General features: G+C 37.3%; 1 protein-coding gene, 1 long non-coding RNA gene and 1 pseudogene across 3 annotated transcripts; all 3 read right to left on the bottom strand.

Moving 5' to 3' along the window:
• Positions 1 to 7,784: 7,784 nt before the first annotated feature.
• On the bottom strand, positions 7,785 to 9,996 carry LOC132312509 (uncharacterized). 2 transcript variants are annotated; one of them, XR_009483290.1, is made up of 4 exons: positions 9,764 to 9,996; positions 9,426 to 9,613; positions 8,811 to 9,310; positions 7,785 to 8,323 (listed from the first exon to the last, which is right to left on the bottom strand). It is a non-coding gene; the product is annotated as an uncharacterized LOC132312509 (long non-coding RNA). The 2 variants fall into 2 exon arrangements; XR_009483289.1 differs by having other exon boundaries at positions 9,426 to 9,995.
• Positions 9,997 to 20,852: 10,856 nt separating this feature from the next.
• On the bottom strand, positions 20,853 to 21,611 carry LOC132312501 (LOB domain-containing protein 12-like; annotated as a pseudogene).
• Positions 21,612 to 39,330: 17,719 nt separating this feature from the next.
• On the bottom strand, positions 39,331 to 43,614 carry LOC132280017 (jacalin-related lectin 3-like; the record flags this gene model as incomplete). Its single annotated transcript, XM_059782126.1, has 4 exons — positions 39,331 to 39,951; positions 41,816 to 42,253; positions 42,344 to 42,787; positions 43,177 to 43,614. Coding segments are annotated over 4 exons (1,584 nt in total), but the record flags the coding sequence as incomplete, so codon positions are not given.
• Positions 43,615 to 72,089: the final 28,475 nt, after the last annotated feature.

Raw genomic sequence — 72,089 nt, 5'->3', positions numbered from 1 at the left:
ATTTCTTTGTTCAGGCAGAGTACCATCTCGGATGTAAGTTATGATCGGATCAATCCAACTTGGCTCATATGGAATAACATTCACTTGCCAAGGATCTGAGCCTGAAGGCTCTTCGAAAATGGATGGCTGGTTTAATATTCCCACTGGAACCACCCTTGCCAATGTTTCTCTAGAACCCGAGGCGCTACATGCTAGCCTGTCGGCATCTCCGTTACACTCCCTCGGAATTTGAATGAATTCAATTTTTTCAAAGTTCTGTGCCTCCCGCATAACAGCAGAACGATATGCTTCTATCGTTTCGTCCTTGGTTTCATACTCACCCCTCACCTGCCGAACGACTAACTGTGAGTCACTGAAAACATTCAAATTCCTGACCTTAAGTTTTTTGGCAAGTTTTATTCTTGCCAACAATGCTTCATATTCTGCCTCATTGTTCGTGGCTGCGAATTCAAGCCGGAGCACTTAGCTTAAGGCTGTACCTTCTGGTATCTGCAGTTTGATCCCAATGCCTGCACCTATCTGATTTGAGGATCCATCAACGAAGAGTTTCTATAAGCACTTACAAAGATCCTCCTCCACGTCTTCTGAATCACATTCTAGTAAAAAATCTGCCACCGCCTGCCCTTTGACTGCTGTTCTAGGTTCGTATGTGATATCAAATGAGCTTAACTCTATGGCCCACTTCGTCATTCTTCCGGAGAGATCTGGTTTGTGCAGGATTATTCTGATAGGGAAAGTGGTTAGAACGATAATAGGATGGGATTCAAAATAATGCCTGAGCTTTCTTTTCGCATGCACTAGCGAGAGTATCACCCACTCTGCTTTTGAATAACATCTTTCGGCCTCAGTCATTGTTTTACTAACATAGAACACTGGATATTGCTTCCCTTCTGCGTAGCGGATCAGAACGCCACTTGTTGCGATGCTGGATACTCCGAGATACAGAAACAGCTTCTCGCCTGACTCTAGAGCTGACAGTACCGGAAGGTTCTGCATATATTTTTTCAGAGCAGTTAACGCTAGGCGTTGTTCATCTCCCCAAACCTGCCTGCCGTGGCTTCGGATTGTGTCAAAAAATGGCTTGCATCGATTTGACAATTTGGAAATGAAACGGCTCAGTGCGGCAATCTGTCCCGTAAGTGTTTGCACCTCTTTGATTGTCGTCGGCTCGGCATTCTTAGTCACAGCATCTGCTTGGGCAGGGCTTGCCTTGATGCCTCTGAGATTAACCACGTGCCCTAGGAATTAGCCTGAACTTACACCGAATGAGCACTTGGTTGGATTGAGCTTCATTCCATACCGCCACAAAACATCAAACACGCCTTGAAGATGCTGCACATGATCGGCTTTCTTCTTACTTTTGACCACCATATCATCAATGTAAGCCTCCACTATCTTCCCTATTTGTTCCTTAAAAATCTTGCTAATAAGTCTTTGGTAAGTTGCCCCGGCGTTCTTTAGTCCGAACGGCATAACTTTGTAGCAATACGTCCCGCGTTCAGTAACGAAAGAAGTTTTTTCTTCATCAGAGGGGTCCATGGGGATCTGATTATAACCCGAATAAGCATCTAAAAAGGTCAAGCATTCATATCCAGTTGTTGCATCCACCATCTGATCAATCTTTGGCAGCGGGAAGCTATCCTTCGGACAAGCTTTGTTTAAATTGGTAAAATCAATGCATACGCGCCATTTCCCATTTTTCTTTTGTACAACGACCACATTCGATAACCAGTCGGGGTAGTGCACTTCTCTTACGAACCCCGCATCAAGCAGCCTATCAACTTCCTCGGCAATAATTTGGTTGCGCTCGGGGGCAAACCGTCGCTGCTTCTGTTTTACAGGTTTTGTATTGGGATTAACGTTCAAGGAATGACAAGATACCGAAGGATCGATCCCGGGCATGTCCAGGTGACTCCATGCGAACACATCTGCGTTTTGAGACAAAAAATCAACTAATTCTTGCTTTTCCTCCTCAATGAGTCGTTCCCCTACTCTGGTTGTCCGTTCTGGTCGGAAATGATCGATCTGCACATCAAGCAAGGGTTCTTCAGTCAAGCCCTCTGGTTCCTCCTCTCCGTTCTGCCTGGAGGTAGGCTCCTGTAATTGCTATCTCGGACTTACTGAACGAATGTGAGCTTTCCCCTTTCCGGCATGTTTCAGCGTTACAGAGTAACATTCTTTAGCTGCAACTTGGTCTCCATGAATGTCAATCACTTTGGTTCCATCTGGTGCCAGGCATCTCATTACCTGATGCAAAGTGGAAGGAACACCTCGAACCCTGTGGATCCACCCTCTGCCCATCAGAAGATTGTAAGAGGGATGAATTTCAACAACTACAAAGGTTTCCATCAAAACCCTCTCGGCAGCATGTACCGCTACCTCCACTGTGCCGACGGGCTCCACTCGCTTTCCATCAAACCTTACTAGCGGATTCCCGGTGGATTTCAGCTGATCCTGTTTGATCTCGAGCCGATCGAATGTATCTCTTGGCATGATGTTCGCACTACTTCCAGGGTCAATTAGAACTCTGCGCACCAAGCATTTGGCCACTGTCAAACTTACGACCAGCGGGTCCTCATGAGGGATCTGAACACGCAACAAGTCTGTCGCGTCAAACTTTATCTGCGTTGATGCGCTCTGCTGGTGCAGAGTGTTTACACTGCCTATCCTTCTCTTCATCCGTGCCTGACGAAGGTGTGTTCGAAGCAATTCATCTGATTCCTCAGCAGGTTCTGGCCGACCGTGAATTGCATTAATTACTCGAACTGGTTGCGTGGTGTGAGAATTCGATTTCTGATTCTTCTTTACATGCTCCATTGGCCGGTTCTGCTCCACCGCTGGTCTTTAAATATAACTTGTGAACTCCCCTCTGGCTATCAGCATCTCTATCTGTCTCCTTAGGTTCCTGCATTGGTTAGTCTGGTGGCCAAAATCAGAATGAAACGCACAGTGTTTAGACTGATCCCTCTGTTCAAGAGGTTGCTTGATTGGTAAGGGAGGTCGGAACTTATCTTTATTTTCTTGGTACAGTCTTGCTAGGGTAACTTTCAATGGAGTAATCAGTTCTTCCTCTCTGGGCCTCTTCTCAGATTTCCACGAGGAGCGTTGCGGTTGGACCTGTTCTTGCCTGATTTTTGCTTTGGTCTTTTCTTCCGTGGATATAACGGATGTCTTCCGAGCGTTTGCCACCTCTTCTTCTTCCAAGCGTACAAATCCATCAGCTCTTTCGTTGAGTTCATCCATAGTCCTCGGCGTGTTGACCACCAAACTTGTGTGGAATGGGGTGCCACGATTCATAGCCAGAATGAATGCTTGAACTGCCGTTGAAGGGTGGCATTCAATAACCATGCTCTTGGTAAGGTTAAACCTGGTTAGGAAAGCCTGGAGACGCTCTTCAGCGTGTTGCTTCATTGTGAATAAGCTCGAAATATCTTTCGCTGGACGCTTGTTTCCATAGTATTGGCTTATGAACTGATCATACAGGCTTCGGAAACTATCCACGGTAGGTTCTTGAACCAATTCAGAACTGGTCCGGCTAGACTCGTAGGAAAGCACTTGCACATCAAAGAATCATTCTCAGTGTTTAGAGCCATTTTCAGCTGGATGTGATACACATGATCGATCGGATCAGTCGTTCCGTCGAATAGAATGAAAACGGGCATGGAAAATTTCTTCGGACTCGGAGCATTCAGAATCTCATCGGTGAACGGTGAATCCACCGTTCTAGCTGCTGAACGGAGTGCTTCATTCTCCCTCTGGAATCCCGCGGCTGCTCTCTGGTCTACTGATCTCCTCTCTGAGCTGTGATAGTCGAACGTCGTCATGGAAGGCTGGTAGGTCGGATCGAATGATCTATCCTCAACAAAGTCCTTGCGCCATGGAGGCATAGCTTTCTGACGAATCAACTCTGTTGCTTCACCTCGGCTGAGCGTTTCTTGATGTGGATCAAAAGTCATCGCTTCGTTTCGCCTGATCTGCTGACGCCGTGGATCCATGTGAATCGATCCTTTACGATCATCCATACGACGAAGATTTGGCGGCAGACAGTCTCGTCAGATTTCCTCGCCGTGAGGATCAACTAGATTATTTTCAACCTCTTCACCGTGATGTGCTGCATCGGTACGTGCACCTTCTTCGCCTACCGGAAGTGGTCGTGGAATTACTGGAGCTTCTTGACGCTGTATTTCATTCCTTAGATCTGCATTTTCTCTCCGGAGAGCTTCGATCATGTTCATCAACTCATCGAGTTTCACTTGCTGGATGTTCTCAACCGTATTAGAGTTGTCACCCCCTATCATGATTCCGGATCGAAGCAAAGGCATGAATTACGAACTTCGAAACAGATCTAAGCGTTACCGATGCAAACTCCGCTAGATCTGGGCTTAACTTTACCGAATCGTGATCGCTGTTTGCTAGATCTGAACTTTTCTAGCTTCAAACTCGTCGGATCTGACTGCAACTGAGCAAATCGCAATTGCGTCCTTCCAAAGCAAATGCCTCAGAATCCACAATAATCAAGAATTCTCTCGGAGCAAACTACAATCTCACTGATCTGAATTCAACTTCCAAAAGTCACACTGCATATTCACAAACTCGATTGAACTAATATGGTACTGATCGGGCTCGAATTGATCTTCGTCCTCGGTTCCCACAGACGGCGCCAATTAAAGATACAATATTCCGTTTCATCTCTCTCACTCTTACTTTCTCTTTCTCTCTCTCTTCTCCTTAGCTTCACCCTCTACTTTCCACCCGTCATGGTCTATTTATAGGCCATGACCCTCTTTTGCAGTTAACTAATTACATTGGGCTTATAGCCCAAAGTTCTCTTCCTTCTGGGCTGGGTCTTGTAATGGGCTTGACCTTCCTCGGTGGACCCCCCACGTTCGGCCCACTCCAGGGTGCTTTGGCATGGATCCTTCTTCAATCATTCTACCCGATTTCGTTTCCGCGATCCATATCCGGCCCATGCCACTTGCCGCATCCTCAGAGTTCGAATGCAATTTCTGACTTGAGGCAATTTGAGTGTAAGGGATATATGTGTGTGTGTGTGTGTGTGTATATATATATATAATTTCAAATGTGTGTTCAGAATCTTCAAATGAATATAATGAGTTATTTATTCACAAAACATAACCACTTTTTGGTAGCTTCTTTATGCAAGTACTTCTGTTTGAGTTGCAACAGGGCATGTCATTCACCACTTAGTAGCTTCTTAATACAAGCATTGCTGTTTGGGTACGTAACAATATGTCTGTTTGAAATGTCTTATGATATTATTTTTTTATATTGGTCTTTAAATTTGGGCCCATATTTTGTTAGAGATTGCTGATATTAATTTGGAATAATTCATAACATATCAAATTTTTTTGTTCCAAATCCATAGCACCAAATTGGTGATATTATGTGTTTTAGTACTGCAACGGATGAAGTAAAGTAAATTTCTGAATATCTCAAAACAAATTTTCTTTAGCAAACATAATTTTGATTTTTACTCAAAACACTTCTACAATAAAATGATTATTTTAATATTGACCTAAAACATATCTCGTGCCAAACTAGTCCTCGAAATTACGTTATTGTAACAGAGTTGCATATGCAGTATGCACCTGCAACAAAGTCCATTACAAAAATTTTGAAACGGCCTAAATATCATTTTTGTACATGCTTGATGTAACTGATCATTTTGGTGGACCAGTGGCATCATGAATATTGATCAAGATCGAATGGTGGACAAAGAGCATAAGTTACAAAAGTATTACACGCTTAAACTCAATGACAAAGAGCATAAGTTGAATTGAAATCATTTAAATTCCTTCAGTCTTATTTAAATTACAAATTCCTTTCTTCTATTTTTAGTTTTTACAGAAGAAGAGCTTTTTGTGATTTTATTTTTGTAACGTGGAATGTACATTTCCAATGGTCTAACCTGGTTGCAGGCTAATTAAAAAAATAATAATAAAAAAGAAGAATAAATGCATTATATATAATTATTTAAAACAAAAAGAGAATAAATGTAATTTAGGCAAACATAAACAAACTTTCTTTGTCATGGATGGTCTGGTATATTACATGTATTCAACACATCCAATGTTTAAGGTTTATTTATTTATTTATTTTTATCACAATTATTTATTTATTTTTAGTACCAAAAGCAATAGGTATCAAGAGACGGCCTTGAATTTTATATTTAGTAATTCTTATTGATCAAGTTTCTTATAATATTTTTTCAAAATTTTAAATTTATATTTATTTTTAGTTTTAGTTTCCTTTCGTTATTAAGTTTCTTACAATTTTAAAGTTTTGTTTATTATTAATATATGTATTGCAAAGATAAAAAAATAATCAATTCAATAATCAATAGTACATTAGAATTCTCTCAAAAAATTTTAATTTTGTAAATTTGTGAACTATTCATAATTCACAACTCAAAATATAATTATTAAAATTTTACATTACACGAATCAAATCTTCTAAACGAATTAATTAAGATTCCTTTTCTCTTTGAGAAATCACAAAATCATACCAAGATACATTATCATTTGCCTCCTACACTACAAGATTATGATTGAGATAGAAAATATCAACACTTTTTCAGAGTTTTGGACCTTCGATATAGCTAAAGATGACTTCAGTTGGTCTGCTTCCAATTCTCTTATTGACTGGTCTGTCTAGTTTCCACTGTCAATCCAAGAAGTGGTATCACCTTCTTCATAACACAAATGGCAGCTTAGTAACAGCATGAGTCACCTCGTTTTCATTTCCCAAGACATGGCTAAACCAATACGAGGAAAAGTCGTGAAGCAACTGATTTGATTTGCAGTCCGTGATACTTTTTAGTCATAAAAACATGCACCGAACATAAAATTATTAGATTACAAAATTCAAATTATGTCATGAAATACGAATTTGAGCATTACAATAATTATGTTGTGAAAATACAACACTAACATTACATGTCTTCAATTTGTATAATATAACTGACTACACGTTCATGCATGATAATATTTATGTGCATACATAAATAAAAGAGAGGGAATCAGGGAATGATAAAGAGCCCCACAAACAAAAGGGTTGCTTAACTCTGAGGTTCCTTTTTGTGCCAAGAAAAGGTTGAAAAAAAAAAAAAAAAAAACAAATTTTTAATTATCTTATTATATAATGTATAAAATAATAATTTGAAACACCTTAATCCTTTGTACTTTTGATAGATAGATAGATAGATGGTATATATGCCACTACAACAAATGGTGTTATTTCCGACCCCAAAAGGCGTCGTAAAAGCCAAAAAATAGTGTCGGAAAAGGGTATTAACGACCCCAAATTGGGGTTGTATCTTGTGTCGGCAATGGTTGGGTTGCAAATGCCATATGAATTTCCGACTCCTTATGGGGGTAGGAAATAACGCTATTAATCATGTCTATTTAGCGTCGCGAATGCTGGAGTCGCAAAAGCCGTACTAATTTCCGACCCTTTTAGGGGGTCGGAAATAACCCTATTACTGACGCCAAGTTGGCGTCGCTAATATGTTGGTATTTATGACACAATAGGGCGTCGAAAATAGCCTCTTATTTGCAACTCCTTAGATGGAGTCACAAAAGCCTACACAGTTCTGACACCAAGTTCTGTCGAAGATACAGTGGCTATTGTAACTCAAAACAACTTATTACTGACTCTCTTTGGTGTCGCAAAAGGGCTAAAAATTATATTTTAAATAATATAGATGCAAAGCAGTAGCATATATTCCATATCAATCACAATTCAACAAAAATTGGTCCCTGAGATTCAATACCAACAAAAATGGATCATCACCAAACCGATATTTATAACAACAAAAATGGTTCATAACCAAACCGATATTTATAACAAAAATACAATTCAGTAGCATATGTTCTAATGATCACCAAAGCTTATAATCAACACATGTTCAACAAAAATAATGATCACCCAAGCCACAAATATTGTTTCCATATATTCAGTCACAATTGTTTCTTATGGAGAGCTTGGTGGTGGAACATTGCTTTGAGAGAGCAACCCCTTTAAAATCATACTCATCTTAGCTTCTAATCTTTGCTCCATATTGGTTTCCATATCCTTGATTACTTCAATAACATTAGCATATTTCTTTTCAGCTGCAATCCTAAGTCTTTTTTTCATTCTCTAGCTCCGCATTAGGACGGGCTGGTGGGGGTTTCACTCCACACCCCAAGCCACAAATATATTTGGGCCTTTTCCCAAGAACTTTGACGAATGCTTGCTTCTCCTTTTCAAGTCTATCTCCATTTGTAGGATCTAAAGCCTGTACTGCTGCAACCAGCTCCCCCTACATAGGAAACAAAATCAAATATCTGCAAACAAAAAAGAAACTAAAAGCGCAATAACATCATACATGTGGCAGACAATAGGCGGAAGAAAAGATTTGGATTTTCTGTACTAAATGTTCAATTCTATATTACCAAGAATCAAATAATTATTCTTCAATGAAACATCCATACATAGCATACACAAATGAATTATATTGATGATGAGTGTTTATCTAAATCCAAACGAATGCAGACTTTATAGCATTTGAAGCATCTATATATTCTTTAGTGATTTATTTCATTCTTAATAAGCTTATAAGCACATCATATAATCATAACATGTATTTATCTATTTTCTTCTACAGGACTAAATGATGAGAGAATTTTCAAAAGCAAATCAAAAGCCCAAATTGCAAAACTCAATTATTTACCAAGTATCAGAATTGAGAAGAACAATCAACAAATTGTGAAGTGATTAAGAAATATAATTTAAGATTTGAAACTTACAGAGATTTAAGGGCTTCAATCTATTGTTGATGGAGAAAATAACATGTTCTGTGATGGCTGTGATCCTTTTAAACACTTCGCTTCTTCGTATCTTAAGGAGTCTGAACAAGGGTAATCTAGTTTGAGCCCCAATCCCATCCTTTCGCCTCACGAGATAGCATTTAAACACGGATCAGCAAGGTAAGCTAAGTGGACGATGTTGATGGTTCAAGGTGGTGTTGATGGGTTTGGCTGACTACCCGGGCAGATTCAGATGAAAAGCCTCAGACCTAACGAGACCAATAGGTGCCTCTTGGGCTCAGGTTAACAGACCGGCCGATTTTGCACCAAACTTGTTAGACGAGGGCACATCTAACAAAGATAAATCTAGGGTTTTTGAGATAAAAAGAGGCGAAAACTGGGGAGAGATTAGGAGGAAGAAAGATAGTGATTTTTTTTGTTTTTTATTAGGAATCGGATAGTGAATTTGATCAAAAGATCAATTTGCGCTAGCGGGGAACCTGTGTTAGAGCTCAGACAAGGAAGAGAGGAGAAGAACAGAGATGAGATCGGAGAAGAACAGAGATGAACCCCACACACACACACATACATATATATATATATACACACACGTACCTGGGTTATGTTCCTGTGAAGGTGAAACTCGCGAAGATTTTGGTTGATGGATCGATGTGTGCGAAGTGGATTTTCGCACAGCTAGAGCTTTGATGAAAAAAAAAAAAGGCGCCTTTTTTCATTAAGCCGCCTTTTTCCAAACCCTAAAATGAACACAAATTGCAAATAGCATATATATGTGTCCAGATCTGAAACAATCAAAAGAAAAATGGACCAAAACTAGGGTGTGGATCATTAACTGGGTTATATGAATGTCAAATCGAAGATGGGGGTTCTCTAAAAATCGAAGAAAGAGGCATAATTCCTAAAATTTTGAAAAAATAAAAATATTGTTGTACCTGAAGAGTAAGAGTCGATGTTGGAACGATTGGGTCATTCAGCTTGTGCTGATGGAAGAGGGTGGAAGAGTCTCAATATTCTGCGACGATGGAAGAGGGTGGAAGAGCTTCAGTCTTCTGCGATGGTGGAAGAGCTTCAGTATTCTGCGAGGGTGAAGAGGTGGAAGAGAGGGAGTGAGGGCTTGAGGCGGGTTGGAACTGAGACGATAGGGAGATGATAGGAATATGGATAAAAGAATGTAATGAAATTATACAAAGTAGTTTTCAGTAATTTATTAAATAAAATAATTTTATATATTATAATTTTTCTCTCACAAATGTGCCAAACAAGGAATTAAGCGGCAAAACAAAAGCGCCAAATAAGGAATTAAGCGCCAAGTTTTGCCGGACAAATTTTTATGGAATTGGGGACCGGCCATTTAAGTTTTTAGGGACAGTCTCAACAACTGTGCCAAAAAAGTAATTTTTAGGGACAATCTAAAGACTGTGCCTAAAAAAGAAGGCTTTAGGGACAGTTTTATAGACTGTCCTTAAAGGACTGTCCCTAAAACCCGAATTTCTTGTAGTGGCTAGATGATGAGTGCTTATCTAAATCCAAATGAATGCAGACTTTCTAGCATTTGAGGCTTCTATATATTTCTTTAGTGATTTTTATTCATTCTTAATGAGGTTGTGTATCTTGTGAAAAAAAGTAATCTATCTTATAGAAGTGTAGTTTAAATGTTTCTACTTAAATGGTTTCAACTTTAAATTTACAGATCTCTAAGTCTTTATTTGAAATTTTAATTACGTTATTTTGGAATGTTATTATTTCCATAATCTCAACTACTTATAAAGCATTTTCATTTTTGACAACGTGCTCCAACAAAATAAAGATAATATTGTTATCGTTGTTGATCGATTCTAAATAATAAAAAGTGAAAGACTAAGATTGATTGCAACCCTGAATTGATCCAAATACAGTACATTTGGTCATTATACAGAATAAAAAGGGCCTAATGATTTGTGTCATATGCACCTAATGCCTAGAGAAAGAAATGTAAAAGAGCTACTTTACTTTTGTCATATGCAGTACTGTGAATGTGCTCTGCATTCTCCATATTAGAAATTGGCATGTATATCAACACTGAAGCAAAATAATATTATCTATTAATATGTTACAATCCAAATCACAATGAATTTATTACCAAAAAAAAAAAACTGTCATTACATATCAATGAAAAAAACAAAACAACTTTGAGAGAAAACTCGTATGGAGCCATTCTATGAAACCAGCAGAAACCAGCCTGTACACAGTGTACAAAAAAACTAAGAAAGCTTAATTTACATATCCAGACCTCTGGAACCCGGAACATCTATCCACTGTAACTGGAGTTCAACCTTACCACACTCAACGTTTCGCTCTTGATGTTTCAAAGAAACTTGTTCTAGATACTAATAGGAAAGAAAAATTGGTTTATGAGACAATTAATTACTAAAGTATTTCAAATATTTTGCTCACTTTCTGTATTTATTTTAATTAGCTAAGCAAACTGTTAGGTAGGTGTTTTAAAATTGCTTAAATTATGCACTAATTTAAACCTTGATTTAGCATGCGGCATTAAAAAGAAAATTCAATTTCTAGGTTTTTCTCTATCATATTATACAGATAATGTGTTAATCTGTCTGAAAAGATTAATATGTGCTGCCACAAAACTAAACTTATATTAAGTAAAATATATAAGAGAAGAATTACCTAGAAATTGTATTCACTTCCTAGTTCCTCCATTAACAGTAGCGAGGTTGCAATGGCTGTATAGTCAGCTATTGCTATATATATATGAGTGAATGGATGAGAAAGCAGAAGTTGTGTGGCTTATGCTGTCAGTACTTGGCAGATGTAATGGTGGATAGTAGAAAATAAAGAAGCATTGGAGGCCTTTCCAGGAAAAGATCAGTGAAAAAACTCAACACACACACACACACTTTATCTGCAAGTCAATTTTTTATTAAGAAAAGAAATACTACGTAAATAATAATGAGACTATTTGATTATCTACATGCTCAACATTTCTGATATACATTGCGAGGTTTTAACTCAAGTGATATCTCCTCTTTTTCATTCATTTTGAGTAGAAGATTTAGAGTTTGGTCCAAACTCTCTATGAATTTTTGTTTGATCAGTTTAGTGAATGAAAGTGAGAAATTGAGGATGAAGAAGCTAGAGAACTCAGCAAGATTTTTTAAAACCTGATATGATATGAACTCTCTATATATATAATTAATATTCTATATTAAAGATTATTTCTATAGATTCATTGGGACCGGTTTGGTTCCAAAATACTCGGTCTAATCTGAACCCCAAATTGGTACCGGAGTGTTCCATCCTAGCATAAATGTTTACTCAGCAACAACCAAGTGCAAGTTTCATAACAGAAATTAAACTCTATTTGTGTTTGCAATGGGACTAGTTCACCATATGTAAAATTCCAATGCTAACCTCCTGCCACTCTCTGCCTCTCCACAGTGACTATTCTTGCCACTGCCATTGACAATACATTCTCACAAAATTAAAACTTTAGTTGATGTTGCAATAAAGTCCTAAATTGAAAGTCAGAAAGCCCCAAATTCATTTGCATCTGCTATCAAAAGCAATTCAAGGTTATAAAAATACATGTTTTCATAAAGAACAATTTTTTGTTTTATAAAATATTGAGAACTGTTTTCTGAATTACAAATCAAGCAAGTCATCTTAACGTTTTTGCTTTGAAATATTTTTTGCAATATTACCAACTTAACTTTCTTTTTACAACAGAAGCTTCTTATAAATAAGTAGGTTTGATGAACTGTGCTTCATTTATCCTCTTTTTGGCAGAACACATTATTCTCTTTAACATTTTTGTGCAGTTGACCAAATGAAAATTTGATCTTGTATCATTGTTCCTTTTTTTAAAATACATGAAGAGGAAAGGTATTCTTACATCCAATTCCCGAGCTTTCTCACATGTCCAACCCTTTTCTGGATGGTGATGTGTTTCTTCATAAACATTAACCAAACGAGGTTGAACTCCATTCTGAGACATTTTCTGCAAAGTTCAAGGAATTATTATATGTCAATTGTAGAAACATATAAAAGCAAGTGTTTAAAAAGAATATTTGGTTCAATAACTATTACCTTCTCCTCAATATACCGCACAAAGGACTTGCTTCCGCCACAATGGTGAACTTGTAGTGTAGCCCGGTTCCTTTGATTTTGCTCACTAATTTCCTACACAAAGAAGGTATCAAATCATGAAAAGTTTATGGTTAATTATGTTACTACTGTTGCTCAAAATAATAGCAAAATCTTCAACTAAATAAGGTACAATTAGCCTATTATTTGAAGTGGAATGTGAGATTACCTTATGCTTTTCTGACATGAAACGATTGCACAATACTGACCAAACTTCAGACCGAACACTTTTATATGGATTTCGAGGTGCCTCATCAGGGTCAAACAAATTCCAATGACTTTTTACCTCGTGTCGGTAATCCTTGAGTCGGGTATGAAGTTGCAAATCCACAACTTCTTTGTGGTGTGGATCGTTGAAATCAACTTGAAAATGTTCCTATAATACATCTAACTTTAGAAAACCAACTTCAATTTAAAAAGTAAAGAAGTCATAAGTAAATAACTATAACACTTCACCTTTATTTCATTATACATAATTTGTTTTTCAATTTCTGGAACATCAAGCCACGATTCATAAATTAAGAGTTTTCCACTACCACGCACTATAATGCCGAGTTCAGCTGTAAATACACCAGCATTATCCCCAGTGACCTTCATGTATTCTGGTTTGATTTCAACTAGAATAGGTCCTCCGTAAAAATCTTTAAGTTGCAACTTCTTTTCATTTTTTGCAATTCCACGTCGTTTCACCCTAGTCGAAGCTGCACATGATTGGTACAACAGTCAATAAAAAATATATGAACATATAATGAAAAAAAGACGAACATAAGATGATACAAAGCAATTTCCATTTATTTCACTACACACGGACACAATCTCAGGTTGAAATATTGCCAATCGCGTTCGCCCACTTCAATGGTGATATATTGACATGTAGGTAGAGAGAGATTCTTCTCACTTTTCGATAATACATTCTGAATTCTAACTGCTAAATAGCCTTACCAGCAACAAAAGCACCCTCACCAGATAAATCCCAACTATGGCATAGAATGATAGAAACATCTGGATAAAAAATGAAAGCATCTTTGATATATTGAACCCAACTACCAATGATTAATTGATGCAACCAGAAAATTACTTTTTCACAAACTCAGTAGAACATTACATCTCTACAATTAATTAAGTAAAACTTGGCAATTGTCATACTCTGAATAAATACTAAGTAGAAGAATTCATAGGCATATTCTCTACTGATGATAGCCATAATCTAATTAATGATTCTATATTCTGTATAGAAGAAGCATAATGAAAGTTTTATGTGCATTGTAGAATAAACTTGAATATTAGTATATAGTTTACTATTAAGATGAGGTTCCCGAGGAAGCTGATATAAGAAATATTTATGATTAAGCATCAAGTTTCAAACTAGAATCTAGAAATTCTTTAAAGACATTAGAAGAATTTTTAGGCAATTTTCATCATAACAACCAATGTGAACCTTTCTATTTGCTGTGAGTGCACTTTTAAACAGAATATTTAAAAGCTAAACTAGTTGTTCTGTTGAAAGCAAAAATTAAATGTAGAAACTCTTAATCCAGCACAATGGGGCTGTTTAGCAGTTAGGTACTACAAAGTCAACAAAGCAAACAACAGAGAATTGCTTCAAATTGGAGACTAAATTTAGTACTGATCTCATTCCTCAAACAAGTAAAATAATATTTAAAAAGTGTTAATGATCTACATGCAAAGCAGTTTTCAGAAAGAAAATTGATGGAACAGGTAAAATAATATTTAATTTCAAAAAATAATGATACCTGATGAACCATTGGTTGAAGCCATAAGAATACCTGGAAAACAGCTCTTGAAAGTAAGATATATATATATATATATTGAACTAAAGTACAAAGTTTATTCAATTTGCATGTGTGAGTAGGTTTGTATGTATGTATCATGTAAATAAGAGGAGGAAACACTCGAATGCTAGATATTTGAAAAAACGGTGACAAGGAATACAGACCTCATGATTTATGTGCAGGAAAACAAAAAATTGTAGGATACCTGATCCAGCAGCACTTGTTAGCAAATCTAACTCTTTTTAGATATCCTTCAAAAAATGAATAGAGGCAAAAACAAAAAGAAGCAAAATTTAAAAAATCAATTCCAAGGAAAAAGTAAACTCAGTAAAGGAAAACAATAAAATAAAACATGGTATCATTGGTTCATGTAAGCCAGAGATGATATGTAAGAATACAGACCTCAACATACATAAACTGCAACTAAATGGTAAAATCTCACCATATTTTGTTTTAATTTAACCAAAGGGAGAAAGCACTAACGGAAAACAATAAAATAAAAAATTGAAAAACTATCCCTCTTCCCAATCACTCTCGTCAGTATCATCATCAGTAAGCAAAGTATATTCCTCATCAGTGGTGGAATCAAATAGTTCAACATCTTCATTGTCAACCACATGGGTGTCTTGCCTACACTTGTGAACAACTTCTACATCAATCTGATCACTGGGGATGTCATCCCTATTCAACGACAATTGATCTATATTTGGGCAATCTTGTAAAACCCCATCAACAATGCAAGGCTCAGACTCTTGATATGCATCATTCTCAGTGTTACTTTCATCTTCCTCTTCCTCTCTCTTTCCATCTTCCACCACTAAAACATCAAATATTCTTCTACAAGTTATTTTCTGAACCACCTCCTATGAACCCCGTAATTTGGTGTCCTTCATATAAAAGACTTGTTGGACTTGTTGAGGTAGAACAAACGGCTGATCCTCGTATGATTAACGTGATACATTAACGCTAGTGAAGTGGGGATCTTTGTGTATACCCAGCTTTGTAGTAACATCCCTCTAATCACACTTGAAAATGAAAACCTTTCTATCTAGAATGTATTTCAACTCAATTACATCTGTTAAAACACTATAATATTCAACCCCTTCACATTTAACAGATATACCACTATTTTGAGTTTTTCGATTTTGCTCCCTATCCTTTGTGTGAAATCTTGATCCATTTACAATGCAACCAGAGTATCGTTTGACTCGTCGTTCAGGTCCACATGCCAATGAAAAAGTATCATCATTTATTGATGAGTCCTTTAGTTGTCTCATTTGCTTGATCTATAAACACAATACATATTAACAAATAATTACTTCTAAATACAATAAATTATATAATTAGAAACAATAAAGAAAAGCAATAAACACTTACACGTTGTTCAAACCAAATTGGAAATTTCAGTGCATGCCTTCGTTCTACCGTGGATTGTGCTGGTTGTGGTAAAAGTTCCATATATTCTCTACATACATATATATTTTAAAATGTTACATGCAACTGATTATAAAAAATATATGAAGATGTAAAATTATTGAAAATGAAAAATCAAATAAAATTAACTAACCTCAATATCGGCTGGATTTCATCGCAGTTGTTCAAAACATATAAATGAGCCCTATCAATATCCATCAAATCCAATGTATCATAACTTGAGGAACCTAATGGACGAAGGACTTGTCTAAAAACATACAAGGAAGCTCCTTGCACAGTTTGATCTCCCTCATAATATAGTTCCTCATGGTTAAATCGTGTCTCAACTCCACTGAGATACAAGAACAAAAAGTTATGCATTCACTATCCATGTAAGCTTCAGCAATTGAACCCTCCGGGCATGCTTTGTTGCGCACATATGACTTAAGAGTGCACAAAAATCTTTCAATAGGGTACATCCATCGATATTGTACAGGACCAGCTATGAGTGCCTCCCGGGGTAAATGCACAGCAAGATGAACCATGATATAAAAAAATGTTGGAGGGAAGATCATCTCTAACTTGCAAAGTATAAGAGCAATATCCCTCTCAAGAGCTTCTAGCACTTCAACCTTTAACGTCCTACAACACAACTCCTTAAAGAAAATGCCAAGTTCAGCCAATGCATTACAAATATCATGATCTAAGCAACCACGAATGCCGACGGGTAAGAGTTGTTGCAGAAGAACATGCGAGTCATAACTTTTCATCCCGTATATTTTGCATTCTGCAACATTAACACACCGAGATATGTTAGATGCATATCCATCTGGAAATTTAATCATCTTCAACCATTCACAAAACTCCTTTTTTTCTTTTGTTGACAGTGTGTAACGTGCAGGTAGCATCACATATTTTGCACCAGTAGAGATAAGATGCAATTCTTTTCTTATTCCCATCTCTTGTAAATCCAGATGAGCTTTCAAACTGTCTTTTGTTTTCCCTTCAATATTCATCAAGGTCCCCAACACATTGTCATAGATATTTTTCTCGGTGTGCATGATATCAAGGTTGTGCCGTAACTTGAGCAATCTCCAATATGGTAATTAAAAAAAAATGCTTGTTTTTGTCCAATTAAGCTCGATTGTAGTACGTTTCCTCTTTTTAATATTTGGTACCTTCCTGAAATTGACATCCCTTATATGATCTAATTGTTCTAATTTTTCTAGAATCTCATCCCCAGACAACTCCTTAGGTGGTAATCTGTGCTCCTTATAACCATCAAATTGCTTCGAACGATTCCGCCAGTCATGATCCAAATCCAACTAGCGTCGATGACCACGGTAACTAATCTTTTTACCATTTTTCATCCACACTGATTCTGTGTTGTCCATGCACCTTGGACATGCCATGTACCCCTTCGTACACCAACCGGACAAATCCGCTAAAGCAGGAAGGTCATTTAAAGTCTATAGACATGCCGCATGTAATTTAAATTTTCTTCTAGTGCATGCATCAAAAGTTAAGACACCATCCACCCACAATTCTTTTAACTCATCTATCAACGGTCTCAAATACACGTCAATGTCCTTTCCAGGTGATTTTGGATCGGGAATAAGCAACGGCATGAACACATATGGATTCCAAGGTGCTGCATTGTATGCTACAATAAAGACAGGCCACACGCTATATGCATTGTTCATGTTACCAAATGGATTAAATCCATCAGCTCCTAACCTTAATCGAATGTTTTGAGGGTCTTTTGCAAACCAACCATGTTGATTATCAAATTCCTCCCAAGCTCTAGAATCTGCTGGATGTTTTAAAACATTCGCCTCCTTAACACGCTTTTCCTTATGCCACCTCATATCTTTCGCAGTCTTTCTTGACATATACAATCTTTGAAACCTTGGTTTCAAGGGAAAATATCGAAGAACCTTCTGAGGAACTTTTTTCCTTTTGCCTTCATGGAATTTATACCGAGGTGCACCACATTTAGGACACTCATCATTATGCTCATATTCCTTCCAAAAGAGTACACAATCATGTTTACAGGCATGAATCATCTCATAGCCAAGTCCTAAATCACGCAATATTCTTTTAAGCTCGTAATGGGATTTTGGCAATGTCTCATCTTTTGGCAACAACTCTTTAAGAAACTCAAGTAACATAGTGAGCGACTTGTTAGTCCATCGATTCATAACTTTTAGATGGAGTAACCTAAGAATACAAGATAACTTTGTGAATTTCTGACAACCTGGATACACCTCACATTGTGAATCTTGCAACAATCTCGCAAACCTATCTGCACCCCCTTCCCCCTCACCCTCAGGGATATTAAGTGGACTACTATTATGTTGAATATCTTCTTGTTCAATATTCATGTATTCTCCAATCCGTATGTCTTCCAAGTATTCATGCACCTCATCAGCATTTCTACTTTGGTCTTCTATATCATTAACACCAAGCTCAACTTGATCATTATTTGAGTTTTGAACACTCTCTCCATGATATATCCAAGTCGTGTATTGTTTATACATTCCATACTTGTATAAATGATCCTCCACTTGTTTTAGTTGCCTTACTAGCTTGTTTTTACAACTATGACATGGACAGTACGCTCTATTTAAACCATCCACATGACCACTCGCAAACTGAATGAAATCTTCTATTCCTTGCAAATACAGTGGATGAACCCTAGTTGGAATTGCATCCAACTCTTATCCATCTAAATACACGTAGAACAATATATTAATTAATCAAGACATAAAACAACAGACAAATTGCCTCAAAATGTGTTTGCTTGGGAAGATTTAAAACTGGCTAATTGTGTGTGTGTGTATATATATATATATACTGGATAAAACAGAAATGTACTAAAGTGAATAATCTTAATTTCAGTGAAAAAAGAGTAGATAAACCCTAAAGCAGCATGGAATTGGTATTTATAAGCACAAAAAGTTCATAGACCCCGTTTCGTGAAGGTGCTTTTGTGGTTTGTCCAGAAGGAACCAATTACATAGTGTTTAGCTCTTGCTGATGAGATTATACCCATTGCCATAAACACAAATGTAACTATGTTTCATGTGACTATTGAAAGTGCTCTCTTTTATTCCTAATAATACTAGCTACTACAGTTCACAACCCTGCTAACAAAAATAGGGCATACAAGAACAAAGAGAATACAATTTTAAAAAGAAAGATATTCAACAGTCCAACAACAGCAAGTTAAAATGTAGCAGCAACAAATTCACTTCTATTCTCTATAATATGGACAAGCGAAATACAAAACAAAGTATGTGTTTTACCTTCCAAAGGTAGCAGGCAGCAATATCAGTTCAATGAACAGCAAGCTAGCTGAAAGAAAGCCACAGTCAAAAAAAAAAAAATCAAACGATTTGTAAAAGACAATGAAATGAAGAACATAATCAAATCAAAACTCCAAAAATTATTTTGCAAACCAACCATGTTGATTATCAAATTATTTGTGGTGTATTGTTTGTACATTCCATACTCTGTGCTTCAAGGGTATTATCAAGCAACCATTTAGAAAAAATTCACAAACTCAATGTGATGTGCAGATTCACATCATTAAAACTACAATCAGTTGGTTCAAATTTCAATTTGATGTTGGTGATTCTTCAATAATATATTTGAATTTTATATAAGCTAATCATCATTTTCTCTGGTTTGCCTAAGCATTCAAATTTATACAAATATATATCTATATGTGTGTGTGTGTGTGTGTGTGTGTGTGTGTGTGTATATATATATATATATATATATATATTGAACTTTCATTTCTAAACTTCCTGCCTACACACATAGTCACAGACACGCACACATATAGGTATATAGAACCCAAAAAAAATGAAAATGCAAGAAAAAAAAAAAAAAGTAGAGTAAAATTACGGCAATTGAAGAAGTTCAACAAAGATCGTACCAGAGAAGAGTGAGTGAGTGAGATTTGTGGAACTCTTCGTTACCTCGACGGGTTAGGGAACACACTTTGGAAACATTCTCGCAACTTGCGTTTAAGAAAATCGATGGGAGATAAGATCTGGAAACCATACAGATTAACCATCACATCTAAAAGCCTTGAAGACCAAAATTGAAGCAAAAAAATTCACAAACTCTTATTCTGTTCTTCAAATCTCAAACGATAGTACAAACTCACCGTACAAACTCAAGGACGAAGAGTGCAAACGATCGTTGATGAAATGCTTGATGATCAGAAGGCAAACGATTGACGATGAACAAATTGCAATTCGAGCTGAAATGGAGTTAAAGAATTTTGGTGAAAATGCATGGTGTGGTTATCGGCGACCCAAAGGCAATCTAACAAATTATCTGAAAAAAAATTTAAAAGTAATAATAGATCTGGGGAATATACGGTGTCGTTTAGACTTTTCCAACCCCCTTCAACGTCGGAAAAACCAATTTTACCATTTTGCCCCCAAAAAAACTCGGGGACCCAAAAAAAAAGGCGGGGAGGTGAATAAAAAATGGAGGGAATGGTGTATTTCTGACCCCTACTAGTGGGCGTCGGAATTGACCCCCTTAGTTCTGACTCCAAAAATTTAGAGTCACTAAAAGGGGGTTTTTCTGACTAAATTTTGGGCGTCGGAAAAGAGTGGCGTCCCAAAAACCACTTTTTGTTGTAGTGTATACACACACACACATATATATGTGTGGAAAAATCATTTTCCAAAAGCCAGAAAAGGACACGAGACCATCCCAATTCATAAACAAATTTGGGCCCTCTCATTATATAGGATTATTTAATACATTGGTAGAAGAATCAAAGGTGTGATAGTGTGGAAAGTTATTATTGAAGTTATTAGGAGGGGTCAGTCTGTATCGGCAAGGTAGGGTCTTGGTGCATCTGAATGCAAAGTATCTCTGCTTGAGCCTGTGCAAGCTGCATTTGGAGCTCAGACACTTGATTCTGTAAGCAGGAAATTGCCCCAACGCATCCATACACCGGGTCTCGAACTCTTGCATTTGCTTCATACACTAAACTGCTCACTGCATCTGCTCTCTGATGAACTGGAAGCTCCTGACATGTCAAAGAAAAAGGGTCGGTCACAGAACAAGCCATAAACAAAAACAAACCTCATGTACGTACTTGCATATATGTGAGATACATATATACTACAAAATTATAATATATATGTATAGGGGATGGGAGAGAGACCTACAACATCTTGCTAACATTGCTGGCACCAAAGACCTTGTGAACAATGGCAAAACTAAGAGGGTCTTCGGGAGGGAAGTATGGTGCAAAGATGCAGTCCTCGAAGCAGCGACGCCTCAAAAGCTTGCTGGAAGCACAGGGTGAACTTGCTCCGCCGGCCATATATATCCGTTCAGCAAGAGAGGAAGATAAGGAAGTTAACAGGAGTATCAAACAAGGATTTATGTTGGTGATCGAGATTGAGTCAGGAATGCCTATTTATAGTAACTATGGGGAAACGTGTTAGGTGGATCCAAATATTACACTAATTTATATATTTTTTAAGATATTTTATTTTAATAAATAAATAAACACAGTTCATTATTACCAACCTAGTTAGCAATGATAGAACTTAATTTCCAAACATTTTATATAAAATTTTACAGTTATAACAAGTGGGAACAAGTACAAGAAATGTGGCTAGATCATTGTGAGTGTCACTTATTGGAAGCTGACATGGCACGTTGACAAGTCAATACGACTCTAACCAAATCCCCTGTGACGATTTGAAAAGTCAAAAGTCTTGAGAAACCAACTCTCGAGTATATTAAACCCTGGTATCGCCCCAAGCCCATCAAGCCTTGAAAGACTAAATCTCGAACACTGAAACCCTAGTATCGTTCCAGGCCTATTAAGCCTGAAGGCAACCCTTGAGTACCCTAAGGCCTGGCATCGTTCTAGACCCATCAAGCCTCAAAGGTCAACCCTTGAGCACCCTAAGCCCTGGTATCGCTCCAGGCCCATCAAGCCTCGAGGAACCAACTCTCGAGCACCTTAAGCCTGGCATCGTGTAATACCCCTAGTTTTTAAAAGGATAAAATGGTAATTTAATTTAAATTTTGAATTTTTATTTCCATTTTTATTTAATTATATGATTTATTTGTTTAAATTAATTGTTTTACTTGGTAAATTTGTTTTGTTTGCCTAATTGTTTAATTGATTAATTGTTTATGTACTTTATTATGTATCTGACTTGAAATTGTTTATGTATTTTAAGTGTTTTATTTAGTTATATTTATTTATTTGATTTCCTTAATTTGTTACAGTAGTAGTTAATTAATTAGTTAGTTAATTGTAATACAGATATAGTTGGGATGAACGTAATTGTTTTGTCACTTATGTGTACTACAGTAGTTGCGTATATTTAAATTTAAGGTTTTACATTATGTAAATAGGGTAGCTGGCGTGTTAATAGGCTGGGATTAGGATTAGGGTTGTGCAAGAGTCTATATATATAGAACATTATGTCTGTAAAGGTTTTGGGAGGCACCTCATTTACGTACTAGTTTGGAGAAGTAAAACAGAGAGAAGGGTGAGAAGAAAACAGAGAGAGTCTCAAGTGATAATCTGTGAGGCTAAATGAGATTAAGTAAGGGAACTGCTCGTGGATTGAGCCAAGGAGCAACCAAAGTAGAGGGCAGTGGACAGAGGAGGAAGGAACAGTTTTGGAACTTCTGAAACTTAGAGACGGCGGTGAAAATTTCAAACTGGAATCTTAAGGCAAGTTTCAGTTTATTCCTCTCTTGTAAACTTGTGTTCTGTGCATCTTATATAGACTCCAGGAACTTAATTAAACTTTTAAAAATGGACTTTATGCATGCTCAATGATTTCAGTAATCTGTTCTACGTTCTTGAAATTAAAACTGGATTGTTTCATAAACTGTTCTGTAGTGGTTTTGGTTTTTTGTCAATTACATCACACTGGAATATGTAGGGTTTCTAGGACTTTAGGAACTTGAATAGAACCCAAAAAATCTTAAAAAGGTCTGGAATAGGACACTGGACTTCGCCGGAATCACAGACAACTACCGGACGAAGCAAAATGAAGCAGTTAAAGTAGAGGAGGCTCTCAAAGAGGGAGAGCCGGCTCTAAGAAGCAAAGAACCGGCTCCCACTCTATTAGAGACGGTTCCAAGGGTTAAGGGAGTCAGCTCTATGTAGGTTAGAGCCTACTCTATGTTTCTAAGAGCAGGCTCAGTGATCTTATGTATATACTGGAGTGGTTTGTGCGTTGTTTAGCTCGTTATTGGTTTTTCTGAGCTGTGTTTGGGTTAGGCAGATGAATTTATATATTAATTCATGAAATATTAAAGCCCTAGGATGCATTAATTTATTTATATGCTAATGTATTAAACAGTTGAAAAATCTAAGACAAGTCGCAGACTGTTTACAGACATAACGGACAGTAAGGATTTAATTGCTCAAACTGTGTCTAGCAATTAAAAGAGTTGGAACATGGATTCCAAACATTATACCATGCTATATTAGAGCCACTTCTAATAAATTAATGTCTTAGTACTCACGGAATTAACCATAGGGAAGTATACAACGGTACAGGGGTTAACGGATGAAAGGAGTTTAATTGCCTAATTTAATTTTAGCAATTTAACGGAATATATATATATATATATATATATATATATATATATATATATATATAAATCTTATTTTTGGTTGCATGCTGGGTTTATTTAATTACCAAGGTGGGTCTATGGATAACTTGGATGTTAATGGTTGAAATATTAAATTCTTTTCGGCAATGCAAGGATTTAAGCTTGGAATTTTAGTTGCTGTAATATTAAGCATTATACTGCAATTATTTGGATTAGGGTTTGGACTTGGATTGCTGAACTAGTACTTAGGTTCTGTCAATTTAATTGGATGCTGGCCTGGATTTAATTGAAGAATTAAATATAATTTTTCTATGAATTACTTGGATGGATACTGGATTTTAACTTGATGAATTAGTAAACTTTATCTCGTTAATTACGTGGATGGATTCTGGATTTTTAGTTGATGACTTGTTTAAATTCTGTGTTTATCAACTATATGGATTATGTGGACTTTATTTGATGTACTACTCATAATGTTGCATCATTTACGGATCATTTGCATGGTATGCAGTGGTATGGAACGGTGACATACGGAGGGACAGATTAGATCAAAACGCTAATCCCTACCCATTCATACATAAGGAATGGATTAACCAAAACAGTTAAATCCTACATGGATGCATGTCCTGTCAACTAAAACAGTTGAACGATATAACGGATGGTTGCTTTACTTTTCAGTTTTAGGAAGGAATTTATATATATATTTATGGGACCGTGGTACGAGCTTGAGTCTCCTGATCATGGTTAGGGTGCGTATATCGCATGGAGGGATAACTGGACCTAAAGACGTTACCTGGTAGGTCTGGGTGTGCATGACGACGCGACGACGTTTTTGCGTGTTACCTTTTACTCAGGTGTGATGACTATAGGTTAGTGAATATCCTATAGTGTGTATCTATATATATACATGGACTATCTTTAGATATTACCGAGCTATCTAGGATGTATCTGCGTATCGAGTTTATGTACGGATTGTAGTTGATTGGAACTTACATGTGGGTCTGACCCACTCTTATTTTTCAGGTATTCATCAGTACCAGGCTTAGAGCTTGATCGTGTTGATACAGATATAGACTCTCACTCTTCCGACTATATAGGATTTTCTTTCTTACTTTAGTTTTGGATTTTTATTCTGTAAACGTTTTATCAGTTAGAATTATTATGGGTCCACTAGATGGATTCTTGAGTTGTACGTATTTGAATGATTTAAATGATATTAATTTATTATTTAAAGTTTGAGAATTTTTATTTTAGATTTCTTTCAGCGTATTATTAATTTATTCTTAATTCAGTTTTTATTCCTGCTTGTTTACATATTGACGGTTGGTATCCCTCGGATTTGTGCTCAGACTTGATCACCCGTGACTCTAGAATCAAGGGGTATCACAGTTGGTATCAGAGCACTCCAGGTTCTAGTGTCCTTAGGAGTGTCTTTCGTTAAAAGTCTTCCACGTTGCGTCTTTGAAAAAAAAAACTTAGTGCCATATTAGGATTCATTGTACTCTTTTACAGTTCGTTAGGAGGAGTAACTGATGTCAATGATATTCCATAATTATGAAATGGTTGACACTAGAAGGAGGATGAGGTCCAAGGCGACAGCAAATCAGACCCGATGGAGTAGATGAGTATGTTATCGAGTTCTCTATCAGAAGCAGAACTCGGGATTGAAGGTTTAGTTTCGGGTGGCACTACTTTTAGAAGTATAAGCCAATAAGAGGGATATAAGAGTGCGTTTTTGGTCACCGCATCACGGGACCAACACACATCAGTTGTTCTCGTAAAGGAGACAACCGAGGAATATGAGTCCAAAGAGGATTCTAGTGGAGGAGATTTCAACATATCCAAGGAAGAGGGTATTGAATGTTGAAAATCAAAGATCACGCGAAAGTGATCTTGTTCGATAATAGTATAGTGAACGATACTCGTAGAGTTGAGGTGGATAGTTAACCTTGTGTATTACCTTTAAATGAGGTAGATAAAGAGAATTCTTTAGGGGTTCAGGAATCAGATGGAGTTCTTCACAGAATGAAGCAAATATTATATAGCACGTTCTGGGGAGTATGGGGATTAGGTTGTGGCGATCTAAGTTGCTTTACACAGCTACATTAGACGGTTTGCATTCCGTGTATAAGGAGGATGAAGGTTAAACCTTTGACATTTGCTGAGGCAAATGGATTTTATTTTGAGTTATGATCTGAGCTTATGGTTTGAGGTTGGATGATTTCTGCTAGAACTGGAAAAGAAGATTGTGAACCAATCAGGATCGAGAATATGGTTTAGTTGGAGACACAAGTGAGTGAACAGTCAACTACCGTTCCGGAGGAATAACGTTAATTACGCTAGGATTTTGTGCATGTGGTCATGGGATGTGGTAAGTATACCAACTTTTAGCCAATCTGATGAACCTAGACATGCGAGGTTATAGTACGCTTTCAGAATGGGGTAAGTAAATCAGCAGTTTGTATCAAATGATATAGATTCATTTGATAAACTGTAACGTCATGATGGTTTATCGGAGGAGCTGACGTGGCTGAATATTTTATCAGAAATTTTAAACGGGTGTTTCCAAGTCAGTAGGAGGATTTTCTACTGGTTTAAGTACTTATTAGAATGGCACCGACTGAGAATAGTAGACAGATTAACTAGTCATCAGTAAATCCTTGATCAAGAATTTGGTTCATGAGGGCATGTCGTTAGGAGGAGTTACCGGAGTGCATATTGAGGATGAAACAAAGTATCTTTATTGGCATAAATAATGTGGAATTTTTTTTTTAGGTCACAGATCGCAACAAATGATTGTTGCTTCGAAATTGTTGACTGTTTGGAGGATGAAAAGATTTCCATATGCGGTTGTAGTTAGACAGGATGTCTAATAGACACTTACTTGTGTTAGAAAAGTAAGATGTCAAAGACTTAAAGATGAGACCGAACATCTAATTATGGAAGCTGGTGTTACCAGACTAACAATACTTTCATTAGACAAACTGAACGGAAGATGTAAGAATTGAGGTTCATAACTCTTAGTTCTTTAGGGGTAGTGGATGAAACGTGATGCTTCGCAAAAGGAAGCAGATGGTTGGAAGATAGGTAGGAGGAGGGACATAGTGATTTATCTCAAAGTCTGAGATCTGGTAAATAATCTAGATGGATCGTCAGAGATCAATAGATCTTTGCGGCCACTTCTCATGTTAGAGCGAGACTGACGGAGTAGTTTCCACAGATCTAGATGAGAGATTGCTGATTCTACTCAAGGGTCAGGATTCTGGTTGGGATATAGGTTGACTGATAAAAATTTAATCAGCTTCACTTTGTTTATTGTGGAACTAGTAAGATATCAGTTTTTACGAATAGCACGGATCACGAGATGGCTTAGATGGATAGCTGTGGTGATTCTCACTTTGCATTAGGTTGCATCTAGTGACGGTAATAGGGAGGAGGATGACTTTACTAACCGCTATGGTAATTGAGCTTTTGGGTGGTTATTTTGAAGTCAATTGAGTTTAGCATATGGAAATAATAACACTTGCTATTCCTAGGGAAATAGAAGTGGTCAACTTAGAATATTTGAGCTGACCCCATAGGAGGTAGTACCTTACTCAGATGAGTTTAGGGTACTAAAGGAGGATTGGAAGTTGTCTTACTGATTCCAAGAAGGTCGGAGTGACTGAGATGTAAATTAGTATTTTACGGTACAGTCAAATGGATATGAGTTACAGCACGACTTCACAGGTTCGTCTTGGCGAACTGGTATGGATAGAGACATGTATATCACTGTCTCCAAGTGTCACCTATTAACAAGGTGGAAAGTTGATACTTGGATATCATTGGAGGTTTTAGTTACTTCCTATATCAACATGGAAGTAGGACCGATTAGGAGGGGATGGTTGGTAGGAAGTACCGACATTTGGTTGGAATTTTACTTCCATCTGGATTAGGAGTCGTGGATCAAACAAGTTCGATTGTGGACATCACTGTTAGTGGTGTTTGTTTTGGCATGTTTTGGTCAGTTCTATATTGCACTGATAACGGAGTCGTAGTCTGTGGTTATCTCGTATAGGAGTTAAACATTACTATGTCAATGGAGTTTTGAAGGTGTTGGATCAACAACTATGCTTCGCATCTCTAGACGGTAAATCGGATCGCGATATAATATATGATCATGACAAATATGCTTAAGATATATAGGTAGCATGGGTAAACGAAAGCGTTATTTGGCTTTTCAGCAATTATCTATGTTAGTGTTGGCATAAGGAGGTTAGTGCGACAATGTTTGGGATTTTGGATAATTTGTTGTACAGATCTCTTATTGGTTGGTCTGGCATGGAAGCGAGGTTATATAATACGACCTTGTCTTTATTTAAGGATACCTCGGGGATCAATAATCTCTTTTGGTGATGAGTGCGCACGGTTTGGAGGCGGCAGTCTGATTTTATAGATAGTTGAATTTATCCATACAAGTTTTTATCAGGAACTGGTTATTTGGAAGGATTTCCGTATGGGAAACATTGTCTTTGTGGGAGGGTCAGTTTCACGTATCGCACTGACTCTTCCCGGATTTTGGTTATTGATTTAGGCAGTAGCATATTGTTTAGCGTTACCGACTTGTTAAGTGCTGGATGTGTAGGAATTTTATGCTTTTGTTCTATGGAACTGGAAGGAATAGGAATTGTTACCCTTCGCTAAATATGGGTATGATTGGATCGTTGATAGATACAACCTAGGAGTTGTACATTTCTGCTATTTTTCTTTTCCATAGAAACTTAGTATATTGTTGGTTATGTTGGGAATTAGGTGGAGCTCATATAAACGGCTGTGCCACGCGAAAACGGAAATGAATTTTGCAAAGTCATTAATTCAGAGTTTCGTGAATTCCGAGGACGAAATTCCTTTTGTTAGGAGGGAAGAATGTAATACCTCTAATTTTCAAAAGGATAAAATGGGAATTTAATTTAAATTTTAAATTTTTATTTCCATTTTTATTCAATTATATGATTTATTTGTTTAAATTAATTGTTTTACTTGGTAAATTTGTTTTGTTTGCCTAATTATTTAATTGATTAATTGTGTATGTATTTTATTATGTATCTGACTTGAAATTGTTTATGTATTTTGAGTGTTTTATTTAGTTATATTTATTTATTTGTTTTCCTTAATTTGTTACAGTAGTAATTAATTAATTAGTTAGTTAATTGTAATACAGATATAGTTGGAATGAACGTAATTGTTTTGTCACTTATGTGTACTACAGTAGTTGCGTATATTTAAATTTAGGGTTTTACATTATGTAAATAGGGTAGCCGACGTATTAATAGGCTGGGATTAGGATTAAGGTTGTGCAAGAGTCTATATATATAGAACATTATGTCTGTAAGGGTTTTGGGAGGCATCTCATTTACGTAATAGTTTGGAGAGGTAAAACAGAGAGAAGGGTGAGAAGAAAACAGAGAGAGTCTCAAGTGATAATCTGTAAGGCTAAAGGAGATTAAGTAAGGGAACTGCTCATGGATTGAACCAAGGAGCAACCAAAGTAGAGGGCAGTGGACAGAGGAGGAATGAACAGTTTTGGAACTTCTGAAACTTAGAGACGGCGGTGAAAATTTCAAACTGGAATCTTAAGGCAAGTTTCAGTCAATTCCTTTCTTGTAAACTTATGTTCTGTGCATCTTATATAAACTCCAGGAACTTAATTAAACTTTTAAAAATGGACTTTATGCATGCTATATGATTTCAATAATCTGTTCTGCGTTCTTGAAATTAAAACTGGATTGTTTCATAAACTGTTCTGTGGTGGTTTTGGTTTTTTATCAATTACATCACACTGGAATATGTAGGTTTCTAGGACTTTAGGAACTTGAATAGAATCCTAAAAATCTTAAAAAGGTCTGGAATAGGACACTGGACTTCGCCGGAATCACAAACGACAACCAGACGAAGCAGAATAAAGCAGTTGAAGCAGAGGAGGCTCTCAAAGAGGGAGAGCCGGCTCTAGGAAGCAAATAACCGGCTCCCACTCTATTAGAGCAGGCTCCAAGGATTAAGGGTGTCGGCTCTATGTAGGTTAGAGCCTGCTCTATGTTTCTAAGAGTAGGCTTTGTGATCATATGTATATACTGGGGTGGTTTGTGCGTTGTTTGGCTCGTTAATGGTTGAAATACTAATTCTTTTCGGCAATGCAAGGATTTAAGCTTGGAATTTTAGTTGCTGTAATATTAAGCATTACACTGCAATTATTTGGATTAGGGTTTGGACTTGGATTGCTGAACTAGTACTTAGGTTTTGTCAATTTAATTGGATGCTGGCTGGATTTAATTGAAGAATTAAATATAATTTTTCTGTCAATTACCTGGATGGATGCTGGATTTTAACTTGATGAATTAGTAAACTTTATCTTGTTAATTACGTGGATGGATTCTAGATATTTAGTTGATGACTTGTTTAAATTCTGTATTTATCAACTATATGGATTATGCGGACTTTATTTGATGTACTGCTCATAATGTTACATCATTTACGGATCATTTGCATGGTATGCACCGGTATGGGACGGTGACATACGGAGGGACATATCAGATCAAAACGCTAATCCCTACCCATTCATACATAAGGAATGGATTAACCAAAATAGTTAAATCCTACATGGATGCATGTCCTGTCAACTAAAACAGTTGAACAACATAACGGATGGTTGCTTTACTTTTCAGTTTTAGGAAGGACTTTATATATATATTTATGGTACCGTGGTACGAGCTTGAGTCTCCTGATCACGGTTAGGGTGCGTATATCGCATGGAGGGATAACTGGACCTAAAGACGTTCCCTAGTAGGTCTGGGTGTGCATGACGACGCGACGGCATTTTTGCGTGTTACCTTTTACTCGGGTGTGATGACTATAGGTTAGTGAATATTCTATAGTGTGTGTATATATATATATATATATATATATATATAGACTATCTTTAGATATTGCCGAGTTATCTAGGATGTATCTGCATATCGGGTTTATGTACGGATTGTAATAGATTGGAACTTGCATGTGGGCCTGACGTACTCTTATTTTTCAGGTGTTCGTTAGTACCAGGTTTAGAGCTTGATCGGGTTGATGCAGATACAAACTCTCACTCTTCCGACTACATAAGATTTTCTTTCTTACTTTAGTTTTGGATTTTAATTCTGTACACATTTTATCTGTTGGAATTATTAGGGGTCCACTAGATGGATTCCCGAGTTGTATGTATTTGAAGGATTTAAATGATATTAATTTATTATTTAAAGTTTGAGGATTTTTATTTTAGATTTCTTCAGCATATTATTAAATTATTCTTAATTCGGGTTTTATTCTTGCTTATTTACATATTGACGGTTGGTATCCCTCGGATCTGTGCTCGGACTTGATCACCCATGGCTCTAGAATCGAGGGGTATCACACATCGCTCCAAGCTCATCAAGCCTTAAGGAACCAATTCTCGAGCACCTTAAGTGCTGGCATTGCTCCAGGCTCATCAAGCCTCAAGGGTCAACCTTTGAGCACCCTAAGCCCTAGCATCGCTCTAGGCCCATCAAGCCTCGAGGAACCAACTCTTAATCACCTTAAGCCCTGGCATCCCTCCAGGCTTATTAAGCCTCGAGGAACCAACTCTTGAGCGCCTTAAGCCCTGGCATCGCTCTAGGCTCATCAAGTCTCGAGGAACCAATTCTCGAGCACCTTAAGCCTTGGTATCGCTCCAGGCTTATCAAGCCTAGAGGAACTAACTTTCGAGCACCCCAAACCCTGGCATCACTCCAGGCCATGTAAGCCTCGAGGAACTAACCCTCGAGCACTCATGACAAGGAATATCAATTTGAAGGATCAGAGCCCTAAAAGGTTCACCATCAAGATTCACATATAGTACGAAACGAAGGTAGGGTCTTTGCAGCTATAAGGAATCTAATCTTGGGAAACTTAGGAGGATCTTGGATTGGTGGATGAGAAGTCAAGAAGTGCTTTCGCTTTCAGCAAGGCCCAATTAATTAACAAGGTGATGGGATTATATACATTATGACAACAAACCTTAAAATCACATTTAATGTTTTATCAGACTTGACCAACCGGCGGCCAAGCAACATTTAATGCCCTTGATTAAAGGAGAAATGACATGGCAACATAGTGCAAGGCTTGATGAGAGGATTAGACCCTTCAGGCTCCTAAACCTCCAGGATTACCCATGTAATCCTGACTAGGAGCAATGCATGCCAGAAACCAAGCACGGTAGGGACCATTGGATAACGACCAATGGAATCCGGGCCTATAAATAGTACTATCCCATGAAGGAATAACCAACTAGAAGGGGAAGCTGTCATAAAATACTGCATATTTGCCCAACCACCATCTTAATCTTGATGATTGGTCTTCTTCTTCTCCTCCTACACTGAGCATCTCCTCTGTTTCCTTCATATTTGTATTTCTGATATCACTGTTGTATACTTATTTATTGCTTGATAAAAAAGAAGGTATGCATATGTGGGGACTCCAAACTAGTTATCAAGAAGGTCACTGACGAGTATGCCATTCGCGAGCCTTCGCTCGCATCTTACCGTACCATTATCTAGAGGCTTCTCACCAGATTCCCTTATGTCCGTTTCGCGCATGTACCTCGCTCCAGCAATCGATATCCGGATGCACTCGCAACATTGGCCTCTAAACTAACAATCGTAGATGACACGACTCAAGTCCACATCACCAAACGCATTGGCCCAGCCACAATCACCGAGCTTTTCCCAGCCATGATTGCTCTGAACAATAATTGGCAAGCCCCAATCATTAATCAACTCAAACACATGACAGGATCATTATTCGTCGTGCAATTGAAGTCATTCCAACTCTTGTAAGGGCTGCTATACTTCCGCCTGCCATGTGGAACATTGTCTAAGTGTTTGGATCCCAAGAATATGAAGCAGCCCTCAAAATAACTCATGAGTAGCACTGTGCTACCCCCCTTGCTCTGTACCAATGACTTCAACGTCAGGGTTACTATTGGCCAGACATGGCAGTACAGGCCAACGCCCTTCAGCGCACCTGCCCACAATTCCAAGCCATGATAGACAAGACAGAGTCTTATATTCTCGATGTTGCTGATTAGCGTCGCTTATTTATCGAGTTCCTATCGCATGGCACTCTCCTAGAAGATAAGCAAACTGCTTCAAGGATAAAAAGAAAGTCTGCACGGTTCGAGCTTAATGAGGGCAAACTTTTTCACTGCGCCCTCAATAGTGCGTATTTACGTTGCTTGGCTCAGAGTGAGGTCGTGAAAGTTCTCAAAACGGTTTATCAATTAGAGCATCAAGGCACGCGCAAACTTTTTGTGCATTTGTTACTCAAAGGAGTTTGTTAGCTCACCATAGAGCGTGATGCTAAGTATCACGTATAGAAGTGCAGGCATTGCCAACATCACCATCATTAAATTCATACTCCAGCTACACCCCTTCATCCTATTGAAGCCCCTTGGCCATTCCACACATGGGGACTAGACCTAATTGGGCTAATCCACCCACCCGTGCAAGGTCACATGTGGATCCTTGTTGCAACGGAGTTCTTCAATAAGTGGATCGAGGACATCCCCCTCAAACACGCAACCGGTGGGGCTGTCACTGCCTTCATGCAGGAAAAAGATCATCTGTCGCTTTAAGATTCCTCAGTACCTCCTCACCGACAATGGTACTCCTTTTATAAATCGCAAGGTCAAAAGGCTGCTCGCGCAATACAATGTCCAATATAAACGCTCCTCGCCTTATTACCACAAGGTAACGGCCAGACCGAAGCCTCAAACAAAAACATCCTTTAAATCCAATTACCTATAGCGCTTTGGGCCTACCGCACTTCCAACAATCGCTCTACCGGTCAGATCCTATTCTCCCTTATCTATGAAATTGAGGCTATCTTGCTAGTCGATATTGCAATCCCCGCGGCACAGCTCGCCTCGCCAAGTGGGGTGTACAGGTCTCGAGATAGCGGCCCTTCAACATCTCCGACAGTATCAGTGCACCATAGCGCGAGCGTATAACAAGCATGTCCAGCCTCGACAGTTTAGGCCAAGCGAGCTTGTCCTTAAGGTTGCCCCACACATCATGCGAAGTCTTTCAGCTCCAAAATTTTCACCCAATTGGTAGGGCCTTTACATTGTAAGGACATTTAGTGATAGTGGTTACTGCACTCTCGAGGGCTCTAATCACAGGCCAATTAACAATGCCTGGCTGAAGCCCTACATTTGTTAAGTGTAACATTGTTCATTTTGCAAAGAAAACCCTTTTTGGCACATGATCGATGCTATTCACAAACCAAAAAAAAAAAAAAAAAAAAAAAAACAGAAACAAAAAGGGAGAAATAAAGTACAAAGAAAAGTCACAACTTTTTTTTTTCATATAATGTTTTGAATTACAATTGTTGAGTTCTCAACTGTTACATACATACATCCAAAAAAACTAACCAAAAGAAAAGGCCTAGTCTACGTAGGAGGATAGTAGCGAATAATCATCATCAAGCTCCTGCGAGTGTTCCACCATCATTGCTAGACTCTTTCGCTCTTGTGCAAGCTCCCCTTCCAACCTTTCAATGGGAGCTCTTAATTTTTGGAGGCCTGGTGTAAGAAGTCTCTGCCTTAGGCATTTCTCCGTCACAAATAGCCTCTTTTGCAACCATGAAGCAGGAACCTCGAGCCTCTGAACATTGTCCAATACGAGTGTGGCCTCATTTACGAGGTCCTCATTGGTCGAGCCCTGTTCAATGTCAACAAAAATCTCCAAAATCTTACCAAGGCACAAGTACATTGATTATCGTACAAGAGCATGCCAAGAGGACAAAAATTGTGATACCCCCGGATTTCTAAATGTGGGTTGGCCAGGCCCACGCACGAATACCTGAAGATATCAAAAACAAATCGGCAATAATCGAACACAGATACAAGAGGATAAATAAGAATCAATAAAAATGCTGAAAGAAAACTAAAAGAATAATCCAATAAAAAACTCTTAATATATTTTCATTAATAATAAACTCATTCTGATACAATTAATCCTCCATTAATACAACTCGGGAATCCATACTATGTAGACCCCTAGAAAAATCCAAAATAGAACAAGTGACAACAATAACTGTTTACATCAGAAAACTGAAACGTAAAAGAAACTCCTATGTAGAAAAATCTTGAAGAGTGAAGTAAACTGATCCATACTCAACACGAACAACCTCTACTCCTGACGAACACCTGAAAAATAATGGTGGGTCAGGCCCACAAACAAGTTCTACTCTACTACAGTCCAAGCAGAGACTCGATACACGTATACATCTTAGTCAATCCAACAATAACTAGTAGTCCGTATATATATATATATACACACACTAAAGGAACCTCACTAGACTATAGGGTTGCCTAAACCTGAATAGTAGGTATCATGCAAAACACACATATAGTGGGCATGAGTACCTAGACCTACCGGGGCACACAACTACACTATATCCAGCTACACATCCCTGGCGATATACGCGCCCTAACCACTGATCCTGAGACTCAAGTTCATATCATGGCACCATCATTATATATATATATATATATATATATATATATATATATATATATATATATAATCTAATATAATTAATCTTCTACAAATAATCCTCTACAAGTCATTCAACTTGTTCAGCTGACCTGACTTGAATATAAGTAGGACTTAACATTTTAGTTAATCCATTCCCTTATACAAAAATAGGTAGGACTTAACTTCTTTGGTTAATCCGTCCCTAAAATGCCATCGTCCCATACCGGTGGATTAAACCACACAATCCAACAATTGATGTAACAATTACGGAAATACATCAAACAATCCAAAAATAACTGTGATAATATGATATCAAGTTATCACAAAATAGGAATGACTTATTATTTATTTAAGCTTTCTATATCATATATTCTACACAAACCGAATCATATACATGATGATATTTTAATATACCGTCGAATAAGCATTCTCCATATCCAATTTATCCTACACATTTAATCTCAATTGCTAGAACAATTTAAAAGATTAAATCCATTCGTTTGTTTAAAACATTCAAATAGCAAACATCATTATGATCGAGTCTATTTAAATTTATTTAAACCCAAACCTAAGTCCCTATTTAATGTTCAAGACCCTTCAAAATCAAAAAAAAGTAACACTACGCTGTTTACGAAACTTCTCTAGGTAATGCTCGAGCTTTTGTCCTAAATGCTCGAGCACCCTATCCAAGGCTCAAGCATCCTACTTCAAACTCGAGCTTTTTATCCCAGTTGCTCGAGTTTTCCTTCTCAGGCTTGAGCTTTACATCTAATTACTCTAGATTTTCCTTACATGGCTCAAGCATGGTCCCTAAGGCTCAAGCACTGTATCGACGACTCAAACCCTGTTTACGCGATTTAACCGAGAATATTACTGTGAATTCATTCCTTATTTGTTTCAGGAATCCTAGGCACGTGTCTACGTTCCATCAATTTACAGATATGAAAATTACATAATTTAAACATGTAAAATTCATAAAAGAAATCCAATCATATCTACGAATTTAACCATTCATATTACAAGACCAACTATAAACCAATTTTATAAAACCTATGTTCCACTCCAATTAAACATGCATAATTATTTAATTTTATGTGTTTAATAAATCCTAGAATTTCCTAGGCATATATAGAAACACAAATCTATGGGAGAGAGATAGAAGAAGAACTTGCCTTAAATTTTCGGATCAAAAGTTAAACTTCTTCTTCCTTGATCTTCCTCTTTAAAGGGTTTTCTCCTCATTCCTTCCTTTTCCTCATTCTCTCTCTAACTTTCTCTCTCTCTCAAATAAAATAACGTACTATGTTTTTGAAGCCTCCTACAGACTTATACTTATGTATATATGGGCTAAAGAAAATTAACCCTAATCCTAATTCCAATCCAAGTCAACTTAATAAAGAAAATAAAAATTAAAATATAAAAAAATTAACGTAAAATATGTTACGTACATAATTTTTGTATATCTGTATCAAATAAATAAATTATATGCATCCCATTATTTATTAATAGATTATCTAATAATACTTAAGTTACCATAAAAGTAATTTATAAATTACTTTGCCTTTTATATATGTATATAATATATATCTATATATATACATATATAACTATCCATGGATAATTATCCATACCCATCCAACCTTCTATCCAAGTAGTCCATGGGACCCAATTTGTTGGCCCATTACTACTAACCATAACTATAAAATAAAATAAAATAAAATATTTAATTTACAATTAATCAAAACACCATTTAATTACATAATTTAATTAAACAAATAACACATAGACAAATACAAATAATATAAAGACACATAATCCAAATAATCAAGTAACACTTAATTCAATTACATATATAAGCAATTAGTCAAATAATCAATTAAATAATTAAAAATGAAAATAAAACAAATATATAAATACCGAGACTATCCTTTTTAAAATTAAGGGTATTATAAAAATTGCGACACCTCGGGATGGTGAGAAAGAGCTATCTCGAGCACATTTACATAGGCGCGTGGGAATGGCATACCTATCCATTCAACTTGCTCGTTTTTAAGGCCCGTCGAGGTCTGCCCATTCATTGGAGGCGAGGCCTGCCTCGTTTGATCAACAATTGGCTCTGTCTCAAAGCTCGCCGAGGTTTGCTCCTCAATTGGACGCGAGACCTGCCCCATCTGATCACCCATAGCATCCACCATATTGGCATCAGTCTGTGACTCAGGGAGGTCTTGCGAGGCTTGCAACCACGTTGACGGCGAGGAGTGCATCCTCTTCCCTAGTAATTTTTCATCATTTGCGAGGGAGATTTACTTCGTCCCCTGTATTTCTAAGGGTAAGGGTTGCCTTCCCCCATCAGATGTTTCATCCCTCCCAAAGGAGGGCTGCACTACTAAATCTTCCTTTCCAAGTTGCGAGGGCCCTCGTACTTCTATAGGAGAGGATAGGGCTGTCACTGTGTTTTCCACATCATCAGATATCTCTTAAGAGGGCATCCTTACATTTTCGCCCCTAGGCGACTCAATTGCATGCTTGCTCGAATAAGTTGTCACCTCGGGAGTTGGGGACTTAGACTGGTTCTCGTCCCTGGGTAGGGCATCACCGCGAGCAGTAATTTCTCCCTCTCTCGGAGGCTTTGTCCCCTCAGCAGTAGCACACTCTCACATCATTTCTACCACTGCAGCCACGTGGGTGCAAACAGGCATATCTCGTATGGCAATGCGAGGCGAGACATCCAGCGCCAAACTTTCAATTTTTTCTTCTCTTACTCTTATTTATGTGTCTTCCTGAGCACAACAAGATAGAGCAGTCTCACCTAAGGCTTGTATAAAGTCAAAAGTAGGTAAGTTAGGAAATTCACTGTTAGAAGCTAATACCTTGCTCGAGTTTATATCATGAATGGTGGTGTCAATTCCACCATCTTGCACACGTTGGAGCCTACTCACCCCACCTTGACTTGCCCCAAAGGCAGCGGTCATCAAGCCATGCTCCCCAGTGAGAGGCTGTTCCCCATGATCTTCAGAAAAAATGTCAATATCCACAGTCTCTGAGGGCTCGTCCACGAGTGGAATCTTACTAGAGGATGCCATGGGTCGAGATGTGTTTGGCGTTGGAGGCTTACACTCTCCTCCCTCGCAGTAGCAGTTTTTGGCTTTGCAGCGCTCACATCTGCTCGCTTTTTGGGGGCAATATTTGCATGAAAGGTGGCTCTCGTTTTGCGTCTACAAGCAGGCGCTGGAGCCACCTCGACCTTAGGAATAGAGGTCACCGAGGCGGGCCACGAGGACTCCCCTTGTTGCATCGTGGCCGGCGCAAGATTAGGTGCGAAACTACATCGCGCACCCCTGTTATAATCCATAGGGGGCCTTAATGAGTAGTCCCCCGCGTAAAACCAACATGACCCACAAGCGAATGTTAGTAGGTTTTTCTCAATGCATTGTTTCCACCCAAAAAATACTATTGGTTTGTCAAAACGGACTTGCCGAATTGTTCAGAATTATGTCCCACATCAAATGTCCACCTTTTCATATATAGCTGTTCCAAAATAATTATCCCAATTTAAAATTTATAATATTTCCAATTTAGTTGAATTTATAAAAATACGTAGGCCCACCGTAAATAAATTTAATAATTTATTCAATATTAATATAATAAAAAATTGTTAAACATATATTTATGTTTTTCCTTCTGATCATTATGGAAACAGACAAAGTTGAGACAAAAGGGACTAAAAAGTGATGCCTTACTGGGAGATATATCTAGTTTTTTTTCTTTTTCTTTTCTAAAGCAATGAAGATTGTACAATTCAACTAAACTGAGGCCAAATCTTCCCATCTTATCTCCATACATATATATATATATATATATATATATATATATATATAATAGTAAGATAAGATTATCTAATGTAACAAAATAGTTTTATGAAAACAAGTCACACATTATAGACACAAGAAGAAGTTCTATCATACAAAATACACCGACTTTTATTATAAGGAAAACCAGAGACAGCATACCACATTGTACGTAGTTCCTCTGGTATCTTATTACAAGGTAGAAATATTTCACAAGATACCATTCAAAAAAAAAAAAAAAAAAAATTTCACAAGATACAATACCAAACCAAACATATGGAGGTACGTAGCACACGCACAGAAACATGAAAATCACACTTCACACAGTAGGAAACAAGTTTGTGTTGTCTAGCTTCACTACTTGAATTGGCCTCTCTAGCTTTAGCAGAGACAACACAGAGCATCCATATATTATTTTCACATAATTAACTAGTAAATAGAATATATAATTAAAGTGGGTAGCTCAAATGTTGGATGCTCCAGCAAATGGCTGAACATGTACTCCGATGGCATCAACAAAGTCTCCGGACCTTCCGTGGAATCCGACGATCTTCCCAGTGGTTTGAGAAGAAGAAGAATCGAAAGACTGTCCTTGTCTGTTACCAAATGGTCCATATGTTTTTTTGTTGCTTTTAATTTCAAGGGACCGAACAACAAGAAGGTTATATATCATACTGTAATGCCCACTAATTGAAAGCAGATATTCATCAGGGTAGTCTACTGTGATCTGCAAGAGTAAGATAATTGATTGTTGGACATTCATACTACTTAAAAGAAAGAAAGAAATTAATGCATTAATGAGATACATATATATATATATATATATATATATATATATATATATATATATACAGTGGGAATAGTGTAACGACCCTAAACTGTTACCATTTTAAAAAAAATCGGCATGACCTCCCCTAAAAAAATGGGCCTACCACAACTTGTTTAAAATATATATATACAGTGGGAATAGTGTAACGACCCTAAACTGTTACCATTTTAAAAAAAATCGGCATGACCTCCCCTAAAAAAATGGGCCTACCACAACCTGTTTAAAAGAATTTTAAACCTGTCCCAACACAAATGTCATATAATACACTCCATGGTGGTACAACCACATACTATATCATCCAAATATTATATTTACAGTCCCAAAATATAATTACAATAACAAGAGTTCACAAATCTCTATACCAAATATAATAAATGAAGATTTTACCAAAAAATATGGGACGTAATACAAAAATAGCAAAAAGAAGTCTTCTAAACCAAATTAGGCCTGTGGTGGAAAGTCATCCGCCACTTCTTTCCCGTTTCCTGAAAAAAAATTAGAATATGATGGGGTAAGCTATAGGCTCAGTAGGTGACACTTAAGACACTTTTCTTGTGCCCTGTGAATCCATACAAAGAATAGGCCAATAGGAAATGGGGATCATACAATGTCGGGAAATAATACAACATTCTAACCAAACTCAAGTACAACCCACACGATGCCATGAAATGCAAATGTATGCCAATGTCACTCCCCATTTTTTGTTCTCAAACATCATTTTCAAACTGTTAATATAACCCGCTCTTTGGTGACCCCGCAGCGACACGAGAAGAGGATTAGCTAGTGTCCCTGACCCTTGGTGCCCCCGCGGCGTCATTATGGGCCCAGCTAGCTCAACCACGCTAGGGCGACTCCCTAGTCCCCTCTAGGCTATATTAACACTCCGGCCATTTGGTACCCCCGCGGCGACCGGGTTTTTCAAAACCGTTTCATCAAATCATTTTTTCCAAAATCCCATTTTTCATTTCAATCTCATTCTTCCCGTTTCATGCCCAATGTAAATGCATGAGTGCATCAATACCATGAATTTAATCATCATTTCACATTCAACTCTATTTAAGTAAGCAAGACATAATTTCGTAAGAATTTCTCAAGGGATTATAGCATGCTCTTGTACAACAATGCATTTAGCACAATGAACATATATAAATCATCACATAAGTAAGAATTTCCATATAAAACATTTAAAACAAATTCTCACATAACCACATGCACATGCTATAATTTCTTTAAACTACAACTAGCATAAGTAAATATGTCTAGCATCAAATTAGAAGATGTAATTCACATAGGAGTAAGAAATTTGTGGATTAAGAGCCCCTACGTCAAATATGCACAAAACCCTTAAAAGTAGGTCTTCAATTTCGAAATCCAAAGGGTGCACAAAAACTGAAATTGATGGTATGGATGTGTATAGCTCGTTGTGGGCTTCGTTTTGCCTTAAACGGCACTTAAAAATACTAAGAGATGAGGGAGCAATCAAGCCTTGAAGATTGAAAAAAAAAAAAAAAAAAAAAAAGAAAAACAAAAAAAACAAAAAAAAAAAAAAAAAGAGAGCTTCTGGAACAAGAGAGAAAATCTTACGGAAAAATGAAAGAAAATTCAGAACAAAAAGTGGTCTCATGACCATTTTAAGTGCATGTGGGTCCCACCCATTTTTCTTTCTATTTTCCTTTTTCTTTTTGTTTTAAATTACACCACACACACAAATATACACACACACATATATATATATAGACACAAACATTACAAATAGACTAACCGTGTGTTTGGTACCGCGTTGAAGGTTACCATGCTTCTCAGACCATTTGGACTTTCCATTGTCATCATATTCAATTTGGATGGACACAAATACTAAGCCATCTGAATATATTATTACCTGCTTCACTCCACTGTACTTACCATCATCCCATTCATCTCCGCCAGGCCCACCGAATGGCCCGACACTTACAAGGGATGGTGGGGACAAGAAATATGCACCAATCGCATCCAGATAATAACCAGACCTTCCATAGAGTCCAACAATTTTGCCAGTTAAGGGTGTTGAAAACATGAAATGTTTCCCACTTTCAGTGCCAAATGGTCCATATGCTGTTCGATTGCTGTGAAATGTGATTGATTGAATACCAAAAAATGCAGATTCCAAACTGTAGTAGCCCGAGATTGCAACAAGAAATTCATTCGGGTAGTCAAATTTAACCTACAAAATTCCCATGCATTGAAAAAAATTAAGAAAGATACCAATTTTTTGTTTGAGAAATGTGAATGCATATCATCAATTGGAAGATACCGTGCGTTTGGTTCCGCCAGTGCTTTGTCCATGCTTGTTAGACAATATGGACCGTCCATTCTTATCATACTCAATTTGTATGGAATCAACCACTACTCCGGCATATATAATAATCTGTCTCACTGTTGTGTAAATGCCATCGTCCCATTGAGTTCCACCGTAGCCTCCAACAGGTCCAAGAATCATGGGTTGGTGTGTATCTGGGAATGGCTCAAAGTATGCTCCGATCGAATCGAGATAGAGACCAGACCTTCCATGAAATCCAACTATCTTTCCTTTGGTTGATGGTGGGGTTGCAAATTGCTTTCCCTTCTCCACACCATATGGCCCATACTTCTTTTTGTTGCTTTGAATTGTAAGTGACCGAATCACTGCCTTATTTGAATCCTCAGTAAGGTATCCTGAGATTGAGATGAGGTACTCATTTGGGTAATCAAGTTGGACCTGCATATTTAAGTTTATTAATTAAACATTACCAATGAGTAGTAATTAAATCACATTAATCAAATCAACCTTTGATATTCATTCAATTCAAATTTGTATTTTATTTTGAAAATAATAAAGACTACAAAAGTATAACAAAGTGGACAATTTTTTTTTTTAATATGTGAGTAGGTATGATGTTATCAGGACATCGACTATCATGATGTCATTATAATTTCATCCTTTATTCTCATAAATATAGTTGGATGCGTCCGACTCTTAGATGTATGTATAACAAAATCCTTTCATTGTTGCATGGAAGTAATTTGAATACCTAAAAAAAAAACTTCTGAAAGGAATAGAGAGAGATACTGCAATGAATCAAACAGGGGGTGTAGTAATTGTCTAACCTTTATTTTTGTGCCACTTTCACTTTTACCATGCTTCACGGACCTTTTTGACTTCCCATTATCATCATATTCAATTTGAACTGAGTCAATTACTGAACCATAACTAATTATCAATTGCCTCACTGTACTATACTTCCCATCATCCCATTGATCTCCACGCTGGCCACCAAATGGCCCAACAGATATGGATTGACTTGGATCCGAAATTGGCTCCAAATGTGCACCAAAACAATCAAGATAGATACCAGACCTTCCATGGAATCCTACAATCTTGGCACTTGTTAAAGGAAACTTGAAATATTTTCCCTTCTCTGTGCCAAATGGTCCATACGTTTTTTTGTTGGTTTCAATTGTGAGAGATTGAACACATTCAAGCGCAGAATCCGAACTACAATAGCCCCAGATTGAAAGGAGGTATTCACTTGGATTGTTAAATTTGACCTATGAAAGAACATGTCAAGTTAAAATAGCAAAGATGCATATAGATTTTGTGGGACAAGAAAATGCTGGAACAAATGTCAACAACTAAAATTCATAACATTTTTTTTAAAATTTTTTTTATTTCTATTTCAAAATTAAGCACTTGTACAATTACTATTAATGAAAAAGCTTAGAGATTTCGTCAAATCTATTTATTTTCGAATATAGGTGAGAAAAAAATGAAGTGATAGATATTAACCATGTTTCTTGAAAGCTTTTTTAATATGCAATGAAAAAATAATTTGAAGCTTAAATTATGATGGATTAAACATGTTTCTTGAAAGCTTTTTAAATATGCAATAAAAGAATAATTTAAAACTGAATTTTAAGTTTTCTTTCAGAATCCATCCACATTATATATACAAATTTATTTTTTGAAAATTTTCTGTCCCAATTAAGAATTAATTATCTTAAGTTTACTATTACAACTGAAAAAACTATATCCAATTAGAGAAAGGGGATTAGATGATTAACTTATTTTTATAATAATTACTGAAAAAAAAAAAAAAAAGATTCACCTGTATAACAGTTATTTTTGTGCCACTTCACCAAAACGTGGCTGGCAAAAAATAAAATGTTTTATTTTGTAAAATTAATGGTATGCATATTTTATACTCAAATTGTAAAAATTCCAAGGGACTAACCGTGTTTTTCACTCCACCTTCACCACCATGCTTTTGGGACTATTTTGACTGTCCATTCAGATCATACTCAATTTGAATGGAGTCAATAACTTGTCCAGAGTATATTATTAATTGCTTAATGCCGGTGTAAATTCGGTCATCCCATGGCTTTCCTCCTTGGCCTCCGAAAATTTAAGTGTGTATGTTACTTGACATGATTAGATTTCACACGCTTCTACAAAATGAGAAAAATAAAGTTCAAGGTAACAATATGTTTGGATTTGCAACAATGTATTTGGATTTGGCTGGGCTAAATGTATTACTATGGATTAGGTTAGGCTAAATGTATTGCTATGAATTGGGTTGGGCTGAATGGTTAATAGGAAAATGAAGCGAGTATATAAGCTTAGTAGTACAATATATATATATATATATATATATATATATATATATATATATATATAATTAGACCTGAGTTATAGCCCAGGTTAGCCCACTCATGACTCCGCCCCTGCATTAATGTAACATCCTAATACTTTTTAACCCTTTCTTAGATGTTAGCATGTGCACTAGTCTACCGTGCCCATGCTAGTGGCTTATTTTGGGTGTGTAGGGATTCTTTTTCGTAACATAATAAAATACATATAAATAGTGATACTATACACAAATCTGAGTGATTCAGACAACATAATAGAATCCGAGGTATCTTGAGAGAGGTGGAAACGCAGACAAACTCAAGAGAGAGGGTGAACATGACAATGTCATAGTACACCATTAACTCCCTTGATGGAGGTGTATGGAGAAAGCATGAGAGGTTCTTTCCTCCTCCCTTTTTTTGCTCTACCTTCCACTTAGCCTTGGATCACCTCCTTATATAAGCCAAGCTAGAGGTTGGGTGATGTCACATGACATCACCTATGGGCCCATTAGCATTATAAAATAATGTTAATTAAAATGGGTAAAAAAATGTAAGGGAGTCAAAATGGTATATCTCTCTCTACGAATCAGGTTGAGGATTGACTTGACGAGTCTTAAACTTCATCCACCAAATCAAGAACCTCATATGATCCTAAGTAATCTTGACTCCTGCTGCCAACTCAGGTTTTCAAGTCTTCGATCTTCTGTTTAAGGTATACTGATGACGTGGTAAATGTCACATAACCTTAATCGTTGATCGTTTAACCAAGTTATGTGGGCCTTTATTGATGATGTAACGTCGCTACGTGAACTATGATATATTTAACAACTACAGGGTGTAAGGTAATAAATCAATAGTGCAATATATTAGATTATAATGGAGTACATTATATCACTCATACAACAATACTGACGTAATCTTCTAATGCAACACATTTATATATAAAGATATAATTTTCGTACAATATAATGCATCGTATTATAAAACTATTAAATTGTAAATTTAACACATTTTAGTAAATATTGTATTGGCGATATAAACTTGATGCATTAAGTATTGATCTAGAGTTGTTGCATTGTGGAAACCACTTCAACAACTACTTACCTTTAGGCCTAAACTAATTTTCTAGCTAGCACAAAATTAGGTAGCTGATGTAATAGCAAAAAGACATTTAAAAGATAAAAAAATAGAAGTGTGTGGGGGTATATAAAACCTTATATATGGAATGAACAAGAATGCCTTCCCTCTCAATTCCAAAAGAATGAAGTCTTTGGGTGGAACCAAGGACGAGATAGCATGGCGATATATGGCCATTCGGAGGACGGTAATGTAATTTAATTTTCTTTTTTCATTGATTCTTTGGTCGGTGGATGGGTCCTACAAATTAGTGGAATCCATTCCTTATCCTTTTGGTGAAAATATGGTCCTTGATTTTTATCCTTTGATTTTGGTGACCCATTCTTTCTTGGGTTGTCCATTTATTTGGGCCTGATAAGTTTTCCTTCTTCTTCTTCTTTATTTTTATTTTTATTTTTATTTTTATTTTGCGCCCCTACTGGTGGCTTGTAGCTTTGTTCCTTCTTCAAACACGTGATGGACAATATTCAGTATAATCTGAAATTATTAAATAACTATTATACTTATTATATATTTATTATTTTTTAATATAAAATATCTATTTATTATTGACAAAATATCGTTTTCAAGCTTTTTAAAAATATTCTCAGATTTTAAGTAAATTAATGAACATAACATCAGTAATAAATGTGTCAAATTTTATGACTTACTCATACTTATATTAAAAGAGATTTATTTTTCACGTTTAGAAAATATTAGTTAATTTCCATTTTCGGGCGGCATTTTGGGCGGCATTTTTTTTTTTTTTTGATGACAGCAAAAAAGAATCCATGTGAAAGTTGACATAAAGCCAAGTTTTATGGATGGTCCCTGATTTGTTTCCATCAATAATCAAAAGGAGCAGAAGCATTTTTTGATACCCTAAAAAGGACAGGAGACCATCCCAATCCATGTATGTGCGAACAAATTACGAAAAAGTTCAAACTAGCTCACGACAGCAAAAATCCAAATTTCTTTATGGATAAAAGCAACACCACCTGAAAAGCATTTTATTCCCCTATAGCGGTGGCAAAAATCCCCAATTCGGTGGGGAATCACCCTGTTCTCGTCCCATTTAAACGAGTTTGGAGAACCGTTTGCTTAAATAAGGTGGGAATGAGAATTAAAAAAAAAAAAAAAACCGGTCGGTTGCGGGGCGGGGGCGGGGGACTAAGATCCGTGCCCCATACCCGCCCCATAACCGTCCCGTTTAACATTTTAAATTATTAATTTATTCTACCATATTAATATATTTACCAAATTAACCTTCTCTTTCTCTCTCTTTATATATATTGGAAACCCTACACTTAACACTTCCATATATATATATATATATATATATATATGTGTGTGTGTGTGTGTGTGTGTGTGTGTGTGTGTGTGTGTGTCTGTACTATGATTGTGTTTAAATAAAAATATAATCGGTTATGGGGCGGGTGATGGGGCGGGGGCGGGGGCGGTTATGGGGATTAGAGGTAAAAAATTAACCGATTATGGGGCGATTTTGGGGGCACCAAAATTAAACGGGGGCGGGGATGGGGAATGGGAAATCCGCCCCAAACTGCCCTATTGCCATCCCTGCCCTTATAACAAAATAAGAAAAGACAATGACAGACAGTGAAGTTTCTAGATTCAAATTAAATAATATTAGTCTTATTGCATAAATTCAATATTCTTCATCAACAAAGACTTTTTTTTTGTCCCTAAAATAAATATATTTATTTAATAAAATGATTAATATTAATATTTTTTTATTATATTAATAGTGAATGAATAACTAAATCTATTTATAATGGTCCATGTGAATGTGATGATTTACTTCTTTTCTTATTATTATTTTATTATTTTTTATTTTTATAACTTCAATGCAAGAATGTAAAAATTTTATATTAGTTTTGGGATGACATAAGTTATATTAGTTTTGCTTTTGATTTTTTTATTTTATTATTGCATCCCTTGAAATTATTAAAAAAAAAAAAAATCACTATTGCCCCCACCGGGGGCAATTAAAAATTTCTATAAATTTTGGGTGCCAAAAGTAGAGACATTTATATAAAATAACGTTTTTGTAGGGAACTAGGGATATTTCTGAACTTAGTTAGAGTTCAATTCACACTACTAGTTATCAGTTAGAACTTAATTTTTTTTTTTTTTTAAGAACCTTTTAAAATTCAAGAAACTTAATAGGATCCAAATTGAAACCCTCGACTCTAATAGTTAAATTGTGGATAAAATGTACATGAATAACAAATAGAGTGTAGTTACGGTATCGGTTGCGGTGTAAGTTGGTAAAGGATCCGAGCTAAGTCACATAATTTTTTTATATGGGCGAAGTTCCCACGCTCCGCACATTCCCACTACTTGTACATTCTTGCTGCCGATTCCATTACGTGTGACTTAAATTGTGTTACTTTCGTAGTGGGACTTAAATTTTGCTGCTTTCGTACTCCTGCATCTACTCTATGCTATGAGATATATATTTTGTAATTGGCTAATTAATTATCAAAGCAAATCTGATCGAGTTGTAATTTTTCGGTTAAAAAATTCAAAGATTGAAGATCAGATGCGGATTTGAAGAAGTTCAAGTGTTCATGATATACTACACTCCGAAATGATGAGAACAATACTTTAGGAAGATTGAGAGGTAGTGAGAACACATTGGGAGAGTTTTGAAAGTTTTTGAGAAAGATTTTACATTCTGTTCATTTTGAACTGGTTCCCAAAAATACTGAATTGGTTCAAGACCAGAATTGGAAAAATTCAAGATTTTCCATCTTGAACCGGTTCCCAAATTCCTGAACCGGTTCAAGAGTAAAAGAAAATGCACGAATTTATTTTTGGCCTTCTTGAACCGGTTCCCACTTTCCTGAACCGGCTCAAGACTCCTGAAAGGTTATGGAAACTTACATTTCTTGCTCTGTTTGATTCCTTTTTGGACTAAATTTCTTTCCAAGTCTTATGCACAATATTTTTTTTCATATTTTCTGAGGGATTAGGACTTTCCAAACTCTATAGAAACCTTGTTAGTCTTCTAGGCTGATTTACAGCTTTAGGGAAAATCAATTCTATATTTTGAGAAAGCTTTTTAGAAAGAGAGAATTCATAAAATCAAATTTGATTATTCTGAATTTATTTATGAGAGCATACAGATATATTCATGAGTGATTTAGTGGTACTGTTCTCTATCTCATCAGAATTGGAGCTACATTGAAGATTCAAATATTCCGTATAAAGAGTAGAAGTTAATTCTTCTACCTCGAGTTCAGATCTTAAAGAACAGAAGTAAAAGCGATCACACTTTGAAAGGGTTGGAGCATTTGAGGAATGTTGTCTGATCTACCTGTTACTCTTCTATATATATCAAGCATAAGCCTGAGGTCAAGTTGTTGTTTGATGGGAAGTCGCAGAGCCAGATGATTGTCAACAATCGGTGTTTGAATTGGTAGAATAATAAGGTGTGAGTTAGAGTCAAAGTTTGGTGTATTTTGTTTCAAATATAGTGAATAGGTTTACTTTGGACTGAATAGTGCACGAGGTTTTTTTCATGCAAACAATTGATGTATTTTATCAACTGGGGTTTCCTCGTTAAAAATCCTCATGTAATCTCTCTAAACTTAACTTGCTTTACTTTACAGTATTTATATTTATAATTGTGGATGTTTAAATTGATCATATAATTTAATTAATCATGAATTGAGCAAGTTAACTTAATAATAAGATCTAAGTCGTTAAAAGAGTTAATCACAATTAAAATTAACTAACTGTTTTCGCACCCCACGTAACTCTATTTTCACATGTGTGACTTAGGATACGAGACAATTTGGATTCATGTGTGTGAAAAAATTACAAAAAAAAAAAAAAAAAATGATTCTCAGACCTACTTGTTAGGCTTACTTTTTAAAGTGAAACAATTAAAATCAAGACCGAATATCATTATTCAAGTACAAAAAGATTCAACCAAGCTTATAATTGCAAAAATCCAAATTTCTACATGGACAAAAGCAACAACACCTAAAAAGCATTTTATTCCCCTTGTAAAAAAATAAAAAAAAATAATGAGGACAACAGTGACTTTTTTAGATTCAAATTAACTCCTTTAAAAAAGCCAAGAGCCGAGTTTATGGCTTGATTTTTGTTTTTTTGTTTTGTTTTTGTTTTGTTTTGCTAAGTATAATATGTAAAACTTTATGTTTTTTTTTTTATCAGTTATGAAAAGAAACAAAATTGAAACAAAAAAGAGTAATTCTATTGATGTCTTATTGCAAGATTCATCTATTTTTTCTCCCAACCCATGAAGAAAATTTATGGATTCAAATGCAGAGAATACACAATTCAACTAAGGAGACCAAATCTCCCATTCTAACCTTTGGATATATAAAAATAACAAAAGATTAATCTAATGTCACAAGATAATTTATAGAAACGACTAAACGAGTTCCACCACATAGACACAAGATGAAATTCTATTATATAAAATACACCAATTAAATTTTATTATAAGAAAAATCAGACGCAACATATCACATTGGTTCTTTCTCTGATATCTTAGTAGGAGAGAAATATTTTCACAAGATACAATAGCACAAACGAAAACACAAAACAACTTTGTATTGCGTTCACTATTTTCGCCTCTCTGGCTTTAGCTGGACAACACAGAGCATCCATTAGTCTCACATCCAGTGCAGTTACATGTTTATTGATCCAAATATTACTATATATGATTGAAGTGGCTCATCATTAGCTAAGTTCCAATCAATCAAACCACTCTCTAGCACTACAATATTTAAAGTGGCTCAAACAACTGAAAATGTGCTCCCATGGAATCAAGCCAGTCTCCGGACCTTCCATGAAATCCAACAATCTTTCCAACGATTTGAGGAGACTCGAAAGTGTTTCCTTGTTCTACACCAAATGATCTATATGTTTTTTTTGTTGTTTTGAATCGGCAGAGAGCTAACAACAACAACATTTTTATATGCATTGTGGTAGTGCCCACGAATTGAAACCAAATATTCATGAGGGTAGTTGTCACAGGGGTAAATTCTGAACACGAATCTAGTGGCCTATGATGGCACTAAGCCAGAAATATGAACAACTTCTCTCTGAATTTCTAACTTAGCTCAGCCAACTCACACTTGCTGCCTAGAACACACAGCAAGTAAAACACTCTCACACACAAGTATAGTTGCAAGAATGTAAGGACAATAACACCCACGAATTTACAGAAGCACAAGGTTTCCAACCTTTTACTATTATTCACAAAACAGTACAAGGAAATGCCTCAACCTGCAAAAGCATACAAGAGTATCTCATAACATAACTCTGTGTCTCACTCTCAATCTGCCTTCTCTACTGAACCCATATTAGCAATATATATGCAAACTCTTAAAACCGCCCATAATTGCCCACTAAAGTGGTGGATGACACCCCCATCCACCAAGGGTCATGCTGACACCCTCTGAGTGTGCCAGCACTACATATGCAGTTGACAAACCCAACTACTAGCTTGTTGGCACGCTCTGCTCATGCCACTTGTCCACAGGAAGTTACACATTATCTACCACCTTCTATATATCAGCATAGTAGAGGAAAACAACTCCAACCACCTATGTGTTGTCTCCTCAGATCTGTGCCACATGCATGGGAAGTTACTTAGCACACCCCCACTCCCCATAATATATGCACATGAGTGGGAAGTGTTAGTACCTGCCCCCAACCAATTGAGCCTACTTAGCCATGTTCTGTAACCATAAGTCACGTCTGAGTCCCCTGAGCCAACCTTGCACGTTGAGTCTTGCCTACGCCCACTGCCTTGTGCCCATGTCCCTGGCGTGACTATGCCACATGTCTATGACTTGCGTGGTCCATGCTTTAAGCAACATCTGAGCCAACCTTGTGAACCTAGCCCGTGCCAAACCCCTTAATTTGTACACATATAAATGACTCTGAATGCACCGCGTGCCAAGCTATGCACGCCCGTGTACACATCCGAGTGCAAGCCCATAAGCGCGCTACTACATGCAGGTGTGGTCACCCGTGCGCGTTGCTGCACGTCCGAGCAGGCACCGGGCTAGCGCCCACCCGCGCGCTCATCTATCTGGACGTTCAGGCGAGCGCCGCTATGCCTTTCGTTACTTTAGATGCTCCCCTCTTGTGCAAACATCTTGGAGTGGTGCAATCCATGCCCATACACGTTGGCTAAGTCCTCTAAGCAAGCCATGCCATAGCCCAACTGATGTGCTCAACATACCCCACCCTAGTATAGTTCTAAGGAAAATCAACACTCTGACAGGAGTAGACTTCACCTATACTTGAGGAGTCGTAATGGTCTTTCAGGCCCTTTCCGACATCCAAATCGAGTGCCGTCTGCGCCTACCATATTTTATGGATTCAAGGTACCTCCCATAAAGATCCCGAGCCAAAACTCCAAACTTCACTTTTCGTCATATTTACAAAAATGCCACTAGACACCCCCCAAGCTGACAATATCCCATGACTGTCAGGGGACTTGTCAAGGCCCAAACCCCGTAACAGTAGTCTAGTTTGACCTGCAAATATTAGATATTAATCGGTAATGTATATAGCATTCAACTAACGATAATGTATATAACAATTAATTTAGAGGAACCTGTTAAATGTATTACTTACCCTGTGTTTGGTACCGCCTTGACTTTTACCATGCCTCTCCGACCATTTGGAGTTTCCATCGTTATCATATTCAAATTGGATGGTGTCGATTACTGAGCCAGCATATATTATTAACTGCTTCACTCTACTGTCCTTGTCATCATCCCATTCAATCCCGCCTTGGCCACCAAATGATCCAACAGTTGTGAAGCGAGGGATTGGAGATGAAATCGGGTGCAAGATGTAATATGCACCAATTGCACCAAGATGATAACCAGACCTTCCATAGAGTCCAACAATTTTGCCAATAATGTTGCCAGTTGAGGGTGTTGAAAACATGAAATGTTTCCCACTTTCAGTGCCAAATGGTCCATATGTTGTTCGATTGCAGTGAAATGTGATTCATTCGGGTAGTCAAATTTAACCCACAAAATTCCCATGCGTTGAAAAAAAAATTAAGAAAGATACCAATTTTTTTTTGTTTTTGAGAAATGTGAATGCATATGATCAAATGGAAGATAATGAATGAACAAACCGTGTGTTTGATTCCACCAGTACTTTGTCCATGCTTGTTAGACAATATGGACAGTCCATTCTTGTCATACTCAATTTTTATGGATTCAACCACTACTCCGGCATATATAATTATCTGCCTCACTATTGTGTAAATGCGCGCCATCGCCCCAATGAGTTCCACCGTAGCCTCAACAGATCCAAGAATCATGGGTTATTGTGTAACTGGGAATGGCTCAAAGTATGCTACGATCGAATCGAGATAGACACCAGACCTTCCATGAAATCCAACTATCTTTCCTTTGGTTGATGGTGGGGTTGCAAATTGCTTTCCCTACTCCATCCGATATGGTCCATATTGTTTTTGTTGCTTTGAATTGTAAGTGACTGAATCATTGCCTTAGTAGAATCCTCAGTAAGGTATCCTGAGATTGAGATGAGGAACTCGTTTGGGTAATCAAGTTGGACTTGCATATTTAAGCACTTGCACAATTACTATTAATGAAAAAGCTTAGAGAATCGTCAAATCTATTTATTTTCGAATATAGGTGAGCAAAAAATGAAGTGATAGATATAGTTGTGATATATTAAGTTATTAACCATGTTTCTTGAAAGCTCTTTTAATATGCAATGAAAAAATAATTTGAAACTTAAATTATGATGGATTAAACATGTTTCTTGAAGCTTTTTTAATATGCAATAAAAGAATAATTTAAAATTGAATTTTAAGTTTACTTTCAGAATCCATCCACATTATATATACGAATTTATTTTTTGAAAATTTTCTATCCCAATTAAGAATTAATCATCTTAAGTTTACTATTACAACTGAAAAAACTATATCCAATTAGAGAAAGGGGATTAACTTATTTTTATAATAATTACTGAAAAAAAAAAGATTCATCTGTATAACAGTTAATTTTGTGCCACTTCACCAAAATATGGGTGGCAAAAAAAAAAAAAAAAAATTTATTTTGTAAAATTAATGGTATGCATATTTTATACTCAAATTGAAAAAATTTCAAGGGACTAACCGTGTTTTTCACTCCACCTGCACCACAATGCTTTTCGGACAATTTTGACTGTCTATTCAGAATTTCAGATAATACCCAATTTGAAAGGAGTCAATAAAGTCTAATTGCTTAACACCGGTGTAAATTCCGTCATCCCATGGCTTTCCTCCTTGGCCTCCGAAGGGACCAACAATTACATTCTTCTCCTCCATGGATCCTGATCAAGCTCTGGCCGGGATGTTATAGTTAAAGTTTGCCTGCCACTAAAGTTTCCCTGATCAGAATGATATATATATATAGTGGCGTTCAATTGCTCCTTGGTGAGTATAGAGTAATATACTCACTTTTAATCCTGACCTTAGAATCTAATCCTACAGTAATTAATTAATCAGTGTTTCTTTTTTATATTTAAGGTAATTGCTTCTTTTTTTATTACCATTATATATTATTAATAGGAAATGACAAAACTAAACATGTTTAAGATTTTCTTTTATGCGAATTCCTTCCCATCTGAATTCTCAAAACATACCAGTTAAAAATAAAAAAATAAAATTAATTATTTCCAATTCCCTTCGTTCCTATCCGTCTAGCTAGGGAATTCTCAAAACATACCAGTTGAAAAATTAACGCACACCCTTCTCAACCTTGCAATTAATTTATATCTGTGAAACAAGTACTTATTAAATAATCCAATTACAAAGAAATGTTGTACTCTCAAAATATGTTTATCTATATGTGTGTACGTAAAAATGAATTCAAAGACAAGCAAAATCATCAAATCATGTAACCCAATATATAAAATATGAAAGAGAAAGAGAAAGGGAATGGACCACCTCCACCACCTACTCTGGCATTGTCGCCACCTCCACCGCCACCGTCGTCGCCATCGCCGTGGCCACCACCTACCTCGCCACTGCCGCCACCTCCACCACCGCCGACAGTGGTGGAGGTGGCAGCAGTGGCGGGGTAGGTAGAGGTGGCGGCAGTGGCGGGGTAGGTGGTGGCGACGGCAACGGCAGTAGTGTCTAGGTAGGTGGCGGTGGCAGCGGTGGAGATGGTGGTGATGGAGGTGGAATGCTCCGTGGCAATTCAAAGTTAATGGGATTGGAAATTTCATTATTTCTATTTTTTTCAGATGCAGTGCCTTTTATGTTTTAACCTTCTATCGTCGAAGGAATTGGAAATAATTAATTTTATTTATTTATTTTTAATTGGCATGCTTTAAGAATTCAGATAGGAAGGAATTCGTATAAAAGAAAATGCTAACTAATTTGGTTTTAATTTGTTTCCATTAAAAACATGTCTAATTTTGTCATTTACGGTTAATAATATATAATGGTAATAAAAAAAATAAAAATAAAAATAAAAACAATTACCTTAAATATAAAAAGGAAACACGATTAATTAATTACCGTAGGATTAGATTCTAAGGTCAGGATTAAAAGTGAGCAATTGAACTGTATATATATATATATATATATTATTTTCAAATGTGTGTTCAGAATCTTCAAATGAATATAATGAGCTATTTATTCACAAATCATAACCACTTTTTGGTAGCTTCTTTATGCAAGTACTTCTGTTTGAGTTGCAAAATGGCATGTTACTCAAATAAATACGAAGACTTATTTATTCGCCACCACTTTTAGTATCTTTTCAATGTAAGCATTGCTGTTTGAGCACGTAATATTGAAACAACAAGTGTGTTATAATATTATTTTTTTATATTAATTTTTAAATTTTGATTCATATTATGATTGAGACTGTTAATATTAGTTTGGAATAACATATCATATCACCAAATTGGTGATTTGGTGATATTATTCGTTAAAAAAAAAAAATTTGGTGATATTATGTATTTTGGTACTATTAAATTTTTAAATTTGTTAAAATACATTTTTGTTACCAAACATGATTTTGATTTCTATTTAAAACACTCTTACAACAAGACAATTATTTTAATATTGAACTAAAACATATCCCATGCTAGACCTGCCCTCCAAGTTACATTATTGTAACAGAGTTGCATATGCACCTGCAACAAAGTACATTACAAAAATTTTGAAACGGCCTAAATTTCAATTTAATTTGTACATGCTTTATGTAACCGATCATTTTGGTGGACCAGTTGCATCGTGGTCCATGAATATTGATCAAGATCGAATGGTGGACCACTAGTACTCTTTCTTGGCATATACTTGACAACTTGACACGTATCCTCAATATTATCTACCTGCTTATCATCGTGGTCTCCAATCTAGACAAAGTTGGGAATTAAGCTCTTATTGTTTTCTAGATTATGTAACAAAGTTGCTCATCAAATAGTAAGTAGGCTTTTCATCAAGGGGAGGGAGACTTCATGGTTTCTTTATGTACACGATGAGAATTTTTCCTCTTGTGCTTGGGGTTTACTGCTTGGATAAAAAATAAAAATAAAAATTTTAAAAAAAAAGTTGAAATCATTTACCTTTCTTCTATTTTTAGTTTTTATAGAAGAAGAGCTTTTTGTGATTTTATTTTTGTTTTGTACTATCTCCGTCCTATAATAATTGTTCATTTCAAAAACTTTGACTAACTATCATCTTTTATTTTTGAGTCATTTGAGATCATTTTTAGTCATATTCATTTTTTATACTTATATATTACCTATATCCCATATTAGATGTCTATTTCGGTAACTTTGACTCACAAAAATCGTGAGTCAAAGTTTTTAATGCCGACAACTAATATGAGACGTTGGGAATATTACTACCAATGGTTAGTGCCTCCAGTAAATTTTGAGAGTGTCGGGTTTCAACTCTTTGCCCCTACTAATCTAACTTTTAACCCTTCTTGACTTGTTAAAAAGCTTTCTTTGTCATGGATTGTCTGGTATTACATGTATTCAACACATCCAATGTTTAAGGTTTATTATTATTATTTTTTTTGTCACAATTATTTTTTTATTTTTCGTACCAAAAGCAATAGGTATCAAAAGACGGCCTTGAACAAATAATAAGATTTTTTTTTTTTTTTTTTTCAAAATTCGATGGAATTATACCGGTAGGTAATTAATTCACGGTATAAGATCAATAGTTAAATGAATTGATAAACGGTTGCATTCCTATGTAGATTCTTCAACGGTTTCCTCTCATTTTATAAGATTATTGCCATAATTATTTTTACTTTGTGTCACTTTTAAAAGCATCCAACAAGTAATATTCAACTAATATATTACTTGAATAAATCAATTTCAATTTAAACAACTTCATGCATAATAGAATATTTCTCAGTTTCATAAGTTTGTGTTTTTTTTTTTTATAGAAATAAGTGTATTTTTTGGGTGTAAATGACACATGTAGAAAAACCCACCAGTTTTACCATATCATTTTTTAACTTAAAACTTTCGTTTAGAGTTCTTTTTTTTGGGTAAATGGTAAGCTTGTATATAAGGTTTAAGAATGTACATGGTGCCCCAAATAGGGGAAACAACAACCAAAGAACAAACCAAAAACTAAGGAACAAACAAACATTCCAAAACAGCAACCCCATCTATGAAAAACAAAAGGACAATCACACTTATGATCAACAAGATAACTTTCCATCAAAATAGTAGTATGAATATTCCAAATTCAACATACTCAGTACCACGAGTTAGGGTGATAGTAGAAGCTGACGACCAAAGGAAGCACACCCTTGCTGAAACAATAATTGCATTTCTTGGATAGAGTGGATTTTCTTCAAATCAGAATTGGTTGTGAGCTTGGTTGATGCAAGTCTGGCTCTAACACAACTTTTCACCTGAGCTATGATGCTAGAGGATGGGGTTGATATGCTGTTTATAGCTCTAGCATTCCTTTCCATCCAGATTAAATACACAACCGCAGCCAAAAGTAATTTGTGTAATAAGAAATCTGAGGAGTTCCAGTGGGCAATACACCAATACAGTAATTGTGTCCAATTTTCAGGCCTGATGTAGAATCCTGCTACTTCCTGAACAAACTTCCAAATGCGAGAAGTGTAGGCACACTTGAAGAAGAGATGGTCAATGGACTCCCAAGCATAATTGCAAAGATAGCAGCTATTAGTGTAGTGTTTGTGGAGGATAGTTTTGGCATCAAGAGTGTTTAATCTTCCCCTCACTGCCATCTATAGAATAAGACTATGCTTAGGTATATGGTGTTTGAACCAAACTAGTTTGTGCCAATGGAAAACTGGGGAGGGTGGAGTAAAGTATTTGTAAGTGTGGGACATAGAAAACTCCTTTGTGGGACTAGGTAGCCATTTAATAACATCTGGAGTTGTGGTAGGGAGAGGCAGTTCTTGAAGTTGTGATAAGAAGCTTCTGGTTTGAAAGAATTGGTGCAGCTGTAAGGTACCAGGGTTGACCCAATGACTATTGGAAATTAAACTATCAACTAGCATGCTATTATGAAGTTGAAGAATTTCTAATTCATTGAGTCCGAGCTGTAGTGCAATTGGGCCATTTGGTAACCAGTAATCTAACCAAAGTCTTGTATCTTTCCCATCCCCTACCTTGTGCTTTATAAGACCCCTTGCCATTGACCTTAATCCCAAGAGCTTTCTCCAGAAACCTGAGCTCAAACTTGTTACTTTAACCGACCAAAGCTCTTTGACTTTAAGAGATAAACTTTAGACCATTCCACCCACAAGCTCTCTTTATGTTTGCACATTTTCTAAATGTGCTTCAAATTAGCTACTCTATTAGCCAACTCCAAGTCTTGAAAACCAAGTCCTCCATTAGCCTTAGGCCTGCAAACAGCATGCCAAGCAACCTTAGCTCCACTTTTCTTGAGTTCGACCCCAGTCCAGAATAAACTCCTAAGCAATTAGTTGATCTGATCTAGAACTTTCTTAGGAAGAATGAATGAATATGACCAGTAGGCTTGGATGGAAGAAAGAACAGCCTTGACCAACACTGCCCTTCCTGCATATGATAAGAACCTAGCTGTCTAACAGCCCATTTTAGCAGTAATTCTTTCAATGAGAGTCTGGCAATCTCTAGCATTAATTGAAGATGAGGATAATGGGAGGCCTAGGTACATTACAGGTAGTGTCCCTTCTTCAAACTGGAGCAGTGATAAGATTGCAGACTTCAATCTATTGTCCACACCTGAGAAAAATACTTTGGATTTTGCTCTATTGAGTTGCATACCAGATAAGCTGTAGAATTGGTTAAGTGCTTTCAAAAGCACCTGAACTGAGGCCAAGTTAGCATGAGAAAACATCAAAATATCATCTGCAAAGGTTAAATGAGTGATTGAAAGTTTCTTGCATCTCCAGTGGAAGGAAAATCTAGCATTGCTCTCAATATGTCTATTAACACACAATGATAGCACCTCCATTGCTAAGACAAACAACAAAGGAGACAAAGGATCCCCTTGTCTTATACCCCTTCTTCCTTTGAATTATCCAAAAAGTTCCCCATTGGGTGATATTGAAAAAGATGGGGTAGTAATACATTGAGTAATCCAGTTGATGAAAAGAAGGGGAAATCCAAAATGAAGTAGTGTATCCAATAAAAATTGCCAGTGAATGAAGTCAAAAGCTTTCCTAAGATCGATCTTAAGTGCACAGTTGGGAGAATGATTTCTTCTATGATAACCATTCAATAGCTCATGAGCCAGGATGATATTATCAGAGATTTGTGAAAGCAGTTTGGGTAGGGCTGATTAGGATGGGAAATATAGGGCTTAATTTGGTGGAGATAAGTTTGGAAATGGTTTTATAGATTATGTTACAACAAGAAATAGGTCTAAAATCATTGGCTGATGTTGGGTTTGGTTTTTTGGGCACCAAGGCAATGTAAGTGCTATTAATTTCAGCTAGTATTCTACCTGAGAGGAAAAAGTTTCTAACAGCTGCCACAACATCCTGACCTATTATTGGCCAAGATTGCTTAAAGAAGTATGAGTTATAGCCATCTGGACCTTGGCTCTTATAGGGGTGGAATGAGAAAATGCAGTTTTGGATTTCAGTATCTGTGGGGTATTGCTGTAAGTGAGGGAAGCATTTGAGATGAGATAGTTCTTGTGAACACTGATGAGATAGAGTCAATACCTGAGTAGCTGCTGGTGTTTTGGCCAAGGATAGACTGGAAATGATTGAGCAGCTCAAATTTGAGATCTTGGCCATGAAGTTAGACACCGTTAGGATCAGTGATTGAAAGGATCTTCCTCTTGTTAGCCTCGGAATTAAAGCTCTTCATGAAGAAAGAGGTGTTTTGATCTCCCTCCCTAAGCTAGTGAACCTGTGATTTCTGCTTGAAAAACATTTCTTCAGCCAAAACAAACTCTGATAGTTGTTGTGCAAGCTCCTTTTCTCTAAGTCTGAGTAAGTCATGTGATGGGTTTGTGTTCAAGTCCCTCTGGCAAGAGTGAATCCACTTTACAAGCTGCAACCCTATCTGAAATAGCACTGAATTCTTTCTTGTTAAGCTATTTGAGTGGTTGCTTGAGAGCTCTCATTTTCTGCACCAGCCTAAACATCCTTGATCCATGGACCTCCATTTGCTAAACTTATGAAACAATGGTCAAGAAGTTGGGATTAATAGCCCAAAAGTTAAAAAATCTAAAAGGAATTTTTCTTTTAGGGGTCAGTGATCCAAAGGTAACAATCATAGGTGAGTGGTCTGAGATTCCCTGGGGTAAGAATTAGCATTCAGATTGAGGGAAGGAAGTCATCCAAGCTTGATTACTGAGTACTCTATCCAGCTTCCTCGAGATATTAGCACATCCAAAGCTCCCATTGGACCATGTATGGAAGATTCCATTGAATCTAAGGTCCTCAAGCCCATTAGAGTTAAGAAAATCCTTGAATTCCAGCATACCAAATGTCCATCTTAGAGCTCCACCAAAAGAATCATTAACATGTAGAAGGACATTGAAGTCACCAAGAAGAATCCAAGGATCAGTGGTAGTTGCATTCAGTTTAAGATTCCTCCATAGTGCCCTTCGATCCACAGCAGTGTTAGCAGCATAGATGAAAGAGGCTTAACACTTTAGCTTCAGGTCTTTAAGAAATATATTACAGGTTATTGCTTAACAGCACTCATTGGAAGATATAAACTCCAATTTATATGAGTCCCATAGAATCCAGACCCTTCCCAAAACAGGTGAGGAGTAATTGCATAAGATTTGCCAATTGATAATTTTGATATTTTGATTTGAGGCCTAAATAAAGTCAGATTCATCTCAAATTTTATATTCCGTAATTTTTATTGATTAAGATTCTTATAATATTTTTTTCAAAATTTTAAATTTGTTTTTATTTTTAGTGTTAGTTTCCTTATGTTATTAAGTTTCTTACAATTTTATAGTTTTGTTTGTTATTAATATATGTATTGCAAAGATAAAAAAAAAAAAAAATATATATATATATATATATATATATAGCATATTAGAAATCTCTCAAAAAATTTTAATTTTGTAAGTTTGTGAAAAAATTTTAATTTTGTAAATTTGTGAAAATTTTTTAATTTTGTAAATTTGTGAACAATTCATAATTTACGCTATGTCACAACTCAAAATATAATTATTAAAATTTTACATTACAATAATCAAATCTTCAAATCGAATTTAGATTCTTTTTCTTATAATATTTTTTCAAAATTTTAAATTTATTTTTAGTGTTAGTTTCCTTTTGGTATTAAGTTTCTTACAATTTTGTAGTTTTATTTATTATTAATATATGTATTGCAAAGATTAAAAAAATAATTAAAAAAAAATAGTATATCAGAATTCTCCCAAAAAAATTATAATTTTGTAAATTTGTGAACGATTCATAATTTATGTTACATCATAACTCAAAATATAATTATTAGAATTTTACATTACACTAATCAAATCCTCTAATCGAATTTAGATTCCTTTTCTATTTGAGAAATCACAAAATCATACAAATATGCATTATCATTTGCCTCCTACACAACAAGATTATGATTGAGATCGAAAATATAAAGACATTTTCAGAGTTTGGACCCTCAATATAGCTAAAGATGACTTCAGTTGGTCTACTTCCAATGAGTTTGGATCCTCGATATAACTTTTCTAGTCCTTGGTGGAGGAGTAAAGGGAATCAATTCCCTATGTGGACACGACTATCATTAATTCTTCTATAAAAAAAAAAAGTCGAGCAACTCAAAAGGTACGCCATAAATCTGATATTTAATCCTCTATCGGATATTCAATCATTAAGTACTAACTTGACCGTCGTCAGAGTGCACCCGGCCGGCACCACGCTGGTCATCACTTCTCACTTGTCTTGCAGGTATCGCCACCGGCTTCGGAGTGTGCAGTTTTTTGCTTCAACACCTTCTACACAACAAGATTATGATTGAGATTGAAAATATAAAGACATTTTTAAAGTTTGGACCCTCGATATAGCTAAAGATGACTTCAGTTGGTCTGCTTCCAATGAGCTCAATTCTCTTATTAACCGGTCTGGTTAAGTTTCCACTGTCAATCCAAGAAGTGGTATCACCTTCTTCATAACACAAATGAGTAACGCACATCATGAGTCACCTCGTTGTCATTTATAAAGACATGGCTAAACCTATACGAGGAAAAGTCGTGAAGCATCCGTGATACTTTTAACTTAAACATATTAACAAATTCAAATTATGTCATGAAATACGAATTTGTGCAATAATTATGTTGTGAAAAAACAACGCTAACATTACATGTCTTATATTTGTATAATATAACTGACAACACGTGCATACATAATAATTATTATATTTATGTGCATGCATAAATAAAAGAGAGGGAATCAGGGATAAAGAACCCCACAAACAAAAGGGGTGCTCAACTCTGTGGTTCCTTTTTGTGCCAATAAAAGGTTGAAATCCATTAAAAGAAAAAAAAAAAAATTTGCTCATAAACTCCAGACTTTGCTTCTGAAATTCAATAGAAGAAGAAGAAGGTGTCCTTATTTATTTTATTTTAATTGGACTTTGCTTATTGATAATTTAGTATTTTATATCAATTGAACTTTACTTATTGGTAATTTATTGACGGAGAACCCATATTTTATTTTAGTTGGAATTTGCTTACCCTTATTTTATTTTATTTTAGTTTAGTTGGAATTTGCTTATTGATATTTAAGTATTTTATTTCAATTGATCTCTTCTTATTGATATTTTAATTTAATTTAATTATCTTATTATATTATTTATAAAATAATGATTTGAAACACACTAACCTGTAGTTTTGATAGAATAGACAAATAGATAGATGGTGTATATATATATATTGAAGATGCAAGAAATTTCTTCTTCTTTCTCTCTCTAGAATTCTTCTTACACTTCAACAGAAAATCCCCTCTTTTCCTCTCACAATGGTCTATTTATATGCAATTACAAGTGCTGTTAGAGTGTTGTAACTAACTTCTTATGTTGGGCTCTTAGCTTCGGGTCTCCTTCTTTTTGGGCCCGACTTTGTTCGGTAGATCCTGGATGTTAGGCCCAGTCCACAATGTTACAGTATGGACTGAGTCCAATTGTTCAATCCGATGCTTCCTTTGTAGGTCAAATCCAGCCCACTCTATCTTCAGCATCTTCAATTGCCCCCATAATTATTCCCTATTAAATAGGGGGTAATTATTAATGGCTGTTAATTATGACTTGACGGCTCAAGGAGATCGCATGGGAAATCGAACGGTTGGATCTGGAACTGATGCCTTGAAACTTGCAAACTCCTCGTTTTCCTAACGTCTCGACCTCAGGGCCCACTTTGCCTTTATAAACTCCAAAGAGACTCCACTGCCCTTCTTTACTGTCTCTATCTCACCTCATTGTCAATCACATCGCTACTTGCTTTATTTCAAAATAAGTCAAACTTCCTCCGGCGAATACTTACAAAAGTTTCTTCCTTTTCAGCGATCCTGCAGTGTTCTTTGCAATCTTCAACCTCTGAGGTTAGTTTCGTTTCTACTTCTCCTTCCGAATGCTTCTTTTATTTTCTCAAAATTTCTATTTACTTTCATCATGTCTATTGATTTGGACGTCCTGCGTATGAAACTTCAACTTCCCAGTGATGTGCATATTAGAATGTGTCCTGAAGATGTCAATGTTAGAACTGGTGTCGGTCTTCTTCCCGACAAGGTTTCGTTTTCCCATCTTCATCTTAACATCATTAGGTTCCCACTGCATCCCTTCTTTAGCTTTGTTTTCAACAAATTGAAACTCTCCCCTCTGCAGGAAAACCCAAATTTCCTTAGGGTTCTGTCCGCTCTACCGCTCCTGAACTGTGATAGGGGTTTAGATCTTGACATCATAGATCTTCTCCTCTGTTACAAGGTCAGTAAAATCCGGCTTGACGAACCGTTCTACCATTTCTACCCGATTGATAAGAGATCCCTATGTAAAGATAAAATCAAATCTGAGAAAGGTTGGAGAAAAAACATAATAGGGGTTAGTGGGGCCTGGTCCTCTCCAGCTGCAGAGGATTACCCAATTCCGAACGCTTTCGGCGAATGTTCTGTTTCCTCTTATAAGAAACTCAAAACACATAAAAACGTCTGCGCTTGTGAAATTTGCGTTCCCCGCTTCTGTACTTTTCTATGCCATTCCCTAGGCATTCCTTATAACAACTTGGGTTATAGTGTTTGCAGGGATAAGATCAATTACTTGAACGAGTACGTTCTAAATTAACGACGTCCCTTCCTGCTCCGACCTTCTTGTATCTGATAACCTTGCTGACATCTCTATCCTTGGCAAAACCATGAGTCAGCTTCAGATTCCTTCCTTCAGCAGAAGAAAAGATCCTCCACGAGTCACTGTTGTTGCTACAGCATCCTCTTCCCCCGCCTCGGCATCTTCCTCTGCCACTATTTTCAACTCCCCTCCGAACGTTGTGGTCGTTGATCCAATTGTTATCGTTCTTCCTACCAATCCAAACGCATCTCCTCAGGTCAAAACCCTTTCTACTATCACTGTGGGTGCTCAGGACAAAGAGCGAGGCAAAAGGCCTCAACCTGACAATAAACCCAACCTTGATGACATCCCTCTGACAAGGAAGATTCAGACCTCTGGGCCTAGCTTACCCATGCATCACCCAGTTAGACCTTCTGCCCCCTCTGGGTCTGCTACAATTTCTGCCTCCACTTCCATGATGTTGCCATGGACTCCTCGTTTCGTCCGAACGGATGGGTTTACTATGAAGCCGAATTAGACCATATTCAAGAATGGTCAGACCGCTATGGCATTTTACAGGAACATGTGGACTTCCAAAGACATTGAGGTAGCCAAAGGTCTGTCTCATAAGGAGGTGATCAGTCGTTTTCCCTTATCTGCTATGGAGGTAATTTTTATCCCTAAATCAACAGATCTTCACATAGTCTTTATACTTGAATTCCTCTGACCATACGTTCGACTTAACCAGTGTTCGTGCATATCTCTGCAGACTTTGTTCGGGATGATAGCCATACAGAAGCAAGTAGAGTTGGGAAATGTCAGGGCTTGTAAATCTGCTGACAGCCTTGATGCTGCCAAGAAGAAGAATAAGATCTTGAGTACCCAGAATGCTGAGTTGATGGCGTAACTGAACGAGGTCGAGAAGGAAAGGGATGCCCTAAAAAAAGATGCAAACTCCCTTTAGGATGAGAATGATGCTCTCCAAATTGAGAAGAGCGTCTGGCAGACTGAACGAGAGTCTCTTAAGGCTGAGAAAGAGGAACTTCAACGCCTCTTAAGTGATGAGTAGACTGGGCGGATGGCTTTTGAAAAGAGGGACTTGGATGAGCACAACGCCTTGCTCAGCACTATTGGTAAGGTGAATGAGGGTATGATGGCTCTTCATGCGCGCTTCTCTAGGATCGGTGCCCTCAGGTATGCACAGGGGTTCCGAGAGGGTTATACCGATCGCGTTCCTACTGAAGGTCAGACCGGTTTTTCTCCAGATGAAGTTGATAAAGAGTTAGATATCGACCCCCCAGGAGTCTATGTTGATCCAAACTCTACTCCTACTGAGCATATTTTTGATGAGTGTCAAGAGATTGCCTCTTCAACTCCCTCCACTGCTCAGCCTCTGGACGTTCATCCTTTGTCCTCTATGGTCCCTTCCACAACCGCTACTGAGGTTGGGTCTCAACAGAACAATTCAATTATTCATCTCGACTCTCCTCCTCGTGGAGATGGGATGACCAATGATAATGAAGAGACGAGTCAACACAACCAAGAGGCTGATGGAGCAGAGGCAGCTAGCTAGGGCTCTTCTGATGCCTTAATTTCCTACTCCTTTGTATTCATATCATCTGAATATTTTACTTTTTGTAACTTCAAAGATTTCTTATAAATGAGATGACAGATTTTTTGCCTAAACTTTGCCCTTTTCTTTTTTTTTTTCTTTTTTTTTTTTTTTTTTTTTTGCTACGTTCTCATTGACTTCATTTGTGCATCGGTGATAACAATCAACTTTTCATTCTGCTACAGCAAATTTTGGCGTTCGGCTCATAGTGCCAGCTGCCACTTACTTTGCTAAGTGATTGGCGCTCGGCAAGAATACCACTTACCACTTGAATGCCACTTGCCACTTTCACTTTTGATTTTTGGCAAGTGTTTGGCGTTCGGCTCATAGTGCCAGCTGCCACTTACTTTGCTGAGTGATTGGCGCTCGGCAAGAATGCCACTTGCCACTTTCACTTTTGATTTTTGGCAAGTGTTTGGCGTTCGGCTCATAGTGTCAGCTGCCACTTACTTTGCTGAGTGATTGGCGCTCGGCAAGAATGCTACTTTCACTTTTGATTTTTGGCAAGTATTTGGCGTTCGGCTCATAGTGCCAACTGCCACTTACTTTGCTGAGTGATTAGTCCTCGGCAAGAATGCCACTTGCCACTTTCACTTTTGATTTTTAGCAAGTGTTTGGCGTTCAGCTCATAGTGCCAGCTGCCACTTACTTTGCTGAGTGATTGGCGCTCGGTAAGAATTCCACTTGCCACTTTCGTTTTTGATTTTTGACAAGTGTTTGGCGTTCGGCTCATAGTGTCAGCCGCTACTTATTTTGCTAAGTGATTGGCGATCGGCAAGAATGCCACTTGCCACTTTCACTTTTTCACTTAATCAACTTCTCATGGGAAAACAATATTTTTATAGATTTCTAAATTTCGTACACTAATACGTATATTATTGAGAAATGAACAATTACCAGATTTGAAACTCGACTTTCTACTGATAGTACATTTTTAAAGATGTAGCATTCCATGGCTTGTTAACTAGATTTCCAGCCATGGTCTCCAAGGTATATGCCCCTTTCCCTATGACTTCTGCAATTCTGTATGGGCCTTCCTAAGGCAACATCATCTTTTTAACTATCCCCACATTCTTCTTCAGAACCAGGTCGCCAGGGGAGAAATCTCTATGTTTCATCCATCTGTTGTGGCTATTTACAAGTGTTTGCTGATAAGATGCGAGTCTTATTGCTATTGCATCTCTTTTTTCTTCCAACTTATCAAGGTTAAATTTCAACATACTGTCGTTCTGCTCTTGATTCCATGCTAAACTTCGGATAGTTGGAACTAAATGCTTGACCGGTATGACTGCCTCGGTGCCATATGCCATGGCAAATGGGCTCTCCCCTGTCGGCCGTCTCGGTGTCGTTCTGTAGGCCCACAAGACGTTCGAAAGTTCGTCTAACAATTTTCCTTTCTGATCCTCGAGCTTCTTCTTGATGCAACTTTCTGATCCTCGAGCTTCTTCTTAATGCAAGCAAAGATTGTTCTGTTTGTAATTTCTGTTTGGCCATTTGCTTGCAGATGACTTACCGCTGCCAGCTTTTGGTTTATTCCATACTCTTCCATCAGCTCCCTTACTTGCTTGCTGTCGAGATTGGTCCCATTGTCCATGACGATCGACCTTGGAACCCCAAAGCGACAAATAATATTGTTCCAGATAAAGCGCCTCACATAAGTTTGGGTCACACTAGGATATGGCTCTGCTCCCACCTACTTGGTAAAGTAATCTGTTGCTAGCAGAACGTACTAGTTCTGTGACTTCGAGGTCGGCAAAGGGCCAACCACATCCATCCCCCATTGCGTGAAAGGCCAGGGTGTGGCCATTACGTGCAAATCTTCAGGTGGTTGGTGGATTAATGGTCCGAATCTTTGGCATTTATCGCATCTTCTAGAGAAGTCTTCTGCATCTCGTGACATGTTCGGCCAAAAATACCCTTGCGTAATTGCTTTATGCGCTAAAGACCTCCCCTCTGAATGATTTCCACATACTCCTTCATGGATGGTTCGCAATATCTGCCGAGCCTCCGTAAGAGTGACACACTTTAAGTACGGTCCGGAGAAAGACCTTCTATACAACTGGTCATGCACTATAGCGTATTTTGCAGCATTCGATTTGATTTTCCTTGCTTCATCTCGCTGCTCGGGCAACACACCATCTCGTATATAAGTTATGATTGGATCGATCCAACTTGGCTCATATAGAATGACATTCACTTGCCAAGGATCTGAGCCCGAAGTTCTTCAAAGATGGATGGCTGGGTCAGTACGCTTATTGGAACCACCCTTGCCAGTGTTTCTCCAGAACTCGACGCACTGCAAGCTAACCGATCGGCATCTTCATTATGTTCCCTTGGCAACTAGACGAACTCGATTTTTTTAAAGTTTCTTACTTTGCGCATAACGGCAGAGCGGTATGCTTCCATTGTTTCTCTTTGGTTCTATATTCTCGGTTCACCTGCCGAATGATCAGCTGCGAGTCACTAAAAGCAGTTAAGTACCTGACCTTCAGTTCTTTGGCTAATTTGAGCCCCATCAGCAACGCCTCATACTCTGCTTCATTATTGGTGGCGCAGAACTCTAGTCTGAGCGCTTGACTTAAGGATGTGCCTTCTGGCATCTGTAGTTTGATCCCAATGCCTGCCCCCATCTGATTTGAGGATCCATCTACAAAGAGTTTCTACGAGCAACTTCGAAGGTCTTCTTTTACATCTTCTGAGTCACATTCTAATAAAAAAATCAGCCACTGCCTGCCCTTTAATAGCTGTTCGCGGTTCGTACGTTATGTCAAATGAGTTTAACTCTATGGCCCACTTCGTCATTCTCCCCGAGAGGTCTGGCTTGTGCAGGATTACTCTGATTGGAAAAGTGGTTAGAACGATAACAGGATGAGACTCGAAATAATGTCTGAGCTTCCTTTTTGCATTTACGAGCGAGAGTATCACTCGTTCGGTTCTTGAATATTTGCGTTCGGCCTCAGTCATTGTTTTACTAATCTAGAACACTAAGTACTGTGCTCCTTCCTTGCAACGGATCAAAATGACACTCGTCACAATACTAGATACCCCGAGGTACAAAAATAGCTTTTCTCCTGGTTAGGGGGCAGACAGGACCGAAGGGTTCTACATATATTTTTTCAAACCAGTTAGTGCTTGTCGCTGTTCATCTCCCCAGGCCTGTCTCCCATGGCTTCGTATTGTGTCAAAAAATGGCTTACAACGATCTAACAACTTAGAAATGAACCAGCTTAATGCAGCTATCCGACTTGTCAGGGTTTGTACTTCTTTGACTGTCTTTGGTTTGGCATTCTTGGTCAGAGCTTCTGCTTGAGTTGGGCTAGCCTCTATTCCCCTATGATTAACCACATGTCCCAGGAATTGACCAGAACTCACGCCGAATGAGCATTTGGTTCGATTAAGCCTCATTCCATATCTTCTTAACACATCAAACACATCCGGCAGATGTTTCAGATGGTTAACTTTCCTCTTACTTTTCACCACCATATCGTCAATGTAAGCCTCTACAGTTTTTCCCATTTGAGCCTTGAAAATCTTGCTAATCAATCTCTGATAAGTTGTCCCAGCATTCTTCAATCCGAACGGCATAACTTTGTAACAGTAAGTTCCTTACTCGGTAACGAAAGAAGTTTTTTCTCATCAGCCGGGTCCATGGAGATTTGATTATAACCTGAATAAGCATCCAGGAAAGTTAAACGTTCGTATCCAGTAGTAGCATCTACCATTTGATCAATCTTGGGCAACGAGAAGCTATCTTTCGGATATGCCTTGTTTAGATTGGTGAAATCAATGCATACTCGCCATTTCCCATTTGTCTTCTGCACAACAACAACATTTGAAAGCTAATCTGGGTACTGCACCTCTCTAATGAACCCTGGATCAAGCAACCTATCAACCTCCACGGCTATGATCTGATTGCGTTCTGGAGCGAACCTTCTCTGCTTCTGCCTTACAGGTTTTACGCTTGGATTGACGTTGAGAGAATGGCAGGAAACTGTTGGACTGATTCCGGGCATGTCTGAGTGACTCCATGCGAACACATCTGAGTTCTGGGATAAGAAATCAGTTAACCCCTGTTTCTCCCCCGCGGTGAGTTTCATTCCCACTTTTATCGTTCATTTTGGCTTATGATGGTCGATCTGCACATCCACAAGAGGTTCTTCGGTTAAGCTCAGAGGCTCCTCTTCCCCACTCTTGGTGGGTGAAGGTTCCTATAATTGCTATTTCGGGCTCGCAGAACGGATGGGAGTTTTGACATTTTTAGCGAATTTCAGCGTCACGGAATAATATTCCTTGGTTGCTACTTGGTCGCCAGGAATGTCAATCACCTTGGTGCCATCTGGTCCCAGGCATCTCATTACTTGATGCAAAGTTGAGGGAACACCTTGGACTCTATGAATCCACCCTCTGCCCATCAGAAGGTTGTAAGATGGATGGATTTCAACAACAACAAAGTTCTCTATCAAGACTCTCTCCGCGGTTTGCACAGTTACTTCTACCATTCTGATGGGTTCTACCTGTTTTCCATCGAACCCTAGCAAGGGATTTCCAGTAGGCTTGAGCTTCTCTGGCTTGATCTCGAGCCGATCGAACGTGTCCCTTGGCATAACATTTGCACTGCTTCCAGGATTAATCAGAACTCTTCGTACCAGGCATTCTGCCACTGTCAGGCTGACGACTAATGGATCCTCATGAGGAATTTGAACACGTAACAGATCTGTCCTATCAAACTTTATCTACGTTGATGTGCTTTGCTGGTGCAGAACGTTTACACTGCCTACTTTCCTTTTCATTTGCTCTTGGCGAAGACGCGTTCGAAGTAATTCGCCTGACTCCTCGCTTGATTTAGGCCGACCGTGAATCACATTTATTATCCGAACTGGTTGTGTGTTATGGGAGCTTAGTTTCTGACTCCTTTTTACTTGCTCCATCGGTCGGTTATGTTCTACTGCAGGCCCTTGAATATAACTTGTAGAATCGCCTCTGGCAATCAGCATCTCCACCTGCCTCCTTAAGTTTCTACATTCATTAGTCTGGTGACCAAAATCGCTATGGAAAGCATAATGCTTAGTCTGATCCCTCTGTTCGAGAGGTTGTCGAATTGGCAGAGGTGGACGAAACGTATCTTTGTTTTCCTGGTACAACCTTGCCAGAGTGACCTTCAGCGGAGTGATCAACTCTTCATCTCTAGGCTTTTTCTCTGCCTTCTAGGGGGTCTGACACTGTGGCTGAGCCTGTTTTTGCTTGATCTTTGCTTTAGTTTTCTCTTCTGTTGATATGATAGATGTTTTCCGAGCATTAGCTGCTTCCTCTTCTTCCAGATGTACGAAACCATCAGCTCTTTCATTGAGTTCGTCCATAGCCTTCGGCATGTTCCCTACCAGGCTTGTGTGGAACAGAGTGCCACGAGTCATGGCCAACTTGAACACTTGAACCGCCGTTGAAGGATGACATTCAATCACCATGCTCTTAGTAAGGTTAAACCTGGTAAGAAAAGCTTGGAGGCGCTCGTCTTCATGTTGCTTCATCGTGAATAGGCTCAAAATATCCTTTGCCGGACGCTTATTCCCATAGTACTGGCTTATGAACCGATCACATAAACTTCAGAAACTATCTACTGAGCCCCTCGGAAGGTTCTTGAACCAATTGAGCGTTGGTCCAGCTAAGCTGGTAGGAAAGCACTTGCACATTAAGGAGTCGTTCTTGGTGTTCAGGGCCATTTTCAACTGGATATGATATACATGATCAATTAGATCGGTTGTTCCATCAAACAGAATGAAAACAGGCATGGAAAACTTCATCGGGTTTGGGGCATTCAGGATCTCAATAGTAAATGGTGAATCAACTGTCCTTGCTGCCGAACGGAGGGCCTCATTCTCTC

The sequence above is a fragment of the Cornus florida genome, unplaced genomic scaffold (genome assembly GCF_030987335.1).
Source record: "Cornus florida cultivar Cherokee Brave unplaced genomic scaffold, ASM3098733v1 CherokeeBrave_3.0.0_Hap2_Chr01, whole genome shotgun sequence".
Taxonomy (NCBI): domain Eukaryota; kingdom Viridiplantae; phylum Streptophyta; class Magnoliopsida; order Cornales; family Cornaceae; genus Cornus; species Cornus florida.
Note: the sequence above shows the minus strand (reverse complement) of the source record. Positions and strands in the feature narration are given on the sequence as shown.